At 46.7% G+C, this 72,089-nt stretch overlaps 1 long non-coding RNA gene across 1 annotated transcript; it reads right to left on the bottom strand.

The window, feature by feature from the left end:
* Positions 1–14,331: 14,331 nt before the first annotated feature.
* Positions 14,332–30,220, bottom strand: LOC146337252 (uncharacterized). The gene is made up of 4 exons (XR_014785264.1): positions 30,175–30,220; positions 22,830–23,087; positions 17,791–17,872; positions 14,332–14,476 (listed from the first exon to the last, which is right to left on the bottom strand). It is a non-coding gene; the product is annotated as an uncharacterized LOC146337252 (long non-coding RNA).
* Positions 30,221–72,089: the final 41,869 nt, after the last annotated feature.

Below are 72,089 nucleotides of genomic sequence, written 5' to 3'. Positions count from 1 at the left end.
TGCAGGTAAACTCAGAGGGAAAAGGGAAGCCTGTGTGGAGTGGCAGAGGACATAAATGTAGGGATGTCACGGGTGTCTGGCTGTCGCTTGAGGCCCAGTGAGAAATTGCTGGCTCGGCCCCCAAGATGCCAGTCCATGGGTTCCCGCGCTTCCCCAACTCGTCGTGGGCCGAGTCAGGCAAGTGTGGGGATCCTCAATCCCTCGCTGAGCCCAGTGACTCTCTGCCTGCTGTGAGTAGGGGTGGGCAGCTCGTTGGGATCCAGTGAATCATGCACAACCAGGACCTCAGTAAGTTCATCTCTACAGAATCGTCCCTGCGAATCAAAAAGTCCCAGTGTCTCAACCCTGCAAGCCCTGGTTCCACTACAACACTGGAAATACTGCTCAGTGCTTGAGACCCTGGGCTATATGGACAAATAGTGTGATTTAGGATAAGGCAACTTCCTATGTTCAGCAGATCAGAAAGTCCCTGGTTCAAGTCCTGTTTGAGACTGACACTGCTGCTTATAATATCCCCCCGCCCCAAGCTACCCAGCCTGCTGTCATCCTGGCCTCTTTTAACCATTGCAGGTAAATTGGACTTGGAGGTGAAGACAGACACTCCCTCAACTGTGGATAGTACTGACTGGCTAATATGCATGATGTCACCAAAACATGTCTGCACCACCAAACCCTGGAGCAATTTTGCAACTGTTTTCTTTCTTTTGTTGCCTTTATAAAGGCAAGGCACAAGATGAATGTATAAATGGAAGACCGTATCTGTAGCACATTATCAATCATTCAATCCCCCCCCCCCCCCGCCCAAAAGCAGCCTGCCTGCCTGAAGCCTAGGAATTGCGGCAAGACTGATGTCTGAGCAGGTGTTTGACTTCATGTCTCCCATGTTAATTGTGAGGCTTGGAAAACGTCGTGCTGCGGGATGCATGAGGAGGAATTTGAATTCTGATATGGACTGACCTGATCCACACGTCCTGGACTTACGTGCAGATCTCAACTTAGTTATCCACCAGTGTTCACACTTCCCGGGTGTTCTAATGCAGTTTCCCGCTCAAAAAGTATATCACAATATTTTGAGAGAAAATAAGTTTTAGAAATACGTATTGAAATATGAACTTGAGGGTGGACACATGTCAAAATGACACTGACTGGAAACAGATTGATTTGCTGTTCACTAACCAGGCTCTCACTGTGGCTGAAGAACTTCTTGTAGCTTGTCTTTAAATATTACCTCTGGCTTCATTCTTGAAGGGGAAGAAAGCAGCCTCTGCTCCCCAAATGAACGTCCAGGCATAGCTGCCAGCACATCTTGGAAGAAGACAGTTCCAAGACAAACACTTCTGCATTATCAGACCAGACTGCCAGAAGCACATTTTAACAGCCCTAAAACACATATTTTTTGCAAGTGGAGAATGGACAAATGGTTACAAAATCAACATTCGACATGTTCCCAGGTGCAAGGTTCAATTGTGTACGCCAACCAGATGTTTCGTGCTGGGACGCTTGCTTCAGCTGGTTCCAAAATGAAGTGTCATTTTTGAGAGGAAACGCTTGCTGTGGTTCCCTCGAATGAATGCAACGTCAAATTCATTTCAAGAACTATTAATATGTATGTGTATCTTTTCATATTGGGCAGAACACCAAGTGAAATAAACATGTTAAACCTGACCTTTATAAAATTAATGACCTAGGGCCATAAAAAATTGAACAGGCACATTAACATATGCTGAGACAAATACCCCCCCCTTTTTTTGCAGGAAGTAGTTTGAACAGCAGATCTGACTTCCATCCCACGGAAACCCATTGGTGTCTGTGGGAAATGCTTGGGCCAAACTTTCAACTGGTGCACTGCAAACACATCTTTCTGGCTTCCAAAATGAGTTGGTTTATTCTACTGCAGTATAAAGCAACTAGCTGAGTCAGGGCCAGCATCAACAGTAGGCATGGTTGGGCACCTGTCAATACACCTCAGCAAGGGTCCGCTGATAAGACCCCCCCAGGAGTTGCTCTTCCTCTTCACCATTGATGAATTGAAGATCTGCTTGTTCACCTGCCTTTCGCTCTGGTCCAGACAACCGACGGTAATGGAGAGAAGGGGGAGCAGGAGATGCCGCTGCCTACTTGCTCCCTGGCTCCCTGCCTGCCAAGCAAGCAAGAGGTAGCAATGAGGAGGAGGAGGAGCTGGTGGCAAGGTGGTAAGGAGGTGGCAATGGTGGTAAGGTGGCAATGGTGGTAAGGAGGGAGCCCACTGAGAGTGTTTTCCCCAAGGCCTTCAAAACTGAGCTAAATGGAACATCCTGTCAGGACTGATTCTGAGTGTATGGAGATAGTGAGCAGTTCAGATTCAGAAGGGGAACAGCCAGAACCGGGGGAGGCATCTTCCCGAGCGAGTTCAGATATGGATAGGCGTGCTTGTCAGGAGGCTAGCACCCAGGTGGCTGGGCCTGAAGCCTCTGCCCCCGTGAGAACCCAGGAGGAGGAGGAGAGCACGGGGTGTGACCTGAGGGATGCTAGACTGCGGCACAGAGCGAAGTGGGAAAAGTTAGAGGCGGAGCTCAGACATTCGACCTGGTTGGCGATGTGTGAGGGTCGATGTAGGGGAGCATCACTGGAAGGATTTCCCTCCCTGGGTTATTCTAGCCAGCAAGTCCCTGTTCAAACTGCTGGCAACATCGTAGCTCCCATTTGGATCCCTGGTTGTCATTCCTTTGTAGCCTGTGAGTCTTCGAGGATTTGCATCTGTAATGAGCTTGTTGATAGTGAATTAAAGGTGTGAGACTGAAGCCTCTCTTCTTGTGTGTGTGCATGAGGAAGGTGGGGGCCAAGGGAACGAGACACATCCCGTGTGAGATGCCAGTGTGGTGTAGTGGTGAGAGTGTTGGACTGGGAGCTGGGAGATCTGGGTTCTAGTCCCCAATCAGCCATGGAAGCTCACTGGGTGACTTTGGGCCAGTTACAGACTCTCAGCCCAACCTACCTCACAGGGTTGTTGTTGTGAGGATAAAATGGAGAGGAGGAGGATAATGTAAGCCGCCTTGGGTTCCTTGCAAGAGGAAAAAAAGGCAGGATATAAATGCAGTAAATACACAAACAAACATGTATAGAGGAATGGTATCTCAGAATGCCGGTAGCTGAAACAAGTAGCAAAGGGAAAGCCACTGTTCGTATGCTCCCAGATGCTTCTGGCTGATTACCGTTGGAAACGAACAATGCTGGATGAGATGGACTTTTAGTCTGATCGCATGTGACCGTTTCTATGCTTCTAATATTCATTGTGTCAGGGTGTTTACCAATGAGCCTTTTATTGTGCCATCACCTTGCCTCATTCAAAGGATTTTATGGGGGGTCTAAACACCATCGTCTTCCACTCATAATCCTCCCATGTTTTCCCACCACTTCCCCTGTCTTTTTTCTTCCCATTGAAAATCCATTCAGAAAGAAAAGATGGAATAGCTGCACCATGCTTTCTGATGGTTAGCTCTGGGACCGCTCCATTGGAAAGCACCCTCAATCTATGTAATGTGTCCAATCAGTGTAGAAAGGGGTGAGTGGTTTGCATATGTCCCTCCATTTTGATCCTGAAATTGTATATTTTGTGGGTATTTTGTGATGGAACATTTCTTGGTTTATAGATAGTGAGGAATGCGCAGTTCACAGCAAGGGTGAACTCCAGGGATTACCCTTCAACTGTTAGTGGAGTGGCGGGAGAATAGTAACATCTAGCCCTAACTTGCTAGCAGAATAATAGAATTATTCCTTTTGACTACAGTGAAAGGAAGGGGCCAGCTGTTCATCTCCTGCAGTGGTGACTGATGGCTCTGATTTCGGTGGGGTTGTGATTCCATTTTGGGTTTCAGTCCGAACCAGCCAGAACTCTAAAGGAGCTATCCAAGGTGCTGAACCCAGTTCGGGGAGATGGTTCAGCACCTTGGACAGCTCCTTTAGAGTTCTGGCTGGTTGTGATGAAAACCCAAAATGGAATCAGAGCCCCACTGAAATTGGAGTCGCTAGCATCCACTGATCACTTGCTTCCCATCTCTTCCCGCTGGACCCCGGGCTTCTAGTAAAAACAACACAGATCGTGCAAACCTGCCCATGCCTGATCTAGAGAACCCACTTCTAAGAGAATGCACTTCACTCTTCAGTCAGCATGCAAACATGTCTCCTTTGTGAATTCTGATGTTCTGTGCCAAAAATTCCATCCCCATTTTTTCACCCCTCCTCACTCAATTTGACAGCAAAGAAATTGCTTTAGAAAAAAATGTTCAAAGGAGGAAAACATTTCAGATAAATTCTCATGGGTTGGGTTGTGGGTCTTGTGCTTAACTTACTTATGAGGTGGATGAGGTGTGTGTGTGAGTGTCCTATCTTTCATTGTACACTCATCTCTCTGACAGCCTGCAGCCTCCCTAACTTCCCACACTTCAATTAAAGTCCAGCGTAAGAGGCCATGAGATAACTTCTCCCCTATGGGGCTTTTTCAGGTCAGGATGTGCGGGCAGCCAAGGAGGCTGTGAAGTGATGGAGAAATGCTTAATAGAAAGGACACACACAGCACCGTTGGCCACCTCATAATGACAAGGTAAGCTCAAAAACACCACCAAAATGGTGGCAGCAGAAAAATAAAAAACCCTCAGGAAACAAGAGGGAAGCTGTGCGACAACCACCACTAATAGTGAACCCCCACCTCTGAGAAACTGTTGAAAAATTTCTCCTCCCCCTGTAGATATTAGGGCTGTACACCACTTTGGCTTGAGGCCTGAAGCCTGAGTCGAAGTGGGTTGCTTCGGGCCCCTTCTGAGGCAAAGTGGAGGGGGCACGAAGGAACCTGAAGCAGGTTGGGGGCTCTCCAAAGAGCTTCAGGGCGCTTCGGAGCTTCGGCACCCCAGTCCAGCTGCACTGGTGCCTCCAGCTCCTCACCTAAGCCATCACGAGGAGGAGTCACCGTTGTCACTGCTGCCAATGCCTTCGTCGCTGCTGCCCCCACCGCTGCTGCCCCCACCTCCGCTGTCACCGCTGCTGCTGTTGCTAAATGGCGACTCTCTGCCACAACAGCCAGCCTGTGTCCAGGGCTCAGGAGCTGGCGGTGGCAGGTGGCGTCAGCAAGAGCACTCACGGTGGCAGTGGCAGTGGCGAGAGCGGAGGTGGAGAGGGCAGTGGCAGCGGTGACGCCAGCAACTCCTCCTCGTGATGGCTGCCGGCACACATCCTGAGGGCTGAATGAAGGAGCTGGGGGCTTGCACGGTGTGGGCGTCGGCAGGGGCAAAGTGAGTTTCGGCCATCTGAATCCCACTTCAGGTTTGGGGCCGAGGCAAATCAGGCCCCACCCCGAATCAGTCTGACTCAGACCAGGCCCACCTTGGAAGCCCTGAAGTGGCTTCCGAGTCTGTTGGTGCGGGGGGTCCATGTGCACAGCCTTAGTAGAAATTTGGTGAAATGGTCTCCCCAGTTTCTCTGCCCACAAGTAGGGTGGAGGATTTTTAGAGGCCATTTGCTTACATCTATAGCCTAAACGACCTACAGATATTTGTGATATCTCACAGAATAACAACGGAGCTTCTACTTCCAGTTCTGTCTTGTGTTCCTCTTTACAGCATAAGCCCCAAAGTAGTGCCTCCCATTAAGGATCTTATAATCCAGAGTTAAGACATGGATGGAAGGGAAAGCCTACTAAGGGATGAATGTTAGTATATGCAGTTACGCATTAATTGACTTCGTTGTGGCTGGGAGTGAGGACTGAAAGCCAGTATGCTATAATGGTTGGAATGTAGGACTAGGGACACAGGAGAAATGAGTTTGGTTCACATTTTAATTTGAACTGACCTAATTCACACTTCCCAAACTAATACGCAAATCGGAACACAATTATTCTTCCATTTTCACATTTCTTGGAATTTTGCAGTGGAGTTCTTCAATCGAAACAGCCACACAAAAATGCATATATTAGGGAAAATAACATTAAAATGCATTACATTAGGAAAATTGTTTGAAAAAATGGCATTTATTTATTTATTTATTTATTTACCGCCCAATAGCCAAAGCTCTCTGGGCAGTTTACAAAGATTAAAAACATTAAAAATGCAGTATACAGAGCTAAAAGTCATTTACATAAAAAACATACCAACAGACAATATACACAAGAGAACATATATCTAAAACAATTAGCCAAAGATGCATACAAAATACATATATGAGGAGAAATGTGCACAAATATGCTTATGAATTTTCATGCAAGCTTGAAATAAAAATCACTCCGCCACTTGGGATGAACTGAACTGAAGACTGGTGAAATTCTCAAGGTTTATGACAAGCTGAACTTAAGATTGGAAAAATGAGAAACTGAGAGAACTCAAAACTGACAGAGTCGTCCATCTGTAATTAGATCCCAACTGCTCTCTTCAATTGCTTTTAAGCCACTTGCTGTAAATGGTTGAAAAATCAACTTGCAATAAAAGATTATGAGCAGGACAGGATCGAACTGTTGGTACTGCTTTTATTGCTAACAAGGCAATCAATGGAATTTGAGAGTTCTGCCTCTCTTCCCTTCCAACCCTCTCCATCCCTCTCATCCCCACCTCTAATGCCCTAATTTGACCACTCTTTTTTTAAAAAAATGCTGAAAAAGTTGACTGGCCCCTTAATTGATCAGAAGTGCTCTGTGGGAGGAAACAAACTTGGGTCAGATTGCCACTTTCGTGCATTTAACGGCCCTGTTCTTCAGCATAGCTCCATGCGAAAGACAGCCCAGCGTGTTTGACGTGCTGGAAAATTACAAGCCAAGCCTTCGGTTCCTTTGCCTGTAACAGTGTCTGGAATCGATAAGGCAAAACGCTAAATGATGCAAAGACACTTAGAATGGAACAGATGACCTCGGCTGCTGATCCCAACACCATAATTAGCGCACTGCGTTAGGCCAGTGGCGGATTTACAGCCTTAGGCAATAATAGAAAAGGGGCATTGCGAGGGACCATTCCCCGATCCCCATATGACAGCGGCCCTTGTGCGAATGACCAACATCACCTCCTCAAAGTCGATCCTGTGGCTCATTTGGCTAGAAAAATAGTTCCTATAGATCTCTCTGTATAAAACTCTAGATTTAGGACTGGCAACTCAGACCGTTCACATAAGGAGTCTGAATCCACTGTCCACCCAAAGCTGCTCTGCTCTCCAAAAGGTCCATGGTGCAGGAGATAAAAAGCAAATTCAAGGACATTTCAGGACACCACAGTGCAAGGTCCCACGTCAGCGCATCATCCCTTTTACATTTCTTGTAATCACATGGAAGGTGACTGGGCTTTGCTTGGGCATGGGGGCTCAGATGGGATTCAGACATTGTCAGAGCAACCCAAAGGTCCTTCTGTACTGGCCTCTGACCAGGTTTCTATAAACTGACAGATGAAGACGAAATGGCCTATTTTGGAGAGCCTCAGCATTGGAAACAGTGGTCTAGGTAATAGAGAGAGTTTTTAATAATTAAACTAATGGGCATGAGCTTAAACTTGCTTCTCTTACTCCTAATTGGTAAGGTTCAGGCATCATGCAGAGATTATAAACAGAATTTAATTTGGGTCAGTGTTGTGAGTTAATAACAAAGAAGAACATGGGTAGGATGGTTTGCATGCCCTGGCCTCACAGCTAGATCTCAGCCGTTATGATATAAGAAGGAACTGGAATCTGAATTTGAGGTTGGCATCTGAATTTCAAGCAAGTGGCAGTCCTGACATCTCTGATTTTAGCGATACAACCACTGCATTTTGTATTAATACCAAGGCTCCTGCCTTGACATTAAATAAACTTATGTGTAGTATAAATGCCTAGGGGCACAATCCTATGTTGCTAGTCGGCAGCCTCTGAAGTGGGATCCAGCACAGGGCAGACAGAGTGTGGAGGAGATCCTTGCCTCCATGCCCCAGCCGCCCTGCATTTTTGCTAGATGGGCGATTTCACCCCTCTAGCTGCAGCACTTTCTGAGTGGGAGGGAAGGAGGCTGGGGCATGCGTAGGAAACTGTGTAGCAGTGCTTCCCTGGTCCCCTGTCATGCCTGTCCCCAATGTTGCCCCCTTTTCCCCATCATGCTCCATTTCCAAACATGGAGATGTAGCCAGCATGGATAGAACAACGCTGGCTACAAGGGGGTGGGAGAGGGGCAGGGGGTGTGGTTTCTGGGCTCTGAGGTCAGAGCCCTGGTTCCACCCTTGGATCCCAGAAACTGGAATATCCCATGTATTCCAGTCACTGTCTAGAGGGCACAGGATTATGCCCTGAGGGATCTTCTATATATTCCCAAGTGTCTGAGGGATCTTCTGTTTACTGTCATGAGTGTGTTTACTCAGGATGCCAGTGACGCTCCCCAGCGCAGGGGGCCCATAAAAGCCCACCTCAAAGGGGAGGGAAGCTTTATGGATCCTAAAATCCTCCTCTGGCTTGGGTTAATTTCCCCGCAGTGGTCAATCTCTTCCGCCCTACCAGTCCAACCTCCTGACAGCCAGTGCCCACCCTTTCAACAGTACCTTTCCAGAGCAACAGCAATGGTGTTATTCTAGATGCAGCAAGAGGGGATGAGTCAGATCTGATCTCTCCTCTCTCCCACTCCCTCTACTCTCTGGTGCGCACATTATGAGCCTGATCAGGAAATGTCCCAGTGGCTCCTTGCAAAGGTTTCTCTCCCAGAGGTTGCACTTGCCTTTGGAGCAAAATACATTTCTAAAGGGCTATGAGGTTTTTGTTTTTTTTTTCTCCAGGCACCCTTAACAAGCGCCCTGGAGAGTAGATGGAAAGAGGATGAGGAGGGAGGGGTCAGTTCCCCCTTACCATGCTGCTGACCCTGATGCACTGGGCAGAAAAGTTTTGTTGCAAAGGAAGGGAGCAGGAGGGTGGTGGTACTTAGGAGACCATGTGCCTAAATGGGTGGGAAGGAAGACTCGCAGGGTGGGGTGGGAATTTATGAAAGTCTGGTTGATTTTGAAAATGATCCAAAGTTTCAGCGAAAAATAATTTGGATCATTTCCAAATTAAATCATCAAAAGTAATAGTTTTGCAGAGGGGAAAAACTGCTGTAAGTCTAAACCTCAGCAGTCAGTGATCTGACCATAACCAATACAAAATCCCCCACCTTCAGACCACTATCTCCATGTCCAGTTGAGAAAACCAAGTCTAGAATATGCCTTGTTCCATGTTGGGACAGTCCCATGGTCATCACGGAGCCCATGAAATCCTGAGCTGTTGCAGAAAAGGTGTCCTTGGCATGAATGTTGACATCTCCCAGAACCAACAACTTGGGAGGATCTCAACAGTGCACCCGAGACCACCTCCGTCAGCTCAGCTAGGGAGTCTGTTGAGCAGCGGGGTTGGTGGTGCACCAACAGAATCCCCAATCTGTCCCACTCACCCAACAGAAGGTGCAAACACTCCAGACCAACAGTGAGATGGACAGGGAGTCTGCAAAGGGAGATGGAATTCCTATAGACCACAGCAACCCCCCACCCCCCAGCTTTCAGGTCTGCCCTGATGCTGAACCAAATTCCCTGGTGTGCACAGCTGGGAGAGACCAACTCCTCCCTGCTCATCCATCCAGGTCTCCGTTATGCATGCCAGATTGGCTGCCTCATCCACTGTTAAATCATGGATGATGGAGGTCTTATTTTGAACAAATCTGGCATTTAAAAGCAGCATCCAAGTAAATTTCCCAACATTTACTTGGAAATGAGCATAAGAACATAAGAAGAGCCCTGCTGGATCAGACCAAGGGTCCATCTAGCCCAGCATTCTGTTCACACACTATTTCTGTTGTAGAAAAGGTTATATAATTTAAAAGTAAAAACAATAAAGTGAGCATCTGTACCATGTACATGCCTTGGTAGCTGCCCCGTCTATAAAATGTGTGTTTTTTTTAATAGGAAGATGCCAGGCCAGGTGCTGATACTGGGTCTGTTTGCCACTGCCTCATCACTTACTGCTTTCTGGGTTGTCATTTGAGAACTCCTTGGGCTGTAGGAACCTAGACATATGCCTTTAAACTGAGCTGAATTAATATCTGTATCGGTTCAATATTCAGTGATTGCACCCCTCCCATTCATCCATATTTAGGGGGCGGGGCGGGGGGGCATTGACAGGTGAATACTCTGGCAAGTATTTAAGGCTTACAAGCCTTAAGTCTGCTTGTAGATTTTAAAATATTATATTCTTATCATTCAGTCCCTCCCCCAAATTCCCAGTTTACTGGGGGAACGATGTAAAGGTACTGAATTTAACAAGTCAGCACATTATTATGGTCCGGCTAGCAGGGCCTCTTAGAATCATAGAATCATAGAATAGTAGGGTTGGAAGGGGCCTACAAGGCCATCGCACTCTTGATGGAGTGCAGTAGAGAAGAAATGTCTCTTGACTACAACTTTGCAGAATCCAGTTTTTCTGAGTTCAGAATTTCAGTTCATTTGGTATGGAAATTTTAGGGCAGAGTACATGCAGTCCTGGAAGTAAACTGCTTCATGCCCAAGTGATGGGGCAGGCTAGAATAAAAAATAATGAATACATATGTATTCTTGGGCAGCCTGGAGTTGCCAGTCAATGATGGAGATTTTTTCCTCACTGTTGGCTTTACAAGTAGCTGAAGAAAGAAGGGAAGCGAAAAGCAAGGGAGAAAGGGGAAGATCTATCCAACTGAATGCAGAGTTCCAGAGAATAGCAAGGAGAGACAAGAAGGCCTTCTTAAATGAACAATGCAAAGAAATAGAGGAAAACAATAGAATGGGAAAGACTACAGATCTCTTCAAGAAAATTGGAGATCTCAAGGGAACGTTTTGTGCAAAGATGGGCATGATAAAGGACAAAGAAGGCAGGGACCTAACAGAAGCAGATGAGATTAAGAAGAGGTGGCAAGAATACACAGAAGAACTATACAGGAAAGATCTTAATGTCCCTGATAGCCATGATAGTGTGGCCACTGAACTTGAGCCGGACATCCTAGAGAGTGAGGTCAAGTGGGCCTTAGGAAGCATTAGTAACAACAAAGCTAGCGGAGATGACAGTATTCCAGCTGAGTTATTTAAAATCCTAAAAGATTATGCTGTTAAAGTGCTGCATTCAATATGCCAACAAATTTGGAACACTCAACAATGGCCGCAAGACTGGAAAAGGTCAGTTTACATTCCAATTCCAAAGAAGGGCAACGCCAAAGAGTGTTCAAACTACCGCACAATTGCGCTCATTTCACATGCCAGCAAGGTGATGCTCAAAATCCTACAAGCTAGGCTTCAGCAGTATGCGAACCGAGAACTACCGGAAGTACAAGCTGGGTTTCGAAGAGGCAGAGGAACTAGAGATCAAATCGCCAACGTTCGCTGGATCATGGAGAAAGCAAGAGAATTCCAGAAAAGCGTCTATTTCTGCTTCATTGACTACGCTAAAGCCTTTGATTGTGTGGCAAATTCTTAAAGTGATGGGAGTACCAGACCACCTTACCTGTCTCCTGAGAAACCTGTACGAGGGTCAAGAAGCAACAGTAAGAACCAGACATGGAACAACCAAGTGGTTCAAAATTGGGAAAGGAGTACGACAAGGCTGCATATTGTCACCCTGCTTATTTAACTTATATGCAGAGTACATCATGAGAAACGCTGGGTTGGATGAATCACAGGTCGGAACTAAGATTGCCGGGAGAATTATCAACAACCTCCGATATGCAGACGATACCACTCGAATGGCAGAAAGCGAAGACGATCTCAAGAGCCTCTTGTTGAGGGTGAAAGAGGAGAGTGCAAAAGCTGGTTTGAAACTCAACATTAAAAAAATGAAGATCATGGCATCTGGCCCCATCACTTCCTGGCATATAGAAGGGGAAGAAATTGAAGCAGTGACAGATTTTACTTTCTTGGGCTCCAAGATCACCGCAGACGGTGACTGTAGCCATGAAATTAAAAGACGCTTGCTCCTTGGGAGGAAAGCTATGGCAAACCTAGACAGCATAGTCAGAAGCAGAGACATCACCTTGCCGACAAAGGTCCGTCTAATCAAAGCTATGGTTTTCCCAGTAGTAATGTATGGCTGTGAGAGCTGGACTATAGGGAAGGCTGAGCGCCGAAGAATTGATGCTTTCGAACTGTGGTGCTGGAGAAGACTCTTACAAGTCCCCTGGACTGCAAGGAGGTCCAATCAGTCCATCCTAAGGGAAATCAACCCTGAATGCTCATTGGAAGGACAGATACTGAAGCTGAAGCTCAAATATTTTGGCCACCTAATGCGAAGAGAAAACTCTCTGGAAAAGACCCTGATGCTGGGAAAGACTGAAGGCAAAAGGAGAAGGGGACGACAGAGGATGAGATGGCTAGATAGCATCACCGATGCAATGAATATGAACTTGAGCACACTCCGGGAGAGAGTGCAGGACAGGAAGGCCTGGTGTGCTATGGTCCATGGGGTCACGAAGAGTCGGACACGACTGAACAACAACAACAACAATATGCGTGAATACGTGCATTTGCGAAAATGCATTTTCATGCATCCACATATATGCACATTTTTGCGGTCACCACTTTATTTTTCAAAAAACGGCGACTGCAGATCTTGACGAGGCTGCCAGGGTGAGTGCAAGCTGCTCGCCAAGCGTGGGCAGGGGGTGAGCTGGGGCAGGGGCATGGCGAGCAGGGCTCTGGAGTGCAAGAAGCGGGTGTTCTGCCAGATTCCTGAACAGAATCAGGTGCCCACACCATCCCTAGAACTCTCCTCATTGAACATTATCCCAGGCTGCATAGAGATGATAACTTTTCAGAGAGTTGAAGACAGGATGATAGACCATTGTCTGTGGTAACTTGTTCGGTCTTTTTTGTTCCAATATTCCCTCTAGTAAACCAGCTTTTTGAGGTTGTTGAAGACTGGGTGATTTTTGACCCTCTGCTACCACAATATCTTCTTAAAAAGGGAGGAACATCGGACGCTGCCTTATACAGAGGCAGACCACTGGTCTATCTAGCTCAGTTTTATTCATTGACTAGCAGCAATGTCCCAGAGTTTTAGACATCTTTCCCAGTCCTACCAGAGACTGAACCTGGAACATTCTACATGCAAAGCATGTGCTTTACCACTGAGCTATGGCCCTTTGCCATGGAGAAAATTACAAGGTACATGATGAGCTGGTGTGCCTTTGTAGCTAACCACATGCACACAGTTGATTTCAAGCATCCTCTACACAGCAGCCATTTTCTGTAGTGCCGTCTCAGCTTTGGTTCAGGTACAGATTGAAAAGGAATATTTTGTGTATCCTCCAAAAAGCATTCGAGGAACAAGCCTGGACGATCCTTGGGCTCACAAATTCTGTTCTCTCCAATGTGATTGCCGGGAGAAGACTTGGAACTTTCACTTCTGTTTTAACTAACTTTTGTCTGAACCGAAAACAGTGGTTACAGTTAACTATGGTTTAGGGAAACAAGGTAGGATAAGTATTAACTATGGTTTGATGTTGGCTTATTTCCCTAAACCAGGAGTGGACACCCTTGGTGCATCCCCCACTGCACCGCCAAAATTTGTGGTGGCCAACAAATTGCTGATTTGCTGTTGAAAATTGGCGGCAAATGGCTACAGAACACTACAATGGCCAAAATCACCTTTGCAAGCGAAATCTGGCCCCTGTAGCATTCTGTAGCAGTTTGCCACTGAAAATCAGCAACAAATCAGCAGTTCTGTTTGCTGCCACTACTGGTGCCCCACAGAATTCTGCTGGCACCCGATGGAGTGTGGCCTGGGTAGGGGGAGATCCGGGTGGGGGGATGGCCCCCAGACTTCCCAAAGCTGCCCACCCCTGCTTTAAACCTTAATTAAGATTAATCACAGTCTGAGCAGGTTTAGACATAATCAGCAAGCGCGGTTAGCTGAAAATGGAAGCCAAAGCTTCTGATCTCCTTGTCGGCATCCTGGAGGAGGAGAGGGGAGGGGGCAGCAGAAGATCCCAGAGGTGGGTGCGCATAATGCTAAGCGATAGTGGCCAAATGGGCTGCAGGTTGTGCAAATGGCTGCTTCCGTGTGCAAGGGCCTGGAGATGCACCATCTCAGGACGAGAATCCATAAACCCTTGGCACCCATAATGGATCTCATGGTACTATAGCCCAGGCATGAAGGTCTGCAGGAGAGGCCCTTTTGAGGGCACCATGACCCACAGACGCCTATTTGTTGTACATGTCTGAAAAGGGGCGTCTCCTCCTCCTGTGTTGCTCCCAAACTGTGGAATGTGCTCCCTCAAAAACTACCATTCACCCCCACTCTCTTGGCCTTTAGAAAGGGTGCGAAGGCACATCTTCCTAATTTAGCCTTTCAGAATACGTAGTTTTAAGGTTTTTATTTTTTCCTGTTCTTAATGTTCTTGTTTTTACTGTATTAAAAGTTTTATTATTTTTACATTGTTGTATACCGTCTTGATGGCATTTTAGCAGATAGGATGTATATAATTGTTCATCATCATCATTATGGCTGGAAATCTCTCCATATGCTCCTGTAAAGGCAGCATAGAGTAAGAGTTAGTATCCTGGACTAGGGCCAAGGAGACCTCAGTTCAAATCCTTGCTCGGTTGTGAAACTTGCTGGGTGAACTTCAGCCTGTCACTCACTCTCAGCCCAACCTACCTCAAAGGGCTATCGTGAGGATAGAATGGAGAGAGGGAAGAACCATGTATTGGCTCCTTGGAGAAGGGTGGAATGAAAATGTACCAAATAAAATGAATATTTCTTAGGATCATGGAATAGTAGGGTTGGAAGGGGCCTACAAGACCATCAAGTCCAACCCCCTGCTCAGTGCAGGAATCCAAGTCAGAGCATGTGGTTGTGGTTTTAATGTTCTATATATTTTATATTGTTTTATTGTGTGCCATTTGGTTTTAATTTTTGTGAACCGCCCAGAGAGCTTCTGCTATTTGGTGGTATGGAAATTAAATAAATAAATAAATAAGCAAGCAAGCAAGCAAGCATCCCCAACAGATGGCTGTCCAGCCTCATCTTGAATGCCTCTAGTGTGGGAGAGCCCACTACCTCTTTAGTTTATGTATTTATTTATGTTATTTATAGGCTGCCCCATAACAAAGAGAGCCCTTTGTTGTGTCTTGGCTCAGAGACAGATGTAACTCCCATTGAATTCAATGAGACTTACTCATATAAACCTGAGTATACAGACTTACCTGGGAGTAAACTCAATTGAACTCAATAGGGAGTACCTTCCCTTGGGATCAGAACCCACTGAGTCTCCAGTTGACTATCCATGCTTCCAGTCAGGGGGCTCCTAGCAGTACCAAGTGAAAGACATTGATTTGTTGGTTGGTTGATTGTATTTCCATTAGGAATGTTGACAAAAACAGATTCAAATGAATTCGGATTTCTTGAATCCAACCTGCACATTCCTCAGTGGACCAGCTTTTTCTGAATCACAACAGTTCTGCAGTATTGTGGGCCTTTTTTTTTTTTAACTTGAGGGGATTTGCACAAATTCGCACTTGTGCTAATGTGCACTTATGCAAGTGGAATGAAGTTCTTGTACAGCCCCCCAAAAGGTCTGATTCTTTCAATGAGTGCATGAGGGAATGCAAGACACCTGATGAAAGATACCTACGAAACACAGATGGAATTAGGGATGTCAGAGAATTCCATGATGGATCTCGGTGAGGCTGAATGCCAGTGCATTCAGCCCCCTGAAATCCATCGCAGAACGGCCTGCCACCCACAGCCCCCTGCGGATCCCCCCCGGGATGAGATTTACCTGGGGTGGATGTTCCGGACGGCGGCGGCGGCTCTGGCGGCAGCTTTGGCGGCGGCGGCTGGTCTTCCGACGCCATTTGCATTCCTTATTTTTCGCCGTCTTAGTCTACGTCAATATTTACGTAGACTAAGACGAAGAAAAGAAAGGGGAACGCAAATAGTGACCACTATGCTATTTGCGTTCCCCTTTCTTTTCTCTGTCTTAGTTTACGTAAATATTGACATAGACTAAGACGGCAAAAAATAAGGAACACAAATGGCGGTGGCCGTAGCCACTGCCATTTGCGTACTCGTTTGTTTGTTTTTACCCAGAGCCCTCCGTGGCCGGAAATCCGGCTGCAGACGGCCCGGGCCTCCGTGGAGCTGCCACGGAGCACAGCCGGCCGTCGAGGATTCTGGGGGGGAGGACCAGATCGCCTCTCCCACGTCGAGGATTCTGGAGGGAGGGATGGAACGCCTCCCCCCCCACCATGAACAGAATCCGCGAAAAGGTAAGTGAATTTCGTACATCCCTAGATGGAATGGATTGGATCTCCCACACTGGAGGCCTTCAAGACGAGGCTGGACAGCCATTTGTCGGGGATGCTCTGACTTGGATTCCTGCATTGAGCAGGGGGTTGGACTCGATGGCCTTGTAGGCCCCTTCCAACCCTACTATTCTATGATTCTATGATTTAACAAAACCTGTACATCCTTAATTTCTGTATCACCTTAATGAAGCCAACCAAAATGGCTTACAAAGACTTCAGAAAATAAAAATCCGTAATCAAATAAAAACATAGTAAAACATTAAAAGCAATCTTAAAAAGCCATAACAGCAGTTTAAAAGGCCAAATTAAAAAGATGTGTCTTGACCTCCTTCCTGAATGCAGAGACAGCAGGGACCAGTCACAACTCCAAAGGGAGCATGTTTCAGAGTTCTCCAGAACAACCCTGGAGAAAGGGCTTTCCCAGATGCCCATAAAAGTGGGCCTGTGCAAGTGAGGGTATCTTTGAAAAGGATAGGCTGTCTCTCAGCCAGTTCCTAAGCTGTTTCAGCTGCCATCATATGCATGTTTAGATAGAAAAATTCCTACAAAATTCCTCCTGGCTGGGGCATGCTGGGTAGGACTTTTTTCTGTCTAAACATGCATAGGATTGTGCCCTTAGAGATTTAAAGGTAAAAACCAGCATCTTGAGCTGAGCCTGGAAAACCACTGGCAACCAGTGCAGATCTTTTAGTATTGGGGTGATGTGATCACTGAGGTCATTGGAGGGCTTGCTCCTGGTGGTTCCATGGACCTACGGCCTGATTGGAGTCCACCAGGAGAACAGGCTTCAGTGTGGTGGCTCCCTTCCTATGGAACTCCCTGCCTCTGGAGGTCAGGCTGGTGCCAATACTGGGTTGTTTTTGGCACCTCCTGAAAACAGCACTGTTCCAGGAGGCATTCCTTAATTGACCAGTCACAGTTTCTTTTGGCATTCTGTTTTTTAAAAAGCATGATTTTAAGGTGGTGTTTCAAGCTTTTTATTCTTTTACTCTTTAATCTTTTGTGTTCACCGCTTCGAAATCTGTTTTAGATATGGAGCAGTATACAAATATTGTCAATAAATAAATAAATGGACCTACCTGTATGCTATGTTCAGCACCTAAGGTTCTCCTCCGGGGGCCTCCTCCAAGGGAAGCTTGGAAGGCAGCAACGAGGGAGAGGGTCTTCTCAGTGGTGGCCCCCCAGCTGTGGAACCAGCTCCCCAATGAGGTCCAACTGGTGCCAACCTTATTATCTTTTTCTGTGCCTGGTGAAGACTTATCTCTTTTCCCAGGCATTTGGAAGCACATTATGAGTTTGAATCGGTCCTGGATGTGTCCTTAGTTATGACTGACAGTTCAAAGTTGTTTTTAGGAATATGTTGTTTGTGTATATTGTCTGTGTGCTTTTATGTAAATGTCTTTTAAAGTTTTTATATTGTATCTAATGTTTTAACTTCTGTAAACCACCCAGACAGCTTCAGCTATGCGGTGGTATAGAAATGTTAATAATAATAATAATAATAATAATAATAATAATAATACCACCATACCCTAATTAGCAGCTTAGCTAACTGTGCAGCTAATAGCCAACCATGTAGCTATTCCTTCTTTTCTTCCTTCGTGGATGTTTTCCTTTTTGTGGAAAGAAAAAAGATGGAAGAAGCAGTGGGAAAACACAACAGGGTTACAAATGGAAGACATCATCTGGACCCCCAGTAAAATTCCATAAGGAAGAAGGGCGATGGTGTAATAAAAGCCACATCTGGAAAAGCCGCCTGCCTCAGTATTCTTGTAGAGCAGACATGGGGAACCTCAGGCTTGAGGAAGAAATGCAGCCCTCCTGGGGCCCTGATCCGGCCTTCTGGGGTTCCCTAGATGGCCATGCCCTCTTCCCCGGGCCCCATCCCTGTCCCCTTGACCACCAGTAATTTGGTGCTTTTCCAGCTTTTGCACATTTTCTCCCCATTTCACCCCATTGAAATGTCTCTCCTAAGACTTAATTACTGGCAGTAATTTTATTAATTACCATAATTAATTAGTAATGTAACTAGTAATTTTAATTAGATTATAATTGATTGATTGATTAACTAATTAATTAGTTAATTGATTTTAATTAGTAATTTTAAATTTTAAATTAGTAATGTAACTGATTAATAATTTTTAATTACTGGCAGTAAGGCTTAATTACTGGCAGTAATTTCCAGCTTTTGCACACTTTCTCCCCATTTCGCCCCATTGACATGTCTCTCCTAATGCTTAATTAGGTGACCAGCCGGATGGGCGATTAATAAATTTAATAAATAAATGTAATAAATAAATAAATAATTACCAGCAGTAAGAGCTTTGATCTAAAATAGGCTGGTATTGGGGACGTTTTGGCCCTGCCCCCCTTTGGCTTTGGCCCTGCCCACCACTGGAGTGCAGCCCCCTGAGAGCATCTCCAGAATGGAATGCAGCCCTCGGGCTGAAAGAGTTTCCACACCCTTGCTGTACAGAAAACAGTCATTTGTATGGTAAAGTGGCAAAGGCCATGGCTGTCAGGAATGAATCTGAGCGTGTGGAGATGTCTGGCAGCTCAGACTCAGATTCAGAATGGGAAAGCCAGAACGGGAGGAGGCACCTTCCCCAGTGAGCCTAGATACGGAGAGACTTTCTTCCCAAGACCTTGGCACACAGGTGGCCCAGCCTGAACAGCTCCCCCTTTCTTCCACCATGGGAACTCAGGTTTCGGAGGAGGAGGAGAGTGAGGGGTGTGACTTGAGGGGTGCCAGGGTCCATCGCAGAGCGACGCAGGAAAAGTTAGGGGCAGGGCTCAGACGCTCCGCCAGGTTGGCCACTCATGGAAGCCAATGTAGGAGGGGGCCACCCTAAGGAAGCGGCATCCCTGCAAAGCTAGTCTGGCCAAGAAGCTCTTGCCCAGACTGCTGGCAACTTCTCTAACTTCCACTTTGTCTCCTCTATTGATATCCGTAGATGTGTGGATTAGCTGGTTCTGTGCAGTCTGAGAGTTTCCTAGAATCTGCATTTGTAAAGAAGCGAGTCCTTGACTAATAAAGAAGTGGAGCTCAGAGCCTGGTTTCCTGGAGTGTGTTGATTGTGGCTGGAGAGGAGGAAGGAACATGACAATGGCCTTCTTGCTCCTTCAGAGACTTCAGGGAGGGCACAGAAGGGCTTTGGCAAAGTGCCTTTGGCATGTTAGCGCCCGCTGAAGTGGTTCATGAGTCACACACTCTCCCTCTCTCCTCATGCACACAAACACACAGAGAAGCCCATATTCTCCAGGCTACGATTCCATTTGCTCATGCCCGACTCCTGCCAAAGTAACCATCTCAGTAAAATGGAAAGGGCTGGGAGGAGGCGAGAAAGCACCAGGAACGCCGAGAAATGTTGCCTTCATCCCTTCGTGGGGAAGGAACAGCAGAGCCAGAGTACAACAGCGCTGAAGACTAGAAGATGCAATAACCTCAAGGCAAGCGTTTTTAACTTAACAACTTAATCACGGTAAAATTTCAGCCCAAGAGCACTGTACAAATAAGCCAATCAACCCTCATGGGCGGTCTCATTAAAACAGAAAGAATACCCCCCCAAGGTCATCTTATTAAAAGGGTTTAGGGGGGTTGCCAGTTAAAGCCTCCCCTGCTCCCTGGAGCCGGCAGACAAATTCATACTGCAGCTTTTTCAGATTCCATAAAGCTGCCTCTGTTCCCAACCTGGTGTCCTCTAGACAGTGCAGGTCTGGTGGCTCCGATGTCAGTGGGGCAGTAAATCTGCTCTGGGTTTCAGTTAGAACTGAAGGAGCTCTCCAAGATGGTCCTTCAGAGTTCTGACTGGTTTTGACTGAAACCCAGAGCGGATTCACCAGCGCACTGACATCGGAGCCACCAGCCTCCAGGGCCTCCAGAAGTTTTGTGCTACAACTCACATCAGCCTCAGCCTGCATAACCAGTGCTCAAGGATGATGGGAGATGTAGTCCAAGACTTCTGTAGGGCACCAAGTTGGGCAAAGCTGCTGTAAAGCATTTCAGACCTGGTTTTGAAAAAAACCCAGTAATGATATAGCCATTGTTGTTCCCATTGAAGATCTCAAGGCTACTCAGGAGTAAGGGGAGGTTTGAAGGAGGTAATTTAAAGGTCTAATGAGATCTTAGATTTCAGTTGGTCAGGAACATTTGGCTGATGTGGAGCAGTGTTGTTCCTTGCCAAACCTGGTGGTGTTCAGGCAATTGAGGATGAGAAGTCCAACAGTAACACAGTCCAACTGTGCCCAAATGTGAGATGGGACCAGGCCAAAGTCAGAAGCTTTATAGAACTAGGCAGAATCCCTTTGACTCTTTGGGTGAGTTCGCACATCATGATAAGCCATGGTGACAATAAGCCATGGTGTGTGGGTTGTTCGCTTGCTAACCCACTTTACTCCTGACTGGCAATCAGGCGGTCTGCAGCTTGCCATGGCTTGTTTCCTTCTTAGTCCTCCCCCCCGTTCCCTGCGCATATCCCAGGGGCCTTTGCAGCCCAACTCCTCTCATATCTTCATATTTCCTATGGAGAGAAACTTTTCTGGCTCCCCCCACCTTCTGATTGCTACCCCTTTTCTGAACAATTGTTCCATTCATAACCTTTCTTTTTCTTTTTGGTCCTTCACAAGTGCACAAATGGGTTCATAATTTTTGGGACATGTTCCCCCTGACAGTGTCCCCCTTATAACCTGGACCCCCTGAGCAACTCCTTAAGGATCTCTTGCCTCCTTAAGAGTCCCCCCTTCCCCCCTTTCCTTCCCCTTCCCAGTAACGTGGGGTTTAGGCTGTAGACATGGCGTGATTGACACTCTAGATATGGGGTTTAACCACAAGAGTTTACTGGTAAAATATAGCAAGCAAATCACAACTACAGGTATTTACACAATAGAACTGAGTGATACAAAAGTCAGTAAGAGAAAATAAAAGTTGCAAAACACAAGTTCCTTTACCCTAGCTGTACTTAGACTTCTCCAGGCTGCTTCTTCCTGCTCCCTCTACTGGCTGTGGTCTCCCTGACTCTGCTTACACTTCTAGTTTCTTTGACTCCTCCCCCAAACACAAAAGTAGTTTCAACCCTGAAGAAATGAAACTTAAAACTTAACTGGAGAAATGAAACTGAATCTTAACCAGGAAAATGAAACTACTCCTCTCAGGGATACCTCCTCCCAACAAAAAACTCCAGGCCTTTAGGCCTGCCCCTTTTTGTTTCCTCGCCTCTATAGGCCCCAAAACGTCACACACCCTGTTGGATCATTCAATAAAGGACCAACATTCAAGTGAAGTATGTTAAAGTTCTTGGTGCCTGATGTATTTACCTGTGTGTCCTTTGTTTACTACAAATAATAATAATAATAAAAAATTATTTTGCATAAGTTGGTATGAAAATCACATACTTCGCAGCATTTTGTTTTACATATTTTTTGGAACTAAAAATAATTTTAAAAAATAAGAGTACAAACCCATTTGTGCATTTGCAAAGCAGCAAAAAAGAGAAGGAAAAGTTATGAACATGTTAAGGACATTCCCAAGTCTCATTTCTGTATCAGTGGAGGGGCAGACAGCACTAATGAGAAAGGAGGGAGGAGGGAGGCGGCACTAGTGAGACAGAGAGGAGCAGCTGTTTTTTCTGCCACTTTTAACATGACGCTCCATAGCCTCTGCCAACAAGCTACTCACAAGTCACACTGCTAGGTTCACATGTCACAACAAGCCACCCTGAAAACAAGCTGCCTTCAACAACCCAACAACAAGCCATGAGTTCCCAGGGGTGGCTTGTGCATGGTTAACAAACCATGTTAAAGCTTCTGCACTGGGTCTGGATGTCATGACAAGCCACACTGGCACAAACAAGGCTCACAACCCACCATGGCTTATCGTGTTGTGTGAAGCAGGTCTTTGTGTCACCCGATCCTGGCTGACTTGTTAGCTGCCAAACAACCCTCTGGTGGGGATGTCTGTCACTGGGAAATCTTACCCTTTGGGGGCTTGTTCGATTTCCGCAGGGCCCCTGACTCGTCTTGCATTAGCGAGCCGAGCTGTGGGTTTCCTCCCCAAATTCGGGAACTTTTTCATTTTTAAAAATTCGCGTAAATACCATTGGAGCAAATTTCAGCTGTAATTTGTGTGATTTGCGCAAAGGGTGGCTGCAATTTGTGCATATTACACAAATTATGGCTAAATTTGTGCAAATTACACACACTGCTGGTGTAATTTACGCAAATTGCTCTTTGCACCTATTTTGAACCCCCTCACCCAATTCACGAACTGGCCTGAATTGATGCTGCCAAACAACCCTCTGGTGGGGATGTCTGTCACTGGGAAATCTTACCCTTTGGGGGCTTGCTGGATTTCTGCGGGGGCCCTGACTCGTCTTGCATATTACACAAATTATGGCTAAACTTGTGCAAATTACACACACTGCTGGTGTAATTTGTGCAAATTGCTCTTTGCACATATTTTGAATCCCCTCACCCAATTCACGAACTGGCCTGAATTAGCTGCCCAAACAACCCTCTGGTGGGGATGTCTGTCACTGGGAAATCTTACCCTAAGGATGGACGAAAGTCCCTTACCTGGTCCTGCAGCTTGCTTCGCGGTGGGGGGGAGGCACTTCGGTTCTCCCCCCGAAGTTCTTGGTGGGGGGGGAGGCACCCCGCCCCTCCCGGCCGAAATTCAGGCTGGGGGGGAGGCGCCCCATCCCTCGCCGCCGAAATTCAGGCCGGGGGGGAGGCGCCCCATCCCTCGCCGCCGAAATTCAGGCCGGGGGGGAGGCGCCCCATCCCTCGCCGCCGAAATTCAGGCTGGGGGGGGGGAGCGCCCCGTCTCCCTGGCTGCGAAATAAAAAAAGTAAATTAAAAAAAAAAACACGTGATGGGCTACGTAACGATTTACATAGCCTATCACAGCTAGATTTTCAAAGTCAAAGTCAAAATTGCTCTTTGCACATATTTTGAACCCGCCCCTCCTCAATTCACGAACTGGCCTGAATTGATGCAGAGCGAGTTGGGTCAGCTTGTGGGAAAACGAGCTGAAGTCGGGGGGGGGGGCTGTGAGTTCCACCCCCACCCCCCCAGACGGATTCCTCCGACAGCCCTACCCTCTGGTCATCTGCAGCGGTGGTGCTGCTGCACTGCTGACAGCAGGTCAGCGGCTCGTGAGAGCTGGTGGAGCGTAAGAGTCTGACCCACACATCCCCAGCTTGAATCACTTCTGTCACAGGCACACTAGGTTGCCTTGGGCATGTCACCTTCTCTCAGCCTCAGTCTCCCCACCTACAATATGGGGGATAATGATATTGGCTTACCTTACAGGATTGTTCTTAGGATGGCAACTGGATAATGCATGGGAAGAACTTTCAGGGAACTGAAAGCACTGTACAAGTATGAAGTAGCACCTGACAAGCTCCCCTGGCATTGGGGCCCATGGGTGACAATGGTTGAGAGCAGGCTTTGCATGCAGAAAGTCCCAGGTTCAATCCCCAGCAACCCCCAGTTAGGGCTGGGAGAGTCCCCTGACAGCAGCCTTGGAGAGCCGCTGGTGAAAGCAATGCTGAGCTAGACGTGTCCTGGTCAGGCATAAGAAAGCTTCCTATTTTATTTTATTTTATTTTATTTTTGCTGATGGATGGATGGATGGATGGATGGATGGAGTTGCTGGTTTGAGACCCCCAGTGGCCTATCCTTCTTGGAAGTCAATAATGCAACCAATGTATCTACCAACCTTAGTGCGTGACATCCAAATAAACCGGACCTCTTATTGGGTGAAGAACAAACAAAGCCCAATTTCTGTACAGCTTCCTCTGCTCCATTGACACAGCTGATTTGCTGAGCTGTTCATTGTCTTGGAACTGACAAGAGGCACGGAGAGATTTAGGGCGCAATCCTATGCATGTTCAGACAGAAAAAAGTCCTGCAACTTCCAGCATTCCCCAGCCAGCCATGGCTGGCTGGAGAATGCTGGGAGTCATAGGACTTTTTTCTGTCTGAACATGCATAGGACTGCACCCTTAGAGTCTGAAAGTAAGCAAGTGAATATTTTGATCATGATGGGAAACTGAGGCTGGGATGTAAGAAGGACTCTGCAGGGATTCGGACACACTACCATAGGGCTGCCAGCATTGTTTTTTCCTCCTAGCAAAGCTCCAGTACTTTTAGCTACAGCAAGGCAGGTATAATTATAGATGTCACAAACTTTATGAATGATGTGAACAAGAGACTGGACAGGGCAACAAAGGAACTTGGCTAGAAATGTGCAACTCATATTTAAAACATCCTCTCTGCTTCTGTTCCTTGCCTGGTATTCCCTGGAACTGCTTACTCCCTTCGAAGCACTCAAAGGACACACTCGGGTTCCTTTCATTATTCATTATTATTACAACAGGCACACAGACAGCAGGAGAAACATCTTTCCATTATCACTGTATCTCTATGGGAAGAAAAGTTGCAACAGTCGAATTTCTGATGGTTAGGCTAGGGTTGGCGGAGAATTTCTCCCCGAAACTTCGGGGGGCCGAGCACCAACGCGTTTGGCCCCCCGAAGAAGTTTCGGGGAGAAATTCTCTGCACCCCCCCCGCCCCCCGCACCCCCCCCCCGGGACGGGACTTACCTTTCCCAAATGTCCCTCCCGGCGGCGGGTCCCGGTGGCGGTTCGTTGGGTCTTCGTCAGGGGCGGGGGTGGCAGCCGATCTTTCGACCGGCTGCCGCCGCCGCTATTCCAATAAAAGTAAAAAAAAACAAAACACGCCCCCGTGATAGGCTATGTGACAATTAACGTAGCCTATCACGGCTGGATTTGCAAAGTCAGCCGTGATAGGCTACGTAAATCGTCACGTAGCCTATCACGGGTGACTTTAAAAAAAAAAGAAAAATGCGTACGGCTAATGGCGGCCCCCATAGGGAGCCGCCATTCGCGTTTCTTATTTGGTCACTGTAGTCTACGTAAAGATTACGTAGACTACGGTGAAAATAAGGGCAACGCTATTTGCGTTGCCCTTATTTTCACCGTAGTCTACGTAAAGATTTACGTAGACTACAGTGACCAAATAAGGAACGCGAATGGCGGCTCCCTATGGGGGCCGCCATTAGCCGTACGTGCTTTTTTTTTTTAAAGTCACCCGTGATAGGCTACGTGACGATTTACGTAGCCTATCACGGCTGACTTTGCAGATCTAGCTGTGATAGGCTACGTTAATCGTCACGTAGCCTATCACGGGGGCGTGTTTTTTTTTTTAACTTTTTATTTCGCGGCCGGGCGAGGCGAGGTGCCTCCTCCCCGGCCTGAATTTTGGCCGGGTGAGGTGGGAAGCCTCCCCCCCGGCCTGAATTTCGGCCGGGCGAGGCGGGAAGCCTCCCCCCCCGGCCTGAACTTCGGGGGGAGAGCAGCGAAGCGCCTCCCCCCCACCGCGAAAAGCTGCGAGACCAGGTAAGTGGCTTTTGTGCACTCCTAGGTTAGGCAATGGTTAAAAGACAGGTGCCAAGCCTGAAAGAAGAGGTGGCAATCCTGCGCATACTCACATAATGTTACCTGCTTCCTGGAAGTTAATGCACAGTCACCGCAAATGCATTCTCCGTGCCCTTTTGGCAGCTAAAATACTGATATTGCAAAACTGGAAGGAAAAATGCTCACCTCCTATAATGCAATGGACTGAGGACCTTACAACATTTTCAGCATTTGTATGGGTGGTGTATAGACACTGCTTGTGAATGGCTACTTATGTGGATATTTGGTATGCTCTTGTTGAGGTTTATGTATCGTTCTTAGAAAGGCACAGTGCGAGAGATCACATCCTTTGCAGGCAGAAGATCCCAGGTTCGATCCCTGGCTTCTTCAGTTAGGGCAAAGAAAGAATCCTGCCTGAAACTCTCAAGAGCCGCTGCCAGTCCGTGTCAGCAATACTGGGCTAGATGGACCAATGGCTTGACTCAGTATAAGGCAGCTTCCTATGTTTCTGTGTTCCTACACCCACTTCATATGACCAAGTTACTTGAAGGACCGCCTTCACCCATATTAGCCTGCCCACACTTTAAGATCAGAAAGAGAGGCCCTTCTCATTTGCCCACTCACGAGAGCAGTCAAGTGGGTGCACGCACGTGAGAGGGCCTTCTCTGCAGTGGCCCCACATGTTCGGAACAAGCTGCCATCAGAGTTCTGCCATGCTCCGTCATTGCAGACTTTTAAGAAGTCCTTGAAAACGTATTATTTTAACTTGGCTGTCTATCGATATGACTGCTTCTGTTGCTGCTATTAACATCATTGTTGGTTTTATTGTTGGTTTTAATTGTTGTTTTAATTATAGGCTCTTATTGTTGTTTTAATAGTGTTTATGTTTTTATCACTTTTAATATTTTAACTGTTTTTATGTATTTTATTGTTGTAAGCTGCCTCGGGAGAGCTTCTGCCCTGAGAGGTGGCCAAGAAATAGTTTAAATAAATAAATAAATAAATAAATAAATAAATATGCATGTATTGAAATATTTAAATATATGTAGCTACAATTTTTCTTGTTCTTTTTTAAAGTTTCGTTTTGTTTTCTGTTGTGAAAATTTACAAGACAAAATTAATTTTTAAAAAAGTTACTTGCAGCCCATTGAACCATCCATCAGGCCAAGAAAAGGACATGAAATTGAGCTGGGCTTCCTTACAGAAGGTTCCAGGTTCAATCCCCAGTATTTCCAGGTAGGGTAGGGCTGAGAAAGACTCCTGCCCCTAAACCCCGGACAGCTGCCATTGATCAGCACAGGCAATACTGAGCTAAATGGACCACCAATCCCCACTATAAACATAAATACGTTTACTCAGAAGCAAATCCCACTGAATTCAACAGGACGTACTTCCTGGTAAATAGGCACAGGTGTATTTCTAGCTTCGCTAACCTGTGATTTTTATTATCGCTTCACCTTGACACTAAAGCAGGGTGATATTTTTTTTTCCTTATTGCAGATTGCCGAAGGTAAAGTGCAGAGATTTTTCAGTGATTAGAGAGTGTGAATTCCAGTAAAATATGAGCATAGACGCACGTGCAGCTCCTACAGCCTTTTGTGTGGATTAAAGTCAGGCAGATCATAAAAAATGATGCATGCTCAGGGCGTCTGGCTCAGCCATAGTTCATGCAAACAATACCTTCCAGGGAAAAAATTAATCATCTTTTATTTCCTTCGCTCTTCTCACAGACAGCTTTGCTGTAAACCCTGCCTTGGGCTTCTGAAGTTTGCATCTCACTGGAAGCAAAGGGTTCAGTTCGCACAAACAGCAGAGGAGGAGGTCGCAATATTCTATTCCACTTGTCGCTATGATCGCGTCACCCCTCCTTTCTGTTCCCCATGCTGTTCCCCATCTTTCTGCCCATGTCCAATTCAAATGACTTCTGTTGACCTTCGAAGTCATTCAAATGACTTCTATTGACCTTGAATTTTTGCAAACCGCCCAGACAGCTTCGGCTATTGGGCGGTATAGAAATGAAATAAAGAAAGGAAGAAAATAAAGAAAAGTCTTCCTTAGTGCTGGCTGCAGGTTTCGGGGGGCCCTTGGGCAAGACACCCTTAATGGGCCCCCTCCCCCAGCAAGTCTACCTTCTCACTGCCATTGCCACCAGCTGCTGCTGCTGCTGCTGCTGCTGCTGCTCTTCTTCTTCTTCTTCTTCTTCTTCTTCTTCTTCTTCTCCTCCTCCTCCTCCTCCTCCTCCTCCTCCTCCTCCTCCTCCTCCTCCTCCTCTTTTTCATCATTTCTCCCTCTTGCTTGCTTGACAGGCAGAGAGCCAGGGAGCAAGCAGGCCATGGCATCTCCTGCTTCTCCTTCTCACCAACACTGTTGCCCGGGCCAGATGAGAGGCAGGTGAACAAGCAGGTTTGTATGGTGAAGAAGAGGAGCAAGGCCAGGGGTCTCTTGCCAGCACGCCCCTGCGGGAAGTGGGCAGCAGAGGCCGGTAGCTCTTATTTCAGTTGGGCAGTGAATCTGCTCTGGGTTTCAGTCAGAACCAGTCAGAACTCTAAAGGAGCTATCCGAAGGGCTGAACCCTATCTCCCAAATGGGTCCAGCACATTGGATAGCATCTTTAGAGTTCTGACTGGTTCTGACTGAAACCCAGAGCAGATTCACTGCCCCACTCCACTGGTTGCTATCAGCGTGGGTGTTGCTTTACAGCAGGGGTGAGCAGCACGCACCTTGCAGCCCGCCTGTGCTGCCCCTGCCGCTGCAGGTCAGTGGCAAAACATCAGCAGTTTGCCACCAAAATTCAGTGGCAACCTGCTAGGGAGACTCAGAAGTGCCAAGTTTAGCTTATTTTCAAGGTAAATGTGGTCTTTTTGCGTCTCCGTGGCCATTTGCTGCTGAATATTAGAACTCTATAGATATTAGAACTCTTGTTCCTTTTTGTTGACTCCTGTACACTGTTTTTATGCTGCGTTGTTTTTTATTGTTGGATTCTTTGTTACATTGTTTTTAACTTTGTATGCCACCTAAGGTATTCATATATAGGCAGGTTATAAATTGAATAAATAAATAAAAATAAATATTGGCAGCAAACCACCATTTTTTGCCCCCACAAAATGTGTTGGCATGGTGGCAGCAGGAGTGGTGGCTCCCAGGGGGGTCCAGGGCTGGAAACTGGCCCTTGGACTGTCTGAATTTGGTCACCCCTGCTTTAGAGAGTACAAGAGGCCAGATCCCTGCCCCACGGAGTTCACAGTCTAAGATTCAACACAAGGCGTTCAACAGAGGAAGGACAGGGAAATGGAGGCTGGGGTAGAGAGGGAAAGAACGAAGCAATCATTTCAGTTGCATGTGCTCTAAGGGATGCGCTGTGCCGGCTACATGTGTGGTAGTATCATTGTTTCAGTTACATGTAAGTAGGGATGTTGGAGAATTTCTCCACGAATCTCCGGGAGGCCGAATGCCAACGCATTCGGCCCCCCAAAATTGGTGGATAAACTGTCCGCCCCCCTGCCCCCCCCGGGATGGGACTTACCTTTGTCGAATGTCCCTGGCGCTGGGGGCTCCTGGAGGCGGTTCGGAGGCGGCGGCAGCCGGTCTTCCGAACGGCTGCCGCCGCCGCCATTTCCGAGGTGAAAAAAAAACAACAACAACAAACGTGGTATCGGCTACGTAAAGATTTACGTAGCCTATCACAGCTAGATTTTCAAAAAACGCCATGATAGGCTACGTAAATCCTTACGTAGCCTATCACGGCTGACTTTGGGGGGGGGAAGCGTGTATGCAAATGGCGGCATCCATGGGCGCCGCCATTTGCGTTCCTTATTTGGGCACGTGTAGTCTACGTAAACGTTTACGTAGACTACACATGCCCAAATAAGGAACGCAAATAGCAGCACCCATGGGCGCCGCCATTTGCATACGTGCTTTTTTTCCCCCCAAGTCAGCCGTGATAGGCTATGTAAGGATTTATGTAGCCTATCATGGCTGACTGCACGGATGCAAACGGCGGCGGCTACGGCCGCCGCTGTTTGCGTCCCAGCAGGAGACAAGATTCGCGGCCGGGGAGACGGGGCGCTCCCCCCCGGCCAGAATTTTGGCGGGGAGGGATGGGGCGCCTCCCCCCTGGCCAGAATTTCGGCGGGGAGGGACGGGGCGCCTCCCCCTGCCAAGAATTTCGGGGGGAGGGATGGAGCGCCTGCCCCCCACCGCGAAGCAAGCTGCGGGACCAGGTAAGGGACTTTCGTCCATCCCTACATGTAGGGATGTCCGAGAATTCCGCCACGGACTGAAATGGGATCGAATTCCCTTCAGTCCGTGCCATAGAATCCTGTGCGGAACGGCACCACGAGGTCCTGCGGAGCCAGCAGTCATGCGGCTTTTTTTTCGTCGTCTGCAAACAGTTGTGGAATTTTCATAAATAAAAATGCAGTTTAGTATGTTCCGATAATAAATACATAAGTTTTTTTTAAAAAATGAATTGTGCTCACCGCCTTGTTTGTGGGTGTTCTTTTTCACTTGAAATCCTCCGTCTCCGTTTACTTTCAGCCAAAACACTTCCTCCTCCTAGGGGCTTCCCAAAAGAAGGCTGTCCTAGGTGTGCCCGAGCGATGCACTCCTTGTTTAAAGCAACGCTGTTTTAAAGGAAGAAAAAACCTTTTAGAATGACCATGCCGGTCTGGAGCCCTGCACGAGGTATTATTCTCCTTGCTAAGCTCTATATTTCCACATCCAGCGTTGTTGTTGATGTTGTGAGGCTAAAATGGAGAGGAGAACCAACTCTGTGCATGTCTTCTCAGAAGTAAGTCTTATTGAGTTCAATGCGACTTACTCCTACACATGTCAGCACCCCACTTGCCCCCAGCTCAGCTTTGTATTTCCACATCCAGCTCATGATCAAACCTCCTGTTAGTTGTCTCACTGGGTGACTTTGGGCTGGCCTCTAACCACTACACCACACTTCTGTTATGAAACTCATGAAAAAGAGACAGTATAATGGAAATTTCTTTCTGAAGCAGTCACACTTGTACAAATGCAGCATGAAGGGAAAGATTAGCAAGATTCTCTTTGAATAAAAAGCACACTCTGCACATGCTCAGGGAATGGACAAAATGAGGAATAAACATACCAGGGAATATGAAGAACTGTATTCTTCCATTATGTGTGTGTATGTGTTTGTGTGTGTGTGTGAGATTCTCAGTCCAGCTGTTTCCCTGGCATGGGGGCAAGGGGGTTGTGTCAAAGGCTTCCCAGAAAAGGGGGTTTTTTTTGGAGGGGGGACTGGAAGGAAGTCCAAGAGGCAGCATCGCAAGGTGTCCTGGGAGGCAGGTCCAAGCCTCCGGGGCAGCAAGGGGGAAAGGGCAGAGCAGGAGACCTTTGGACAGTAGGGGATGGTGAACTTGGAGGAGCAACCATCGCAGGCAGGGATGTGTCGGGATAGAAGAGCTGGGTGAGACCGAGAAGGGGAAGGCGAGGCCATGGGCAGCTTTGGAGGCCAGTGGGAGGTGCTTGTGCAGGATGCTTAACAGGAAGACAGTGCAGGGCAGGGTGTTGAATCTCAGTCCTGTGGCCAAATCCAGCCAATCTGGAGTCCTCATCTGCCCCTCTGGGGTTCACCAGAGGGCCACGCCCCTTCTACCTTAACCACCAGTCATTTGGTGGTTTCCTGACTTTTGTGCTATTTTTTCTCGCCCTAACAAGTTGAAATGCCTCTTTCTGGTATTTGGGTATTTCTTATCTTTCTGGTTACACCCTTTTTGACTTTGGCCCTTCCCACCACTGGAATGTCCCCCCCAATGGGGTTATTTGCGAAGGATGCCTCGTGTTAGAAAGGCAATTCGCAGAGAAAAAACAAAAAGGCGAAACGGAATGAGCATTTACTAGCCCCACCTGCCCACAGGCTATCTTAGCACAATAAAAGGAGAGACCACACCTTGTTCAGTGAAGCAAAGAGGACAGTTTTACTCACAGATATCCTTGCATATGCAATGCAGGTACAGCGTGGAGTTTCAAAGGAGTTTGTTCCGTCCATTTTGTGTTCCATTACACTGGCAGGAGCGAGACGGCAAACGTGTGCTGCCAGCAATGGTGGAGGTCGGGGGGGGGGGGAGAAGGGAGGAGCAAAAGGAAGAAATCACAGGAAACCACACTGTAGGCTGTAGAGATCCTGATGCCAGCTGTGGTCAAAACTCCCATGAACTACGTAACTGCAACATTGCCCCCTTCCAGTAACTTGCAGGCGAGGTGGCAATATTGCCCCCCCCCCCCGGACATCTCTGGAATGAATTCGGCCTTTGGGCTGAAAGAGCTTCAACACCACTGGTGTAGGGATTTAGGGAGGGGAGCCCTGCAACCAGAGCAACGAGAGAGGTGAATGATTTTGGCAGCAGAGGGCTGGGTTGATGCGAGGGGACCAAGGTGAGGCAAGTCTGTCTCTATTTTTATCGTTGAAATGTTGGGCAGAATGGAACAGTTAGTGGGTGGCTGCTTGGTCCTTATGCAGCCTGCCTCCCAATGGACTGCTGTCCTGGACTATTCATGCTGTCCAGTGGGCCGGCCAGTTCTTCTAGTTTCCTTGCAAGAAGCTCTGTATGGGGAAAACTTGGATTCTACTCCATACAAGCACTAGACAGCCACAGGAAACCATTAAGCCCAAGGTGTCACATTTTCTCTAAGGGCAGCCCCACACCTTTTGTGCCAAATTATATTTGACATTTAATTTAAAAATCCATGTAATGCAACAGCTAAGGCCAGCCATGGCAGGAGTGTTCCATTTGACCATTTTTTTTTTGGTAAAAAAAGTCTCTCTGTTTGCTTTCATTTCCTCAATGCTCGAGAGCCAAGTTTATCTGGAAGTGAGAAACACTTGGGTGTTATTTCTCTCTCTCTCCTCCCCCCACCCTTGTTGTTAGCACAGCATCAACGGAGCAGACTGTGCTAGGCCGGGCCTCCATTATGGGTTCAGGTGTCCTTGATTAAATAAAATAATGTACAGGAACTGAGTGCCAGTTCAAGAGAAGCCAAAGAAAGTCGGGTCCTTTCGCCTGAATAATACCAAGTCAAACATCTGATTCCTGGCTCAAGCTGGCCTATTCAGCAGGTGTAATGTTGAAAAGAGAGGGGCATTATGCGCTTGCAAGCGGCACATTGCACATTTGGGTTGCATGGCTTGGTCCTGACCAAAAGGTGGTTTTTGCAAGTCTCGTTGCCTGCCAAGGCAAGTTTTACAGCGGTGGATAACGAATGGTGTGAAGGGTGAACAATCTTTCATTGACTCAATTGTCCTCAGCTGATCTTTGCAGAATTTGACACTCCAGGTCTTTCAGAAAAGCACATTTGAAGGGGAGAAGGCTTCCCTCCTCACCCCCATTACAAGACTGATGGAGATGATTGTGTTTCTAAACCAATGGTGTGGTTGTAGTGGCGAGAGTGTTGGACTGGGAGCTGGGAGATCCGGCTTCTAGTCCCCACTCGGCCATGGAAGCTCACTGGGTGACTTTGGGCCAGTCACAGACTCTCAGCCCAACCTACCTCACAGGGATGTTGTTGTGAGGATAAAATGGAGAGGTGGAGGATTATGTACACTGCCTTGCGTTCCTTACGGAGGAAAAAAGGCGGGATATAAATGAAATAAATAAATAAAATATTGTTGCGCAGATGCGTTGCTGGGAAATGGTGTTAATGTTCTCAACTGAGCTGAAAATATGATTCAAAGTGGAACAAGCCAGCCTCTTCTGGCATAAAATTTGGACAGGCAGCAAAGACAGTGGGCTCCTGAAAAAGATGACCCAGTATGTGGCCTGTTGCAAGGGTGCCGTATTCACTGTTGTGTCTCCTGTATCATTATTTGTTTTTTAACCACTGCACAATAAGTTTTATTCATTTATTTATTCTACATTTATATTCTGGCACACACACCCTCTACCCTCCCACTCACAGAAGCTCATAGGGCAGGCTGTTGTTTAAACAATGAATCAAATCAATGCAGCTATAAAAAGAACATGCAGAGAAAATAAGGATCACCTAACACAGCAACAAAAGCAACGTATTAGATCATCAGCAGACATGTCTTCTTCGCACCCATCCCACTAGTCCCAAACTCCTGGAAGGGGATGAAAAAGTGTTGATTGATCCTCTAGAGTCCTGGGTGAGGCAATCAGTCCATCAGTTAGCCCTCCCTTGAGCTTCTCCACCCTTACCTTCTGAAAAACAAAACAAAACTTGCAAAACTGGCAGGGTGTGCTTCCCTAGGGAACGGATTTTTCAAAGCAGGAGCCACAACAGAGGAGGTGCTGCACTTTGTGGCCTCAAAGTAACACGAGGCGTTGGTTGACACCTTTTGAGCTGGACAGGGTCCAGGGAGAGAGGCAGGGCAGACTGAGCTAAGGGAAAACCTAACAGGTCAAGAGTGAACTTAAGAAGACTCCTCCTAGATCAGATCAAAAGTGCATTGAGCCAGGATTGTTATTTGTTGATTTATAAAAGGATTTTCATGCTGCTTTCTGGCTAATAGAAGGGATGTAGTTTTAGTTCATTTTTTAGAATGTTTTAGAATGTTTTAGAATTTTCCAAATTTACCAAATTCGCACCTCCTGGAAATGACTCTGGACCCAAATGCAATCTGTGGCTGAAGTCTGTATATTTCTGAGCTTACGATGCAATTCACAGAACAAAAAAGTGCATTTGTAAAGTGTGCATTTGAAGAATGTGCATGAAAAAATGAGTACTTCTGAAAACTGTGCACAAACACACTTCAATTAGGGATGGATGGACTCGCCCCAGTCCACTCCATGTGTCACTTGCTGGAACCGCTGGCCACCTGTGCCTGTTCGCTGTGCCGTGTGAGCTGTGGAACAGCGTGCAAGTGCCCAGCCTGTAATCTTGTGTAAAGGGCTGCTTTATGGCCACCATTTGGGGGTTGGACTCGATGGTCTTACAGGCCCCTTTCAACCCTACTATTCTATGATTCAGTGTTTTGTGTAAAAGGCCCTTTATGTAAAAGAACAAGCCGCCATTTTAATGCAAATGGCAGCTCAGCGGGCCACTGAGGACCACCACACTTGCTGAGTCTGGCAAGTGCAGCGGTCTGTGGACTGGAATCTGGGAGGCCAAGTGGCGGTGGGGGGAGCCCACCACACTCTACCCCCTCTCCGACTGCTGTGACATCCCTAGTTTTAATCAATGGAAGAAAATGCATACATTTCAAAAATGTGCACAGTCGATGTGTACATTTTAGGGAAGTACACATGAAAATATGCGTGACTTTTCCTGCAACCCCCCACCCTCACCCCAAACAAAGCTCACAGTCCGACATGGACACAAGTCAGAACGAGCTTCGAGGTAGAATTTGGAGAATGTCAACAAACTCAAGTGTTGCTGATTCGGACATCCGTCGCTAATAGTGGTGAGCCAGATCCCTCCTGGAAACCGACAACCGGTGGCATGAAGGCAATACAGGGATGAGGAACCTCTGGCCCCCAGATGTTGTTGACCAACTACTCCCATCTTCCCCAACCATTGGCCATATTGGCTGAGGTTGGTTGGAGTTGGAGTCCAACAACATCTGGAGTCCAACAACATCTGGGAAACACGGGTTTCCCATTCATAGGATAGAGCTCTCCCTGGCATTGCTCCTTGGCAACTGGCATTCAGAGGTATCATAAAAGACCATGGGTCCTCAACCTTTTCAGACCTGTGGGCACATTTGGGAATTTGAGAAACTGCTGTGGGCACCATCACAAAATGGCTTCCATGGAGGATGTGGCTAGTCACAAAATGGCTGCTATTGGGCCTGGCTAGTCAAAAGAGGTGTTTGTGTGGGGAGAAATAGCGAGGCTGGAGGTTGGGAGGAAGGGGAAAACAGCAAGGAAAGGGGGTAGGGGGAGATAAAGAGTGAGGCTGGGTGCTAGGAAGGGAGAGAATGAAGAAGTCTAGGCAGGGAAGGAGAGAAATAGCGAGGAAAGGAGTTGGTGGAGAAAAATAGCAAGGCTAGAGGCTGGGAGGGGAGAAATAGAGAGAGAGAGAGCAATGGGGAAAGATCTGCGTGGATAGAAGAGGACTGGGTGGAGCCTGGAAGGAACTGTTTCCTTCTCTTCTTGCTTGCAGAACAGCTGATCAGTAGCAGGTTCAGGGACAGGAAGGAGAACCTGGAGCCCTAACGTTTTTCAAGGTTTTATTAAAAATACATTTTTGAGGGGGGCAAGGAACAGAGAGCTTTGTGGGCACCACTGGAAGTCCCCGTGGCCCCGAATTGGGGACCCCTGTGACATACTCTCTTCTCCTCTGTAGGTTTATCTAACCCCCTATGGAAAAATATCTAGGCTGGTGGCCATCACCCCACCTTCTGGCAGTGAATGCCATAAACTAATTATGCATCGTGCAAAGAAGAGCTTTTCTTTTCTTTCTCCTGAATCTACCACTCATTGATTTTTATTGGATGGCCCTGAATTCTGAGAGAGGGAGAAAAGCATCTCCCTTTCCACTTGTTCCACACCAGGTCTAAATTTTATAAACCTCTGTCATTTCTTTTTTCCTAAACTAAAAAGGCCCCAAAGTCTTAGCTTTTCCTCCCAGTAAAGCTGGAATGGAATCTGGCAAGTCACGGATGGAGCCACCATGAATTTGGGGAAGTACAGGGAGCAGCCAGTGTGGAACCTGGCAAGTTAGGGATAGATTGTGGCAGAAAATCTAGAGGAGTTTTGAGAACAGAAGACCAAGGTCCATCTAGTCCAGCATTCTGTTCACGCAGTGGCCAACCAGCTGCCCTTGGGAAACCCACAAGTAAGACATGAGTGCAACGGAACCCTCCTGCCCATGTTCCCCAGCAGCTGGTGCACATAGGCACACTACCTCTGATACCAGATTTAGCATATAGCCATCAGGACTGGTAGATGTTGATTGCCTTCCCCTCCATGAATTTGTCCAATTCTCTTTTAAAGCCATCCAAAGTGATGCCCATCACTACATCTTGTGGAAGTGAATTCCACAGTTTCCCCCAACCTGGCTTGCTGATTCAAGCTGCTGCTGTCAATGCTGGATGGGAAAGGTGAGAGCTGTGGCTGATCACATTTGGAGGTCACCCGGTTGGGGAAGTCTGATAGAAAGCATGATGGCTTTTCAGCCCTACCACTGGCTACTGTCTGAGAAGAGCATGGTTTCTCTGGCCATACCAGCCAAATGTCTATCCGTCTTTTGAAACGTTATCTGTTGTTTTTATCTTTTGTGTTTTTAAAAAATTGTTGTGATGGATTAGTCTGAAGGTTAAGGTTTGATTATTTTGTGAGCTGCCTTGTGTGTTTCTTTTTACATGCTCCAGAGAGGCTCCATCCACCCAGACAGCCATCAGAATCATAGAATAGTAGGGTTGGAAAGGGCCTACAAGACCGTTGAGCCCAACCCCCTGCTCAATGCAGGAATCCAAGTCAGAGCCTCCCTGACAGATGGCTGTCCAGCCTCATCTTGAATGCCTCCAGTGTGGGAGAGCCCACCGCCTCCCTAGGTCATTGGTTCCATCGTCGTGGTGCTCTAACAGTCAGGAAGTTTTTCCTGCTGTTCAGCCGGAATCCAGCTTCCTGTAACTTGAGCCCATTATTCCGTGTCCTGCATTCTGGGATGATCAAGAAGAGATCCTGGCCTTCTTCTCTGTGACAACCTTTCAAGTACTTGAAGAGCGCTATCCTATCTCCCCTCAGTCTCCTCTTCTCAAGGCTAAACATGCCCAGTTCTTTCAGTCTCTCTTCATAGGGCTTTGTTTCCAGTCCCCTGATCATCTTTGTTGTCCTCCTCTGAACCCTCTCCAGCTTGTCTGCATCCTTCTTAAAGTACAGTGCCCAGAGCTGGACACAGTACTCCAGATGAGGCATAAGCAGTGCTGAGTAGAAGGGGACTAGTACTTCCCAGGATTTGGAAGCCATGCTTCTATTAATGCAGCCCAAAATAGCATTTGCCTTTTTTGCAACCACATCACATAACTGGCTCATATTCAGCTTGTGATCGACAACAATTCCAAGATCCTTCTTGCTTGTAGTGTTGTTGAGCCAAGTATCCCCCATCTCGTAACAGTGCATTTGGTTTCTTTTTCCTAGGTGCAGAGTCTCCCCTGACCAGGTAGGGCTGCAAAACCTTCCATTTCTGGTCTGAGCTTTGTCTGGGTGTAATAGCTTGGCCTTGTCTGGCCGCCCACCATCCTGCCAGCATCACCGCCGAGGGAAGCTTCTCTTTGAGTGTGTGTGGGGCAAGCTTGGGATGCAGTCATTACAAGGTTGGCTGATTGCTCTGGCATCTCCGAACCCATTAGGATAAAGCTCATCATAATCTCAGCTGCCCATTTGCCAGCCTGACCGATTCATGTGGAGATCATGAGATGAAGCCGGCACAATTAGCAAGAGGCAATCTACCCTCCGGCAATGCATCTGTCTCCCCGCCAGACTGAACTCTTGCTGCTGGGGCACTTATCACCGATAACACCCACCTTATCACACTTTCCAAGTTAATGGACCATAGGAATGATGGAGTCCTGAGTAAATGATGCAGGGAGTCAATTATTTTTCACTACCCCTTCCTTCCAATCCGTCTGTGTTGTTCTCCAAATGATGGAAGGACAGACAGATTTTCTTGCAAGTCTATTATCTCACCAATACAGATCTTATTACTGAAAAACTGGGGATGGCTCTCTGGTCCTCCTGATAGTAATTGGCAGTATAGGGCACTTTTGGTTCAGCATGTGATAGAGGAGGTCCACAGTATTCCAGCCTCCAAAGTGCAATTGCATCTCCATTCTCTTCTGGAAAAAAAAACCTACTCCCGCCCATAGGCCGTATGTCAATTTTTCTCTCTCAAACTGACCTTTTGCATCCCTCACAGTGGCTCAGTTCGCACATCACAATAACCTCAATTTTTAGAAAAAGTATTGTGAATGAGACAGCATGCTAGCATATGCCACCCCATCGCTCCTGCTGCATGCAGAAATGGCTAAAACAACCCACAGACCTTTAGTCTGTGGTTTGTTTAGTGTTACATGTGACAAAGGAACTCTGGCTTGCTTGTCCTCTGACAAGCCAGAGAAATAACCCAAGAACAAACCATATTTTTTCCCTTTGCTTGTCAGGGGAGAGACAAGATGGAATTCCTGGTTTACATGTAGCCAGGAATTCCACCAGCATGCTGCCACAGTCAATGTAACTCAGAATGTTTAAAAATTGTACTACTTTTTTTAATGTTCCAACATGGATATCTTCCCCCTGAAGAGTTAGAATGTTCATGAACATTCCTTGGCATACACAATGGCATGGCATGGACCTACAGGCAAGAGGCAACAACTAATGTGCATATCTGTAGCTATGTATTTCTGTCTAAAATAATTTTGGGTTGATGGGTCCCAGAGTCAACTGGAGGGCTGATATTTAAAGAAATGTATTGATATTATCATTAGAAAGTATTTTGTCTCATTTTTCTTCCCAGGATATTTACCTGCTGTCGCCCATCCTCCCTTTTTCTCCTGGCAGCTGTTGCAATCCTGTCTTGCACGTAAGTAAAACCGCAGTCAACTTATGTTAAAGTGATGTGTCCCATCCATCCCCCTGCCACCAACTGCTCCCATAGGCACCAGCTGCATTGCATTAACTGGGTGATTAGCCCTTACTTGGTCCCTGCAGGAGTGAGCCAAAATGGAAGAAAAGAGTGTCACTTTGATATAGGTGAGGGGAATTGAGGGATTTACTAGCAAGGAAATTGTTTGTATACATGTGTTCTTTGTTAGATTATTTCCTTCCCATTGCTGGGGTTGTTCTCCCTTTTGTGTCAAGCTATGGTGTGGAAGGTCATGAAGAAAATAAATAAGGAGAATAAATAATACAATAAGAATCACATCACACCTCTTAAAAAGTAGCCTCGTCCTCTTCTCCATGCATAACACAGCTGTGTTTCCACGACGGAGAAATGTTAACAGTCTCTCCTAGCATTGGCATTTGCAATGGGTGTCCTCCCCCTCAAAGAAAATACACCAGGTTTTAAGAATTCATGTACAGTTGAAAGGATGCTCCAGTCAGACCAGCTGAGATGTTGGGGGGGGGTGTAATTAGAGCCCCAAACCCCTGTTTCTCACCTATATCCTTCATTTCTTCCCAAAACTCTTTTCAGGTGTTCTTTGTCTGAGTAGCCTAAATCCCCTCCTTATATGTTTCCATTGCCCTCTACTTGTGCAGGGTGACTTTCTGAAGAGAGAGACTCCTGTACCTGTGGGGGCTCGCCTCGTGATCTGGAACGCTGGAAAACCAAGGGCTAATCTACACTGAAGCGTCTTCTGATGCTGATGCAGTTTAATAACAATTGCTTGAAATCGCATTTACTTCTTCCGCGGCACACATCGCCCATTATTGTGGCGTAGACTTGGTATTAATCCCGTTATTGTGAGGCGAACTTAATCTTAAACCACATTAAGTTTGGTATATAGAGGTGGAGACTCGCAACATCAACATAAAATCATCAACAGTTGCGACATCATTTGTCCCGCTCTATCATGTCACACACCAGTTCAACGTCAGTTTAAATGTTATAGTGGTATGATGTACATTTCAGTGTGTCATGGAAAAAACAACAACTCAGTATACCCTCTACTGCAGACTCCTGCACAGGTTGGTATATGTGCAGGAGTGTACTTTGACCGGTGATACGTGCCCTCTCATACCTGCAAAATAAATCCTGAGTTAATGCAGGTGTAGCTACTGGTGATCGCCCTGGTACTGGGGAATATTAGAACTCTCTTAAGAATTTATTATCATTTATTCGTTCAGTTGCTTCCGACTCTTTGTGACTTCACGGACCAGCCCATGCCAGAGCTTCCTGTCGGCCATCGCCATCCCCAGCTCCCCCAAGGTCGAGTCCGTCGCCTCCAGAATATCATCCATCCATCTTGCCCTTGGTCGGCCCCTCTTCCTTTTGCCTTCCACTTTCCCTAGCTAAGAATTTATATTGACCTTAAAATAAGACATGCGCAGAGGCAGAAGGCATGGGCAATCATATTTGGAAGGTACTGTTTTAGTGTATCCTTCCAAGGCAATTTATACACCCATCAAACGGCGTCAATTCGTTGGAGTGTAGCGAACCTATGGAGACTGAAAATACATCAGCAGTGGCGGGTTTTGCCTAGGGATGTACGAAACACCTACCTGGCTCCGCGCCGGGAAATCCGTGGTAGGGGGAGGTGCTCTGTCCCTCCCCCCGGAATCCTCCCCAGCTGGCTCCGCTCTGCAGTGTTTCCACAGAGACGCCGGCTAGGGCCGCCCGCAGCTGGACATCCAGCCGCTGGGCTGCACAGGGACGCAAATGGTGGCCACCGTAGCCGCCACCATTTGCGTTCGTGTCTTTAGCCGTGATAGGCTATGTAAATATATATGTAGCCTATCACAGCTAAAGACACGGATGCAAATGGCGGCTATACCATTTGCGTCCCTGCCCTCAGCCGTGGTAGGCTACGTAGATATTTACGTAGCCTATCATGGCTTGCCAGGGATGCAAATGGCGGCCGGCATAGTGGCTGCCATTTGCGGCCGCAGCCCGGCAGCAGCTGGAGTTGCCACCGCCGCCGGAGCTGCCGCCTCTGGAGCCGCCGCTGCTGCCACCGCCAGAGCTGCAGCCAGGTAGGCTCCATTTCGCGGGGCTTTCGCGGGGTGGTGGGGCGGGTTGCTCCATTACGCCACGGATTCCAGGGGGTCGAATTCATTGGAATTCGGCCTCCCTGGAATCCATGGCAGAATTCTCTAACATCCGTAGTTTTGCCTGCAAGTTGGGATTGGTGGGACAATTTTGTTCTCCTAGTTTGGGCTGAGAAGCAGTGGGTCAGGCCTTTTAGAATGTCCCTGTGCAATGCTCTTCGAAATTGCCTGGGAGCTAAGGCCAATAATCCAGCAGAGGATAATGAACATGCGTGAACCGATTCTGGCTGTTAAACGAGTGGCAATAAGCTATATGGAGACTACCCAATTTCTGCATATACAGAATGGCATCACAACAGTTTGGAGTTGGGCAAATGACTGTTGCGGTAATTGTTGTATAGAAGTCTGCCTTGCAATGGAAAACCTGTTGCTGGCTTGCACAGTGAAGCTCAGCAATGTGTGATGGGTATATACACTTAAGTGCATCTTTGCAGATGCGCAGATGCATGATATCTGAAGTACTGCATGATGTGATGGCTATGTTTTAGTATTTAAATATGTGCTGCATGACAACTCCCATCATTCCTACTTTTACAGGAAATATGAGAGGGTCAGCTGTGCCCAAGATACGAACTCTTCTTCTATCTGCCATACTCTGAAAGCTAATATCTGTCCCTTCAATTCTTCTTCTTCTTCTTCTTCTTCTTCTTCTTCTTCTTCTTCTTCAGATAATGGATGGCTTTGGGAAACTTGGATTTCTTCACTGTTTGGGGGCAGCAGTTGCCATGTTCTCATTGTCTCCTCAATAAAGTAGGGGAACGATTTCATCAACTGCAAGAACTTTTTTTCCATCCTTTTTCAGGGAACCACAGACTACATGGGATGGTTCATTGACACGGAGGTAGGCTGGAGTGGTAGAAACCACAATGCCTATGTTTTCCACAGCTCTGCTCTGTTTGAGACTATAGATGCAGGAGTCTTCGTTCCAGGAAGCCCCACTATCACTATTTCTGGGGTACAAATTCCACCTTTCGTCATGGCTGATGGGGCATACCCCATTAGGAAACGGTTAATGAAACCTCCCGGAGGGACCACTGACAGATGTCAGGCGTACTTCAACCAGTGTCTGAGCTGGCCTCGCAAGGTGGTGGGGCACACTTTTGGAAGACTCAAAAGTTGTTGGCCTTGTTTAATGGCGAGGCTGGAGCTTGTGGAGAAAAACATGGTGTCTGTTATAACAAGGGATGGCGCAGGTGCCCGATTCTGGCATCCAGTAATCTGGCAGGCAGAACACACACCCCTGCTTACCCCCTGCCCACACTCACCGAGCCGCCCATGCTCACATGGACAGCCTCATCAAGCTCCACGATCGCCATTTTTCGAAAAACAAAATGGCAATTGCAAAAATGCACATATTTGCATATAAGCAAAATGGGGCTGCGAATTGCCCATATACACAAGATTACAGGCATTTGCGTGCCTGTAACCTTGTGTATATGGGTCATTCATGGCCCCATTTTGCATATACGTGAATATGCACATTTTTGCATATCCTTGGATGAGCAAGGGAAACCAGACATAGACCCCCCACAAAGGAGGACAACAGAGGTGAGCAATCAATACCTCTAGCATCACCCACGCCTGAAAATATATGCTATAGCTTACATTCCCTCCAAACTGTCACAGTTTTAATGTAGAAGCAGTCAATAGTGTACTTGACCATTGGAATTTGTAATGTCTGTAGGCATTCCTGCTCTCTTTGAAGTGCATCTAGCAGTGTGAAATTCTTCTGGCATGATGCACTCCTTTTCATTAACAATGGGAGTACTGGAAGCAGTGGCTGATGTGAACTCAGCTATTCAGAGTTTGGTAAAGTTATGCCAGGGAAAGTGGAAGGCAAAAGGAGGAGGGGCCGACCAAGGGCAAGGTGGATGGATGATATTCTGGAGGTGACGGACTTGACCTTGGGGGAGCTGGGGGTGGCGACGGCTGACAGGAAGCTCTGGCGTGGGCTGGTCCATGAGGTCACGAAGAGTTGGAAGCAACTGACCGAATAAACAACAACAAAAGTTGTGCTTGGAAGTGTGATGCCATATGTGCACTATGTAACCATGACTTTGTACACATAGAACATTGGTTCTGGTCTGTTACAATTCTTCTTTCCTCTGAACACATTTAGCACCACAGCCAACAAACTGGTCACCAGAGGAGCGGGAGGGGCTTGATGAGGAGCTGGTGGTGGAGGAGGCGGATGTAGGTAAGTTCTTTCCACAGTCATATGGTACCTTGTGTAATGACAGATGTGACAAATGCATCATGTGTTACTGGATAGAGAGCAGTCCAACATTATGTTTAATTCAATGGGTCATCCCATTAAGCTGATTGGTGGGAGATTCAGGACAGATCAAAGGAAAGGCTTCTTCACACAGCACACAGTTAAACTATGGAACTCGCTGCCACAACATGTAGTGATGGCCACCAATTTGGAGGGCTTTAAAAGGGGGTTGGACAAATTCCTGGAGGAAAAGGCTATTGATGGCTACTAGTCCCGATGGCTATGTGCTCCCTCCAGTACCAGAGGCAGTCAGCCTAAGTACACCAGTTGCTGGGGAACATGGGTGGGAGGGTCTGTTATTAAAGGGATTGTTATTCTCTGCTGTGGCACCCTAGTTGTGGAATACCCTCCCTTTGGAAGCTCAATTGACGCAGATATTGGTTTCATTTTGGCGCCAAGTAAAAAGATGGCTTTTAACCAAAGCCTTTGAAGGCTAAATGCACTCCCTAAAGTAGCACACTCTTTTAACTGTTTTATTGTTTTCGATTTTAATTGGTATTAGCTTGTTTAATGTTTAATATGTTTTTAGCTGTTTAAATTATTTATTGTTTTATACTGTTTAAATTAATTGTATCTGTACCCTGCCCTGAGTCTTAAAGATATAGGGTGGGATATAAATGCTTTAAATCAATCAATCAATCAATCAATCAAAATTCCACATCCCAATCCATTCTTTCCAATAAGCGATGATTATTCTCATCAGTAGCATGGCGCGGAATGCCATCAGTAGCCTCACATGAACCCTTTCCACTCTTTCTGTTCCTTGATATTGCTATCCTCATTGCTGGAGACAGAGGGTTTATGACTGGGGATCCCAGCATCTGCAATTGTGCAGGGAAAAAGAGATGCACATAAATCGCTTGTGGTAGCATTACAATTACATGCCAAATCTCTTCGTGCCACCATACATACTGCATTGTTACTACGTCCTCCCGCAGTGTAGTAATGATAAATGGAACAAGGTGGGTGCGTCAGCATGTTCAGCGGAGTGACTGCTGTGATCCTCAAGTCTTACATGTACATTCTATTTACTGACAATTCTACAAAAGGTCTTCCTATACTTCTTAGTACCTGCTCCAATGAACAGCGAGATGAAAATATGGAATGATTGGTCTAGCTATGTCCACAGTTTTGCTCTCGATAAAGGAAGTGTCATAACAGTAACTACATTAAGACAGATACATGGTTAGGCAGTATGTCAGCTTATGAGTTAGTACAAAGGTTGTACTGTTGTGCAATGGGAACTTACACCATGGTGTTAGTTTGCACTTCATACCTACCGGAGTTACTGAAAAAAGGAAATATACACTGTGAAAATAGTACTTGGCACTCTTTCCTTCTCCACCAAAGCATCAGGACATGTGTCTGTGACCCCAGGTACAGAAAGCTCCCCGAATTACTGACTGCATGTCATGATAGCGAGGAGAAGAATGTGAGTTAGGGCATCACTGAATGAGACAATAATGAATTAAGCAATGGACTGAATCCTCCACTGAAGGATCAAGAGTGGGACAACTGATGGTATTTGCAAGACATCTACACACCATACTTTCCTGCACTCACAAGCATGTGGGCCTTCTTTTGCAATGTAGGAACTGCATCATGTCTGTGCTGATTTCCCAGTGATTAGGAAGAGTATAACTGAAGATGCATATTAAATGTTGATGTCTCTGGGAGTTCACATTTCTGTAAGTGGCATATGTAAACGCTGGAAGGTACTCCATAAATAAAAGAAAGGTGTGAATTGTGCAAGGGAGGCCTTTAAAGCACATGTTGCTTGCCATAACACAACACCAACCACAGTTTGTGGCCATCACTGCAGGGAAGTCATTAGGAAGGGCAGTTTCAGAGATAGGAAACAATATTAGTTGTTTTCCGGGCCAAATTCAAAGTGTTAGTTTTGACCTTTAAAACCCTATATGGTTCCAGCCTAGCCTATCTTAAAGAGCGCCTCCAGCAACACCAGACAGGCCGCTTAACAAGATCAGCCTCAGATGGCCTTCTCTCTGTCCCATCAGCCAGGACAGCTAGACTGGTGGGGACGAGGGAGAGGGCCTTTTCTGTGGTGGCCCCCACTCTGTGGAACTCCCTCCCTAGGGAACTCCGCCATGCCCCCTCTTTAATGAGCTTCCGTCGTGCATTAAAAACGTGGTTGTTCAGGCAGGCTTTTGGGGTGGGTTAGGGTATTTTAGAAAATGTTTTTACTGTAGAATTTTATTGGTTTAAACTGTTTTATTGTATGCGGTACATCGCCCAGAGTGGCTGGGTGACCAGCCAGATGGGCGATTAATACATTTAATAATAATAATAATAATATTACCATAATGGTTGATATCCATATATGCGGAGGTGTGCAGTAGTGAAGAAAGAGGGAGGAAACAAAGCAGACGTGAGGAGTTGGCCTTCCCAATTTATCAATGGTTATGGTGCTAAAATACATAGAAGAAACATTCACTCACCTTGTGGGTGTCTGCCCAGACATGTTCCTCCAAAGGATCATTTACACCTTCAGGATCTGAATGAAAGATGTTGAAAATTTAAACACCTACAGATTTGCCAATACACTGGGAGGGGAAATAAATATTTACCTGCAGTGACTTCTTCTGCACCCATGTAGTCCTCCACATTGATGGCAGTCAAGTCATCCATAAAAAGTTTCTCCAAGCCCTCTGTAACCAGAGGTTTAGGGGGGCACAACTGGATACATTGAGTTTTTATGCTTCACCTACACATTTCCATTTGATTATAGCATCACCACAAAGAATGCTGTGTAGCTCATTATACTATGGGCATGTAGCAGCATTATTTCCAGACCTGGAGTTATGATTCACCACCTGGCGGTTTTCAAGCTGCATGGTTTTCGTCTTTGTGTGGCACTCAAATGTGGTTCGTTTGTGTCCACTGTTGGACATTTCCCAAACAATTACTTCACAGGAATCTATGTTCCTATGACTTGCTCTCAGCTGCTCAGAATTTTTTGTTCTCCCCATATGTCGAGGCAATCTAGGATTTCAAGGTGTTTCGATGAAACACCAAGGCCCTTGGCTGCTGAATCTCCAAATGCTGTTATGAGGAGCTGTGAAGGAGTGGTCGAGGATGCAGAACTGAAAGACCTTTCCTTTGTACATGCACAGGTGTGAGGTTCAGAGGCAGGAAGAAGAAAGAAAAAAATGCTTCCAAAGGACATTCCACTTGTAATGCAGTAAAAAGTAAACAACGCAATGTCAGGGTGCACACACAATTATTTTGGGAGGGAAACCACGCCCTCTACTGCAATTTCATATCAGAAATATAGGGTGCACTTGAGTCCCAAAATGCAGGGAAGTGTCAATAAAAGGAAAATCCATTACAAAAGGACTTTGCAAAAATGCGTTATGGCAAGAAAATCCAGGATTGAGACAGATTGGGGATAGCGTCATGGGCCGTGCCAGTGTGTGAGGCTTAGTAGCACTACAGTAAATTCCCTATGTAGATTAGCTCCATGTTCAAAATCAAGACTGAATTGTTTGGATGTGTTCAAAATTGCGTGGAGAACCTCAACAGATGCAGAAAGCTTTCCTCTTCAGAAAGTTACCCTTCATGAGTAGAAGGTGATAGAAATGAGTGAGGGAGTGGAGCTGGCATACTTCCCCTCCTCACGCGTTTAGTCTACTCAGATGTAGAACGCCCGAATAGGGCTTGTCTTTGTCCACAATTCCGCAAACAAGCCCTCACATAGGCTACATTTTGCATGAATGCACTGAAGATGTTTCTCTTTAACTTACTCCAGTCTCACAGGAAACCCAGAGGAAATGGCGTCTATTCATAACTCTAATCCACCTCACTGAGTTCTTGGTAGGTACTAATGGCCCATTCTCCTGTTTGATGTCCCCCAGGTGTTCCAAGAAAAGGCTGTGCCCCAACTGATCTCTTTCCTCCACCAGCTCCTCTCATGAACCGCCAGAAATAAAAAGAGTAACTTTCCCACACACTTTGTCTGCTCTCTGGAATGCCTTCTGTGAATTGCCTGAGATGACCTCTTTTGTATTCAGCTGAAGATATTTGGTAACCTACCACGTGGTGGTCAGCTTAGATATTATATCGTTCAGTTAGTGAATATATGTTTTTTTTTAGTGGTGTAGTGGTAAATGTTGACAAACAGGCACTCATCGTGAGGGTCCTCAGAGCAGTGCCCCCAAGGAGAATCCAAACATGCAGGCAGCTGTGCTGATCCAGATCAACAAACCGGTTTAACAGTTTTCATCTCTAGCAGCAGCAGGTCTTTCATAAAGCCAATGAATCTTAATTGCCCATGCAAGACTGAGCTACCCCCAAATACTTTACATTAGAACAGGGACAGCTCAAACCAACATATTGTGGCTGGGAAAATCCATTCCCCCTCAACTACTGTGAGGATTGCAGCTAAGCTCAGAGGGAACACGTTAGCCTGAGCGGGTGGCAGACATGTCTTTATCCCTGCTAATCTAAAAGTCCAGGTGCTTTGACCCAGTGAGCCCTGACGCTATGACACCACTGGTTTTATTTCTTTTATCATCCATTCTCTTACAGTGCTTCAAATAAACCCGTTCCTTTTAATTTGAACTCCGAGGTTGATTAAGCTCTTGCTTAGCTACAGGATTTAATCTCACCCACTGTGCTTGGCCATTTGCCTGTGCTCTGAGCTCAGGGGAGCTGAGAATAACAAGATTGGATCTGGGCTGATTTGACCAATGTTCCTTCCCATAATTTCTATAGCTCTGAAGTGCATCCAATTTAGGGGATCTTCAGACATGGTGGTAGTGCTCCTAAGGAGTAAATGACATAAAAGGTGCCTCCCAGCCGGTTTTCTTTGAAAGAAAGGTGGTGGAGGTGTGTGCCTTCCCGTTTGTCACAGAAGGCGTGCGTGTGTGTGCACGCGCGCAAGAGAGAGAATGGCAAGGAACAGCCAGAAATCTTATACTTAAGCTTAAGACACTTGAAGTAATTTAATTATATAGGCTATTAAGAATAAAAAATAGAAACATATACAATTCAAAAATAAGGGCCTACTGTCTTGGCATGCACACCTTTCCCCTTAAATGTCTGCAAATAAAGGGGCTAGAGACTTACTTTAAAAAAAAACACACAACCCTGAAAGGAGAGACCTATCCCAGACCTCCTTTGGGGAGGCCAGGTCCCCCAAACCTGCCTCCTCCAGCTCCCAAAGTTAGAATACAATAAGGGCCAAACTAAACATGAGATAAGATGTGATGAGCACTCGCATGCTTTCATTTTCTTGTCTAAACAGCACCCACACCGGGGTGTGGGGTGTTTAAGAGGTTTGGATTGGGACTGTGGAATGTGGGGAGAGGGGACTGAACCAATGACAGCTTTCCCCCTTGGGCAAATTTCAGCAGCCCAAGATGAGGCAATCTGGATTGCTGCTGCGCCAGATACAAAGGGTTAAATCCCCTCTCCTCTCCATGCCAGGGCTCCAATCCAAATCTCTCCCCTTCCTGCACAGCTGCTGTTTGGTAAACAAAAAGCAAGTGAAGGCCAGTCACTCATTTAATGCCACATCTAGTTTGGCCCCGAACCAGATCTCTGAGTGATTCAGTTGCTGTTTGATCCGCAGATATGTTTTTCAGATGCATTTTTTTTTTAAGCAACTGCATCAACCAAAGGCCAGAGCAGAAATGAAAAAGTTCATAATACATAGTCCATGACACAGTGTAAACTAGCAGCACAACCCTATGCATTTCTACTCAGAAGGAAGTCCCACTGTTTTTAATGGGGCTTACTCTCAGGAAAGTATGGGTAGGGTTGCAGCCTAAAAGCATCACACCTGTCATTCCAGAACGGCCACGGCTCTGTCTTCCACAAGCAGGCTGCCCCAATCTGGTGCCCTCCAAGGTGTTTGGATGGGACCACAGCTCCTATCATCCATGGCCACTGGCTTATGGGAGTCATAGTCCAAAACATCTGGAGGACACCAGGTTGGAGAAGGCTGCAGGAAGCTGTCTCATGGTCTGAGCCTTGTGATCTTAAATAGAAGGAATACAAAATAATTAAGGGTGTATGAGCTGGAAGGTTTCCTAGTTCAAATTTTGCCTCTACTAGGATCTCTTAAGCTGGCCATAGGTCAGACACCCTCTGAGTCTCAGAATGCCAACCTTTTCCTGCAGAGGAACACCTTTTCAGATTGCGTTGTGAGATTGGGCGTTGGTCTGAATCCGGTTTCCCCAACCTGATGCCTTCCAGATGTGTTTGTCTACATCTCTGCATCACTACTGACCCTTGGCCATGCTGGCTGATGGTAATTGCAGTCCCCCAAAATCTGTAGGGCACCAGGTTGGGAAAGGCTGGCTGAAAGATGTCTTGTGGCCCCTTCCAACTGGATTCAAAAAGAGACAGTGGGCCTGCTACCCGACAGCATGTCTTCTGTCTGGGCCCATTCAATTGTTAAGTAAGCTAAGGGTGCAATCCTATGTAAGTTTAGACAGAAAAAAGGCCTACAACTCCCCCCAAAGCCTACAACTCCCAGCATGCTGGCTGGGGCATGCTGGGAGTCAGAGGCCTTTTTTTTTGTCTAAACGTATATAGGATTGCACTCTAAGGTGATACGTCGCCCAGGATCTTTCCATGGGCAAACAAACTGGCTTTAAGGAAATAGCCACAGACTCTCCTTCTAGAAGGGGCCATGTCCTTCTTCTTCCACCTTCTCCCTCCTGTCTTCTCTGGGGAGAATGTCATCCAGCTAGGTCTGTGTAAAAGCAAGCAGCCTGTAGTTTGAGACTGGGAGCAGGGGCAGCCAATTACACATTGCCCCCAAAAAGGAAATGCTTCACCAAAAAAGAGGACAAAAGAGGATGCAGTTTGCATAAAATTTGCATTGGCTAATTTGTAGGTAGAGCTGAACATTTAGAGATATGTAACACTATTTAAATAGAAATAGTCTGTGCCTGCTCATTCCCCTTTCCAAGTCCTAACTGTTGATGGACAACACCAGGGCCCATACTCTCCTGGCTTTTTATGGTGCTTTATCTCTTACCTGGATTTGGACTGGTCACTGCTTCAAAAAGAGGGCTGTGTCCTCTGACAGACTTCAAATAGAGGACTGTCCTCTGTAAAATGGGACTGTCAGGGTTCCCCTTATGACCTGGACCCTCTGAACACCCCTTTAAGGATCTCTTGCCTCCTTAAGTGTCCCACCTTCCTTGTTTTAAACTCTCCTTTCCCAGTAATGTGGGGTTTGGGCTGCAGATGTGGGGTGACTGACACTCTAGACACGGGGTTTAACCACAACAGTTTACTGGTAAATTAAAGCAAGGAAATCATAACTAAAGTTATTTACACGATAGAGCTGAGTGATACAAAAGGCATTAAGAGAAAATAAAAGTTGCAAAATGCAAGTTCTTTTACCTTAGCTGGTCTTAGACTTTTCCAGGCTGCTACTTCTTGCTCCCTCTCTTCAGGCTCTGATCTCCCTGACTCCGCTCTTACTGTCTCTCTCACTCTCTTTTTATACCTTCCTCCCTCAAAACCGAAAGTACTGTTTCAACCCTGAAGAAATGAAACTTAATTGGGGAAATGTAACTGAAACCTAACTGGGGAAATACTCCTCTCAGGGATACCCCCTCCCAACAGAAAAACCCAGGCCTCTAAGCCTGACCTTTTCCCCCTTTGCCTCTGTAGGCCTCAAACCTTCACAAGGACACATGTCCACTCTAAGGAAAGATGTAGGCTGGGGGTCAAAGAGCTGAGTTGGATCTCCAGAACATTTGGGGGTATCTGCTGGGATGTTACAAGGTATCTGCTGGGTCTGAAACCCTGCCGATGTTCAACATTTAGATCTGTAAATAAACACAAATATTACAAAACACCAATAAGCCTCATTCTGAAGGAAACTGAACTCAGGTCAGCTCTGAGCCCCTGAAACATCTCACTGCTCAAAGAACTGGGGTGCACATAACGCTAGATAACTCCTGCTCACTTTACGTGCAGGCTAAAAAACCAAGCTGTTGATTGCTGGAATCACATGGGGCAGAGATGGTTGGTGTCTTGACTCAGCTCATAATAATAAGGCTGTATTATTTAACTCTGTAAGGTCATAGGGCACAATTCTGTGGCTGCTAGTCAGAAGCTAGATGGCCATACAATCGATCATTTCCCAGAGAACTGACCTCCACCCCATCCCACTCTGCCTCACAGGCAGCGTGGAGCAGCCCTGTGCTCTGGGCTCGGAAGAGCAGCACAGAGTGGGGGAAACGGGGTGTTCCCAGGGGTGGGCCAGGGCGGGGAGGTTGGAAGTGCCTGTACAACACTTCCTATGTGTTGTCTGGCCTCCCCACCTCGCACTCCGAGGTCCTGCAGTTAGACAGCCGAAATCAGGTTCAGAGGCTGCTGTCGATCTGCAGAGGATTGTGCCCTAATGGTCATATGATTATATCTACCTTGCAGGGTTGTTGTAAGGGTTACTGAGCTAATACAAATGATAATGCTTTGAACACTCAAAAGGTGTCATATCAATGCTTGGCATGCAGAAGATGAAGCAGGGTTGTTCCCTGTTGCTCCAGAGGTCAGGACTAGCGCCAAAGGTTGAAAGTTCCAGGGAAGCAGATTATGACATTACCATCACCACCACCACCACCACAGCAACTGCTAATATGGAAAGACAGCATCAACTGTCCTTTTACAAACATCCAGAAGAAAAACAGTATACTATGACAACAACATTCAAGAGGCAAAATCTTGCACAACAGATGCTTCCTGAGAGCATTAATATGTAGATGGAATAGGAAACTCCCAAATACATTTAGAGAGGGGGGGCATCACCCTAAATCAATATCCTCAGAGCCAAACAGTATAGCTTATATCCTGCCAATATCAACTTGATTCTATCAATCAATCAATCAATCAATTAATTTTTATGTAAGTGGTTTACATATAACAATATTAAAATCACAGCTTAAAGGACACAATTAAGAACAATTTCAGCTACGATAATAATAAAAGCAATATTTATTTATTTATTTATTCATTTCATTTCTATACCGCCCAATAGCCGAAGCTCTCTGGGTGGCTCCCAAAAATAAAACAATGAAATGGAGCATTGTCATGATGAATGAGTATTAATTACAAGCCAGAGAAAGCCTGCTTAAACAAGTGCATTTTCAGGAGGTGTTTAAAACATGCTAAATTTTCTGCCTCCTGAACCTCACAGTGGAGGATGCCCAGTTCTGAGATGTGACATGGCAATAGTCTGTTGGCTCTGAAATGACCAGCAAGGGCTTCTATGAAGAGCTTAAAGGTCAGCTGGGTATATATAGGAGCAGGCCTTCTGCTTGGTGGACCATGAGGAAAATGAGTTAAAAGGGTCTGGCATGCTCAGTCTTCTTGTCTTCTGTTAATCTGTGTATATCAGTTTTCAGCATGAGGCAGCAGGTCTTCCTTCCTTCCTTCCTTCCTTCCTTCCTTCCTTCCTTCCTTCCGTGAAATGGCTGCATACTTCCTGCCCTGTGAGAGATGTTAGGAGTGGCAGACGTACCCACCAAATGAGCTGGAAAGTCCCTCGGGTAATGTCTCTCTCTGTGTAGACAGTCCATGAACCAAATGCTCCTTCTGGGTAGAGCTGGCAATCTTAATTACAGCCTCTGGTTTGCCTGCATACGTACTTCCTGGAACTGGAGGCTTGTGCTGACCTGGCAAGGGCGAAAGGTCAAATTCTGAATTTTTATAGCAGCTGTGACAATCCAGAGCTGATGTGGTGTCATGGCGAAAAGACTGAATCAGGGACTCATCTCTGCCGTGCGCTCAGTAGCTAGCTTTGGGCAAACTGCTCTCTCATCCTTGGTCCCCCCATCTGAAATATGGGGTATAATAATACTGACTTATCGCAGGTGTGAGCAACATGCATCTCCCGCCTCCTCCCCCCACACTTGCTGCTGCGTCACCAAATTGCCACTGAATTACGGCGGCGTGCAGCGGCGATGAGAAAAAAAGGCACGTTTTCCCTTCAAAATATGGTACACAGGAAGAGCACACCTTATTTTGATACAAAATTGTGCTGCCCTAGAGCTTCCAGGAGTGCATATAGATGGAAAATGCAGCTTTTTTTTCTCATTACCAAATTGCAGCAATTTGGCAGCAGCAATTTCTGCAATGGTGAGATGTGTGTCACCTCAATGTGTTCTAGGGGGGTGGAAATTGACCCCCGGACCCTCAGAGGTTGCCCACTCCTGTCTTATAGGGCTGTTGTAGATTACAACTAGACAATGCATGTGAAGTGCTAGTTATACTGCCAGCCAACACTGGGAGTGACAAACCAGCAGGCATATACCTGGATGCTATTACTTCTGTGGGGTAGGTTCTAGCACGTGTCACTCCTCTGGAGACATTGCATAAGCCAGCGGGACCAAGATGGGACATCCAGGTAATGATTACAGGAGATTTAGGCATGGATAGAAGGAGGAATGAAGGTTGGATCTTTGGTTCTGACAACTCTCGATAGCTTTCCCTTACAAAGCGCAGGGGGATTTGTCAAGTACTGGCAGGCTGGATTTGTGCCCCCTTCTCAGTTCTCGGTTTCACCAATTAGCAAACCCGCATGGCTTCACTTTATGGAGTTGTCACACGAGGGATGTTCTGACTGACACATGATCTGCTGGGAGAAAGGGAGGGGGGAGGAGAGGGATATTGATGTACGCAGTCATGCTCTCTTCATAGGCCCTTCAGTGCACTGTAGTGGAATTTTCCCTCACTGGGTCTCAAGAGCAGATGGTAAAGGCAGCAGACAGCGGATGCCTGTAGGACAGGAAGATGGAGTCAGCAGTTGGAGAAGTGTTGAATAGCCCACTGCTATTCAAGGGCAAGAGTAGGATGGACAAATGGAGACCCTTGAGGGATGTGAGGGACTGACAGAGACCAACTCCTGCCCTGTCCGACCCCCAGATTTTTACCCTTCTGTATGGGAAGAAGGGAGGTGAAACATGTAGGGATGGGTGAATGTGCCAGTTTTGCTTTCTCCATCACTGGATTTTTAAAATCCGTGCAATTGCATTTTAAAGTTACTGTCCCGAATATAAAGAAATGTGTGAATTTTGGTAAATTCTTATCAAACCCAAACAATTAAAATTCTCATCCACCTACACTGGCCAAATCCAATAGGTACTGCTATTCCCAGCATGGAGAGGACCGTGTTGTACTGGTCTGCCATGCAGCTGTTAAAGATGTGGAGCCTATCAGAAAAAAAGAGGTGGCAACCCTAAGGAAGCACTGTCATAGTTGAATGCACAGGGATTCCAAGCCAGACTTTTCATAGCGAAGCACTCAAAGCCCTGGGTCTGAATGGACGAATCTGTCAGTTCCGCTTTCTCCCACCTTCATTTTTTTTAAAGAAGTTTCAAGTTCTTTCCATTCCAAATATGAAGAAATTAGCAAATTTCAGTAAATTCCATTTATTTAACATTGCATACCATGAATTTCTCTACGCATTTTTTAATTTTTTAATTTAAAACATAATAATGATATAACTAAATAATGATATAACTAAAATCCATAATAATGATATAACTAAAATCCAAATAAAAACAAGCAACGGTATAAAACTAATAAACATGCCAAATGTAGCATAAAACATATAATATCAGGTATAAGAAGTGAAACCACATCCCAGGGATTAAAATAAGAAGACACTGAAAATACAAAACTATTTGTATTTGTAACTAGCAGTTACAGGAACTCTGGAGGAAAGCGACCATGTTATACTTGAGTTCATGGTTCTAAAGGAAGCAAAAGCCGAGTGTAGCCAAACCCGTACCCTGGATTTTAGGAAAGCTGATTTTAATAAACTCAGAACAATGATCAGTAAGGTCCCACGGCAAGCGACGCTAACGAGAAAAGGAGTCCAAGATGGGTGGGAGTTTTTAAAAAAGGAAATTCTCAAGGCACAATTACAAACAATTCCAACAAGAAGAAAAGGTGGAAGACAACAGAAGAAGCCAATGTGGCTTCACAAAAAGCCAAGAGATAACCTGAAAACAAAAAAGGACACATATAGGAAGTGGAAAGAAGGCCACGCAACAAAGGAAGAGTACAGGCAGGTAGCACAGAATTGCAGGGATGGCATCAGGAAGGCTAAAGCTGAGAACAAGCTGAGGTTAGCGAGGGATGCTAAAAGCAACAAAAAGGCTTCCTTCAGCTACGTGCTAGTAAAAGGCAGAGGAAAGAAATGGTGGTTCAGCTGTTAAATCAGGATGGCAAAATGATAACAGATGACAAAGAAAAGGCAGAAGTGCTCAATTCCTACACTATGTCTTTGCCAGGGGGGTCTATGACCCCCCCTGGCAAAGGTGAAGTACAGGCTGAAGAGGCAGGATTGCAGCTTGAGATCGATAGGCATATGGTCAAGGAACACCTAATTACTTTGAATGAGTTCAGATCTCCAGGGCCAGATGAACTGCATCCTAGGGTAATAGAGGAACTGGCAGAAGAACTCTCAGAACCACTGTCTATTCTCTTTGAGAAATCATGGAGGACGGGAGAAGTGCCAGATGACTGGAGGAGGGCTAACGTTGTCCCTATCTTCAAAAAGGGTAAAAAGGAGGAACCTGGGAACTACAGACCAGTCAGTCTGACATCAATCCCTGAAAATTCTGGAGCAGATGATAAAGCAATCCACCTGTAAGCACCTTGAAAACAATGCCGTGATTACTCGAAGCCAACATGGATTTGTCAAGAACAAATCCTGCCAGCCCAATCTGATCTCATTTTTTGATCAGGTCATCTCCCTTGTGGACTGTGGGAATGCTGCGGACATAATATACCTCGACTTCAGCAAAGCTTTCGACAAAGTGTCCCATGATATCCTGATGAGCAAACTAGCTCAAAGTGGGCGAGATGAAACAACGATCCGGTGGATCCACAGTTGGCTACAGAATCGGACTCAAAGAGTGCTTATCAATGGGACCTTCTCAAACTGGGGAGAGGTAACGAGTGGGGTACCGCAGGGCTCAGTCCTGGGCCCAGTGCTCTTCAACACTTTTATTAATCACTTGGATGAGGAGGTGCAGGGAATGTTTATCGAATTTGCAGATGACACAAAATTGGGCAGGATAGCTAATACCCTGGAAGACAGAAACAAAATTCAAAGTGATCTGGATAGACTGGAGTGCTGGGCAGAAAACAACAGAATGACATTTCATAGGGATAAATGCCAAGTTCTGCACCTAGGAAAAAGAAACCCAATGCACAGTGACAAGATGGGGGATACATGGCTCAACCACACTACCAGTGAGAAGGATCTTGGAATTGTTGTAGATCACAAGCTGAATATGAGCCAACAATGTGATGTGGCCACTATAGTACTAGTCCCCCTCTACTCAGCACTGGTTAGGCCTCATCTGGAGTACTGTGTCCAGTTCTGGGCACCACACTTTAAGAAGGATGCAGACAAGTTGGCGAGGGTTCAGAGGAGAGCAACAAAGATGATCAGGGGACTGGAAACAAAGCCCTATGAAGAGAGATTAAAAGAACTGGACATGTTTAGCCTTGAGAAGAGAAGACTGATGGGAGATAGGATAGTGCTCTTCAAGTACTTGAAAGGCTGTCACAGAGAGGAAGGCCAGGATCTCTTCTCGATCACCCTGGAGTGCAGGACACGGAATAATGGGCTCAAGTTACAGGAAGCCAGATTCTGGCTGAACATCAGGAAAAATGTCCCAACTGTTGTTGGAGCAATACCACAATGGAACCAATGACCTAGGGAGGCGGTGGGCTCTCCCACACTGAAAGCATTCAAGGCGAGGCTGGACAGCCATCTGTCGGGGATGCTCTGACTTGGATTCCTGCATTAAGCAGGGGGTTGGACTTGATGGTCTTGTAGACCCCTTCCAACCCTACTCTTCTATGATTGTATGATTTAAAAGGCTTCAGAAGACTTCAAAAGCCTGGGAGGACATGGAAGTCTTAGCCTGTGCCTAAAAGATAGTGTGGGCAGCAAGCACAGGAAGTCCCAAAGGCAAAGAAGTAGGGATGTCAGAGAATTCTGCCACGGATCTCGGTGAGCATCGGAGCATTCGGCCCCCTGAAATCTGTGGCGGAATGGCCTGCCACCCCCCGCCTCCCCGTGGATCCCCCCGGACGAGACTTACCTGGGGCAGATGTTCCGGGTGGCGGCGGCTCCGGCGGGCGACGGCTGCAGCGGCTGGTCTTCCGACCAGCTGCTGCCGCCACCATTTGCAGTCTTGTCGTTTTTTGTTTTTCTTTTTTTCACAGAGACATGTTAGGCTACGTAAAGACTTACATAGCCTATCACATCCCGGTTAAAAAAAACCAGACGTGTATGCAATTGGCGGCGGCTATGGCCGCCGCCATCTGCATTCCTTATTTTTCGCCGTCTTAGTCTACGTAAATATTTACGTAGACTATTACGGCGAAAATAAAGGGGAACGCAAATAGCGTTGCGGGCACTATTCGCGTCCCTTTTTGATTCGCTGTTTTAGCCTACGTAAATATTTACGTAGGCTAAAATGGCGAATCAAAAAGGGACGCAAATAGCGCCCACTACACTATTTGTGTTCCCCTTTATTTTTGCTGTAATAGTCTACGTAAACATTGACATAGACTAAGACGGCGAAAAATAAGGAACGCAAATGGCGGCGGCCGTAGCTGCCGCCATTTGTGTACTTTTTTTTTTTTTTTTACTCAGAGCCCTCTGCGGCCGGAAATCTGGCTGCAGACGGCCCCGGCCTGAGCCTGGCCGGCTGCTCTGTGGAGCCGCCGCATAGCACAGCCAGCCGTCGAGGATTCCAGGGGGGGGGGAGGACCGGATCGCCTCCCCCCCCATCGAGGATTCTGCGGGGAGGGACGGAATGCCTCCCCCCCACCATGAACATAATCCGCGGAAAGGTAAGTGACTTTCGTACATCCCTACAAAGAAGTCACCCTTCCATCCCTAATGGGTGTTCATCTGCTGACTCCATTTTCTTGTCTTACAGGCATCCGCCATCCACCTATTGTAACTTTTCCGCAACCCAATGAGAAGAGATGCCACAACAAGCCACTGCTGCAAGGTCTATGCACTAAGTTCTCTTTACTCTTCACTACACAGGGTTCCCTTATACATTGAAAGAATGAGTGGGGTTTGCAAGGTTTCACTGCATAGGTTCGTTCCCTGCCCTGCATGTGAACGTCTGCCACGCACCCCACCGGCTGCGGATTTGCCGGGCTATGTGAAGGGACTCTGTGTAAGAACCCTGCTGAATCAGACCCAAGGTATCTCTAGTCCAGCATTCTGTTCACACAGTGGCCAACCAGATGCCTATGGGAAGCCCATACGCAGGACAGGAGTGTAATAGCACCCTCCCGCCCATGTTCCCCAGCAACTGGTGTACATGGGCGTAATGTGAGTAGGAACTAAAGTGATTTAGAAATGGTTGTACCAGGGGGTGGGGGGATAAGTTCTGGGTGATATCAGCAGGGAAAGGTTGCTAAGGAAAAGTTTCTAAGGGGTATCTGGTACTTTCAGTTATATACAGTATATATAGTGTGGCACCAGGTCACTGCTAAGTAAAGTTTGTTCCTGATAATTCAGTCTTTGTGGTTCACATTATAGACCATTTCTACGCCAGCCTAAAATCCTGCATTTAAAACGGGGCTTTCTGCTTCGTTTTAAATGCAGGATCACCACTGACTGCCTTTATACATGCTCCCTTTCCCTCTCCCGCTTTCAGTTTCTTTGCGGGATAAGGAAAGTCTTCTTCACAGGGCAGCCACGTGGTTTGAACTGAGGGAGCGCCTTCCTCCTTGCAGCCCCAATCCTGGGCACTTACTTACTTGGGAGTAAGCTGCATTGAACTCAATGGGACTTACTTCTGAGTAGACATACAATCACCCTGTAAGTCTGTAACCCTCGAGTAAGCCCCATTTAATTTATTTATTTATTTATTTCTATACCGCCCAATAGCCGAAGCTCTCTTTAACTTAATAGGGTGCTCAGAAACAACAGAGGACGTTGCTTCTGAGCTTGGTGGGGTGGGGGATCAGATGAGGCATTTTACCCTCTTCTCCCTCCGACTGAAAAATGCAGAGGCAGGAGACACAATCGGCAGGCGATTCTTGCCCTCGCGCCTGCCTTCCTCATCCTGACCGCACCCCCAACAACCAAAAACAAACGCCTGCAGCAGGCAGACAGAGCGGTTTCTTTCCCATGGGAGAATTTGTCATGGAGGTCATGCTGCTCCTATTCCGTGGGCTGGAAAAAATACCCCATTTTTTCCATTTGAGGAAAACACGGGATAGGTGGGAGGAAATAGTGGAATAATGCCTGGATAACAACGACAGTGTAAAGGACCCGCACAATTCAGTGAGTGAGAAACCATGAACACACAATAAACTTGAGGTGTAGAGATCCCCATAATCTTGAAAACATTACAGTAGGCATACTGCCTTTGATACTGGATGTAGCATATAGACATTAGGACTAATAGGCGCTGATAGCCTTATCCTCCATGAATTTGTTCAATCCCCCTTTAAAGCCATCCAAAATGCTGGCCATCACTACAGCTTGTGGGAGTGAATTCCATAGTTAATGTGCTGTGTGAAGAGGTCCATCTTTTTATGTGTCCTGAAGCTTGCACCGATCAGCTTCATGGGATGACCCTGGTTTCTAGTATTATGAGAGAGGGAGAAAAATGTTTCGCTGTCTGCTTCCTCCACACCATGCAAAATTCTGTACACCTCTAGCATTTCTCCCCATACCCTGTTCTTTTTCTAGGCTAAACAGTCCTTGCTGTTGTGAATGTACCTCATAGGGTACATTCTAGCCCCTTGATACATTTTTTGCATGTATAGGTGCATACATTTAAGGCTTTTGCACGCGAGGGCAAATTCTGGTCCATCTTGTTCAGTAAAAAGATCAGCCACCTTAAAGGATCAGTAAGTGAGGGCTCACATGATTGAATGCATATTAAAACAACAACACCAACCTAGCATGTCAGGGAGAAGGTTAGGCTAGAACCCTGACATGCTGGTTTTCTAAAGGGAGGGAATTTTTGTGAATGAAGTAGAGTTCAGTGAAATGCCTTCCTGCCAGCACTCTGAAGTGACGCAGCCCATCTCAGCAAGATCTAGAGTTGGTAGCTAACTTGAGAACTTGACTGGTGACTTCTCAGCTCACATGTTATATTTTTAGCCATGATTCGACATGAGTGTTGTTAATCTGGTACTGAAAAGTGTTAACAAAGGCTGATTTAATCTGGGAGAGGCCTACGAGAAGAGCCCCTAGAAGACCCCAGACTCGTAACCAGCTTTATATTCCAGATTCCTGACCCCTGGGCGAGAAGACCGTGAAGTTTGATACTATAATAAATGATGTTATTTCACTAACTGAGACTCTAACCGAGATTTTTCAGGACTGTCTTTGAAGAAGGGAAAAAAAATCGTTGCCTGATTACCCACTGAGGTGCTTCGGACCCATTTGGTGCAGGTTCTGAGGTTAAATGGGAATGAATTTACAAGTGTGAGTTTACCTTTAGGGCCAGATTTCAAAAGACCACAGGCCACTTGGAAGAGTTCCACTGGATGATATTGACAGGACACAATGGTGGTGGAGAAAAAATGCTTCTTCGCTGCCATCACCACCACAGAGTAAACTCAATAATGAGCTCTTACTTGTCTTTGATTGTATTTGCTCTGAGTTTTCCTCCACTTGTCTTCTAGTTGCCTCTCAGCTGGCTTCATTGCCCTCAGCTCAGATATATGCTAAAGACTCTGCAAAGCAGGAGAGGTCGCTCAAGAGCAATTGTGTCAGCCACCTGAGTCATCTCTCTATTCCACCAGTCATACCAGCTGGAAAATCCCCCAGAGTCCTCTGGAACCCATCAACCTCCAGAGGCAGACTCTGTCCCATGCAGAGGGAGACAGTCATCGTCAGTCACAAATCTCAACGGGAAGTGGTCTGACCATGACAAGGGACAGGTTGTAATACCACCCACCTTTAGATCACTAGAACCAGAACTTGCACTCTGAAGTGGTACAACCCAGACTCAAATGACCATGTCCATGAGAAGTAGATCATCGTCTCAACATCAGCCCTGAATCTTCAGTGTTGTCTCTTAATCATACTGGCCTGCCAAATATTGAGAGGTGGTATTGCATAGCAGTTAACAGTGCCAGTCTAGGACCAGAGAGACCCAGGTTCAGAGCCCTACTCAGCTCTGAAGCTCACCAGGTGACCTTGGGCTTGTTACTCTCTTCCAACCTACCTTACAGCGTTGTTGTGAGGATAAAATAGGGCCATATAAAGAGCCACATAGACCATACCAAATGCCTTGGAGAAAGGGTGGGATAGAAACATAATCAATAAAGTACCTTTACCGGGTTAAAAATGTAAGAGCTATGTTTGACGATACAGTTTGCAGGTACTGGGCTCCCACTCTGGACTGAGACTATAGCAAGGGGCAAACGGTTAAAGCATTTACTTTAGTGTAAAGAAGAAGAAAAAGTAGGATATAGTTAGGCCCTTAGTGGTACCTTTTCAGACCTGCGGTAGACATACTAGCTGAGCGCCTGTTATTAGGCTTTTTTTGAGCAACCCCTAAGGATTCTGTAGAGTTTTGATCCTCTTGACTTTCAATTTCCTTTTTACCAGTCCCCTTATTTTTGAATAGTTTCCTATTTTGAAGTCAACTATGACTGTGTTGACTGCCTTGGCAATTTCCCACTGCCATATAAATTAAACTCGTTAACACCGCGGTCACTGTTTCCAATTGGTTCAACAGCACTTACATCTTGCGCTAGGCCCTGGGCACCAGTGCCATTGCTACCATGACCAGCTCTTCTACGGCACAGTCAGTTAGGGTAGCTAGAAATGGCTTCCTATTCATTGTGACTGGATGTTGTTCTCCATTGCAAGACCACCTTCAGGGGAGTGATAGCATGTCCCCACTACTACATTGCATTTGGGGCCTGTTATTGTTTTCCTTGAATCTGTTTAGTGTGTGGGCCCTGGCCAGGCCCCAGTTTAAGACAGGCCCCAGTATTGTTACCCACAGTGATCTGTGAAGAATCCTGCCCTTTTGTCCATTTCTAGTTTGACACTACACCCTCTTTGACATACGCCACCCCCAGTAGGCTGTCCTTGTCCTCTGTTTGTATGCAGAGAAGAGCATACGTCACTAGTTCTCTCTGCACCATCAGGTTTCCGTTATGCACACTGTGGCTGTGTTTCCATGACAATGGAAGGAGAAGCTAATGGAGAAGTACTGGATTTTTTTTTTTTAAAGGAATCAGTTTTGCTGTGACCAGGGTTCCATGAGCAGATTCTCCAGACCAGTAAAAATCGCTTCACAGAACTTACTTCCTGGTGGGTTTGGAGTGAATGTCATCTGACTGGCAGGGGCAGCTCAACCAGTAAGAGAAGCTTCCCCCTCTTCCCCCATTTCTCCTTCCCGCTGAAAGTCCAGATGCACCTTCATTTCAGGAGCAAGCCTCATTGACCATAATGGGAGTTACTTCCGAGTAGACACACAAATGCTTGTGTTGGGAAAGTGGGGGGGAGGAGAGAACACAAAGATGGAAACCAGCCCCCATTTTAACCCTCAGGACCTCATTGACCGCAATGGGAGTTACTTCTGAGGAGACACTAATGGGTTTGTTGTGGGAAAGAGAGCAGTAAACACAAAGTTGAAAACAGCCCCCATTGTAACCCACAGGATCTCTATAATGAAGCTGTGAAGTACCTTCTTCCTAAGGCAATGAATCGGAGCCTCGAGATCATGCTTAATCACACTTAAGGAATTGGGCTTTAACATGTGCCATTTCATTTGACGGGGATCTCTGTAAGTTCTGATGTGGGCATTTGAAGGCAAGCCTCATTCAGCACAATGGGAGTTACTTCTGAGGAGACACTAATGGGTTTGTTGTGGGAAAGAGAGCAGTAAACACAAAGACAGAAACCAAGGAAAATTGGAGCCTCAAGATCATGCTGTGCCATGTCAATTGAAGGGGTTCTCTGTTATTTCTGTGGGCATTCAGAGGGCAAGCATCATTCAGCACAATGGGAGGAAACACTTCTTGACCAGGGTCATGGTGAAAGGCACCCCCCTGGGCAGGGCTAGCATACCCAAGCTAAATGCAGGGGTTGGGGCATACAACAACAATACCCGACTTAAGGAAAAGAATCAGACTTTAAGCGGTCTCAGGAAATCCAGTTTTTCCCTGATAAGCTCCAGGGTGGCTGCTGGATGGCCATAATGTCATCTATCCCTAACAACCTCAACATGCAGCCGGCTCAGAGTAAATCGCTGGTGGAAACACCCCCTGTATCTATGTTCTCGTTTAAAACCAAGCACTCCAACTTCCCCATCTTGGCTGAAAGGCTTCTAGCACAGAAACACCTACACACAGCGTCCCTCCCCAAATCTCTCTGGCATGTGCATTTTCCAATACGGCCCTTTGGCCTCTTTGCCTGGCTATCATGTTCTACTGTAAGCTTGTGGCCTATTTCTACCCCGTCCCCATTTGGGCAATCAAAAACATTTTGTACCCTCATTCCCTATAGATCGTTGTTCTCAAACTGGAGACCCCTCCAGTCCTGTCAGCTTTCATCCTGGGGTTGTGGTAAGGATTGCTGAGGTAACAGTGCAGCAGTTTTAACCCTTCAGATCTGCCACAGCCACAGTGAATATTATTTACTGTTATATCTGTGTCGCAATTTCCCAGTAGTAACGTATGGCTGTGAGAGCTGGACTATAAGGAAGGCTGAGCGCCGAAGAATTGATGCTTTCGAACTGTGGTGCTGGAGAAGACTCTTACAAGTCCCCTGGACTGCAAGGAGGTCAAATCAGTCCATCCTAAAGGAAATCAACCCTGAGTGCTCATTGGAAGGACAGATACTGAAGCTGAAGCTCAAATATTTTGGCCACCTAATGCGAAGAGAAAACTCCCTGGAAAAGACCCTGATGCTGGGAAAGATTGAAGGCAAAAGGAGAAGGGGACGGCAGAGGATGAGATGGCTAGATAGCATCACTGATGCAGTGAATATGGACTTGAGTATGCTCCGGGAGAGAGCACAGGACAGGAAGGCCTGGCTTGCTATGGTCCATGGGGTTATGAAGAGTCGGACACGACTGAACGACTGAACAACAACTGTGTCGCAAATGAATAGTACATAAACCTTATCCTTACAATCTGTGAACGTGCCTCATTTGCCTCTAGCCCTGTAAAAGGGGTATTCCATAAATGGGGTATTCCATTGGCGGTGTTTCTGCTTGCAAGAGAAGTCCAGGGGCACAACTTTGGGACGGTGTACTGGATAATGGATAATGCCTGAATGATAAATAGCAAACAAGCAAGGCCATTACCCAGCCTGGTGGATAATGAATGTCACCTTCTCTGGAATACACCAACTCTTGGGGTATCATTTCCAACTTGCTAACTGTCAGCCCTGGTGGTAAAAAATGACTTGCCATTTCCAACCTATAATGAGAGTAAAATGGTGCCAAGACAGATGAGCCGCAGCTCTGAGCAATCCGTTATGGAGCCGGGTGAGAAAGAAGTCCATTTGTCTCTCCCACTCGATGGGCGATTCCAACATAAAATAACTGTGTAATTGTCTTAAACCCTGACTGGGCTACGTTGAGAGGAATAAAGGGATTGGCAATCTTCTTCATCCCAGCTGGGTTCCAGCTGCTTAAAAAAAAAAAATCTGTGGTGTACGAGTACGTGTGCATTAACCCATTTCTCATGACCATGACTCCCCTTTTCCCCACCCACCCTCTCTTTGTGGGTCACTCTGACTTTGTCAGGAGTACGTTTATTTGGCTTCAAAATGAATCTCCCCTCCTCCCCCCAGCCCTGGACTGCATAGTTCTCATGGAAGATAATGAGATTTGCCATGAGGCCATGACTTACAGTGCACAGCTGAGACCAAGGCACCAAACTGAGCAAGGCAGCTCACATCTGGCTCCTGAACAGTCTTGCGCCGAACAGAGGAGAAGGAGAAGGCATGAGAACTTGGATGCAACACTTGACCCCCCTGCTGCAGGTCTACAGAGGGGCTCAGTGGGCGGTTGCTTTTCTGAGAGCTCCCTGCATGGTTGGCTCGGAACCAGAAGTTAGAAAGGCTGTGACATTGCATTGTCTTCACAGCATACCTGCTACGAACCGTCCTTCAAATGTGGGAAACAGAAAAGACATCTTGCAGGGGAATGCTGCCAAATGCTTTCCCCCACTGCAACCTGGGCTGGATTTGGGGGTTCTGATAAGAGAGACTGGAGCAGAGACATAATGGACTCGGAGTGGGGGTGTGGGGAGTCCACCCCAGTTACTCTAGGCCTCTCTCCATGTAAGGAGGAAAGTTGCTGTTAGGGCGGCCAATTATGCATTGGCAAAAAAGAGGAAATGCATAATCAAAAATGAGGAAATGTACAATGACAATGAGGATAACAAAGGACACTCATTTGCATGACATTTGCATATGCCACAGTGTGTGTGTGTGTGAGAGAGAGAGAGAGAGAGAGAGGGAGAGAGAGAGAGAGAGAAAGAGAGAGAGAGAGAGAGAGAGAGAAATGATTACTATAATTTAAACAAAATTACAATCCATCTTACCACAGTGAAGGCTGACTAGATAACCTCAGTGGTTATCTGGAGGAGCAGAAATTCCATTCTGAGTTTTAGTTACTACCACCAGCTAAAACGCTGAAGGTGCTATCCAAGGTGCTGAAACATCTTGGATAGCACCTTTAGAATATTGGCTGGTTGTAACTAAAACCCTGAATGGAATCCTCGCCCTTCCAGAACTGGAGTCACTGGCCACCACTGGATGACCTGTATGCCGGCTCAGTCTGCCGTCCAGGTGTTCGGTGTTGATGGGCAACTTTGAGGCTCCTGCTGCTCTCCCTCCTTATGGCTCCTTGACTTTAAATTGGACTTGGCCTGGACCCCCCATCAAATAGAGGACTCCTTGAAACACAAAACTGTCCTCTAACAGCTCTTCAAATAGAAGACTGTCCTCTGTAAAGTTGGACCCTTGGCTACCCTTTTTGCTGTGCTAAAGTGAATCAATGACACTGTTGCATCATGTTGAAGGCAGCACTGGTTTGCTGTCCATACTCAGCAAAGCCTAGTATAGCTGGGGATCCGTCCCTGCGCCCCCACCCCCAGCCCCGCCCATGCTAAGCCTCACTGCACATTCAGCAAGTAGTTCAGATCCCATGGAACTTGGCATCAGTGCCATAATTCCTTACCAAAATAAGTTCTTAGAGAGCAATCCTATGGCTGCTACACAGTGTCTAGAAGGCCATAGGATTTTTCAGTTTCTGGGAACCGAACTCAGAGTCAGGGCTCTGGTTTCCAGAAACTGTGCTCCCCTCCCCCTCCCTTGCTGCCTTGTAGGCAGCATGGTTCTTCCCCATCTCTGCACTCCTAAACGCAGTGCGGAGTGGACAAAAAGGGGGTGTTGCTAGAGGCAGGGCGGGGAGGAGGCTGCGGAAGCGTCATTATGTTGCTTTCTATGTGCCATCAGGCCTCCCCACCCCCACTCTGAAGTCCCCAGCTAGACAGCCAAAATTGGCTGTCTAGCCGCAAATGCACGGCGGCCGGAGGGCAGAGGAGAGGATCCTCTCCGTGCCCTGCCCTGCCCACCCTGCATTGAATAGTTGGCCGCCTCCAAGTTTGGAGGTGGCCGCCTATCCCCATAGGATTGCGCCCTTAGCCATGAAACTTTAGGCAAGTCCATTTCAACCTCAACCCCCACTTCTGAAATATAGGAATAATAATATTGACCTACATGACTGGGTTGCTCTAAGGTATTCCCCTATGACACTAAAGTAATGTATATGAAACCCTTTGAGTTAGGGCTGCAATGTTTAATCAACCAATTGGTTAGCAAAGGGCACAATGCTATGCATGTTTAGTCAGAAAGACAGTCCTACAGCTCCCAGCATTCCCCAGCCAGTATGGCTGGCTGGGGAATGCTGGGAGTGGTAGGGCTTTCTTTCTGTCTAAACACACATAGGATTGCGCCCTTAATTGCTTAAAACATTTACAGTGAGATCCTATGCATGCCTACTCAGAAGTAAGTCCTATGAAGTTCAACAGCACTTACTCTGTGGTAAGTATATATAGGATTGCAATCTAAATTGATGAAAAAAGCTTCCCCCCAATTAATCCAGGAGAAGAATTTTAATTTTGTTGCTTGAATAGAAGTGTTTCTAAACATTGTAGATGTTGACCACCATTTTAAAAGAAACATTCCTTGTTCCTTATTAAAGTCCATATCCCAACTGCACAAAAACTTTGGTTCAGTCATTGACTCTCAGCCTAAACTACCTCACAGGGTTGTTGTGAGGATAAAATGGAGAGGACGAGGACCATGGAAGCCATCTTGGATTCTTTGCAAGAGGAAAAAAGGCAGGATATAAATGAAATAATACATTTTCAAAAGAAATACGTCCAATTTGGTCTTCCCCCATCAGCATAGCTCCTTTAGGGTTTTGAGTTTGTTTGTTTTTAGTTCAGAGGTTCTAGTCTCCAATGTCACATCTGTTTTGGACCTGAGCCAGGCTGGTGAAAGACAGACAATAAGATGGAGCACAGAAAAATCGCTCCTCTAGGGAGATGAACTGCTGAGAAAAGGCAGGAATGTTAATAAGAAACTGGTTTTACTGCTCCCACCCTATCCCGGGTTCCGTAGGAAGTGCTGCTATTCTCTCACAATTCCCCTCCAAGTAAAACCAATACAATGCCTTGCTTATTTCCTGCATAAATGGGACATTCCAGCTGTTGAGAAAAACAACCTGGGCCAATCCAATCTATTGTCTCCAGAGGTCTCTCAAATAATGGCCTCTTGGCTCTTTGATGACTGTAATGGTAGGTTAGGGAGCTCAGGTTCGAACGTCATCAGTAAAAAAGGCTCCTTCCAGACCTGAGTATTGTCTTAGACTGATTGGCAAATCGGTTCCAGTTGTTTGAAACATGCCTCATCTCCACAATGAGGCAGCCCAGGTGGCTTCCCACAACTCCCCTCACCCCACACCCAACCATAAGGAAACAGCCATCTGCTTAGATAATGAGTGATGCTCACCAGGTGTGTCCAGTGGAGAAGGTACAATGTCCATCTCTCCCCCCACCCCTCCAATCCCCTGGCTGTGCATCCCACGAGGCCATGAATATTTACTGCTTTGCTGAGTTTTCTGCAGAAACTTCATGCTGTCACAAAATGCGATAAAAATGGCAGGCAGATAAATGGCCCTCCAGGAGCAACATCTGCTATCATATAGAATTTTTCTTTGTTTCATTTCCAGCTTACCCTTTTCCACATTACAGACCCAAAGCAGGTTACATATTCACTAAAACTATACAAACCATCACAAAATACAATTCAAAGACACATCTTCCACGCTGGTCCAAATGTGTGTGTGTGTCAGGGTTGTATCTGAGCCCATAGAGTCCCAAGGCAGCTCTGATTCTGAAGAGGAGATACAATTTGTGGGGGAGGTACTCTCTCAGACTTCAGAGGTGCAGATGGAGGGGGAGTCTCCCCCCCCCCCGCTCACATTCCTGGGAGTGACAGTGACCCAGGCATGGAAAGGGAGGGACAACTTGAGCTTTTAGACGCGAAGCGCAGGCACAGACACAAGCGAGAGATTGCAGGAGCCGAGCTTAGGTGCTCAGCTCAATTGGCTCAACATCAACAGCTGTGCCCAAAAGCATCACGGGAGAGGGGAAGATCTTCCCCTCCCACCCCTTAAGTTCAGAGAGTTGCCGCGGAGATCAAACGGAGATCAACTGACATCCTAACCCGTAGAAACCCCTAGATGGCTGTTCCTTTGTAGTTCCTCTGAGTCTCTGAGGCAATTAGCATCTGTATGCTTCATTAGGATGAATGGAATTAAAGCCTTGGAAAGCAGCCCTTTTGTCTGAGTGTTGATTCTGGCTATTGGAGTATTCAGTAGGCAACAGGGGCACCGTGACAGTGTGTGTGTTTTGTTTTTTGTTTGGAAAATGAAAACCTTCATATGCCCAGAGATCAGGGGAGAGCAACCACTCTTAGTCCATGGGCTGGATTATACCCTGGACCAAGTGGGTAGGCTGGATGACATCAGGGGGTGGGACCTCACACCTTGTAAAGTTTCCTTCTTTGCTGTGGGTTAAGGATAAGGATGCTCACTCTGTTAGAAGACCTTTGGTAATGGCTGCCTTAAGACCAGGAAGCAACAGGACTCCAGAACTCAACAGGAAACTGCATTAAGCTACAGCAGCAGAACAGCAATAAGCTGTTCACCATCTAGAAGCAAAACCAGACTGAACCATTCCAGCCAGCCAGGGAGGGGAATAGTTCCAGGGAATCACATCTCACTCAAAGAGACAGGCCATATGTACCACACACCTGAAGCCTTGCCCCATGATGTCATCTGCCCCACCCCACCCCTTTTAATGTTTTTCTCTCTGTGTAGAAAGAGTCTGTGCCTCTCTCTACGTGGAGAAAGGCACTTGGCCTGCACGTCCGGAATGAATCTGGCTGCTCCTTCCCATACCACTTGTGCCCGGATTGAGATGCACACAGCAGAGGAAGGGATTTTGCCATCACCTGCTGACAACTGCAAGGCCCAGACAAGTCTGGCTCCTTCTTCCCACACTGGATCGGGGCTCGAGCAGCATGGGAAATGATGCAGGGGAATCCTCAACTTACCTCTGGAGGTAACAAAGGGATTCTCCTTTGTGTCTCTCGCCCTCAGGGGGCGGGGCTTGGAGAGAGGGAGGTGCTTGGTGAGGGCAAGGGCAGGGCCCACAGAGGGGGTTCAACCCTCCATGGCCTGGATTGGACCTTTCCCCTGACATAGATATTGTATGTATGTATTTACAATATTTATATACCGCTCCACAGCAAAGATTTCAGAGCGGTGAACTGTAAAATAAAAGAATAAAGCCCCATAATTAAAACAATTAAGCCACTTTAAAAGAACGGATGAACATAATAAACCATGGCTGGTCACTCAGGGAAAGCCTCTTAGAATAACAAACATCTTTAGGAGGCACTGAAAGCAACACAATGTTGGCACCTGCCTGACCTCCAAAGGCAGGGAGTTCCATAGGAAGGGGGCCACCAGACTTAAGGATCTCTTCCTGGTGGACTCCAACCGGGCCATAGGTCCATGTAGAACCACCAGGAGCAAGCCCTCCGATTACCTCAGTGACTGGGTAGATTGGTAAAGAAGGAGGAGCTCTCTCAGGTATCCCATGTTGTTTAGGGCTTTGTACACTAGTACTAATACCTTAAACCTGACCTGGTAGTGAATAGGCAACCAGTGCAGTTCCCTCAGGAAAGGAGTTACATGCTGAAAAGGGGCAGCTCCCAACAACAGCTGAGATAAAGAGTTGGTGCAGCCTTGTGAGGAACGAAATTCAAGAACTGTGGTGCCACCACAACACCACAGAGATGGTCCTGCCCCTCCTGGATGCCAAACTAACTTTCAAAGGGGGCGAGAAGTGTAGCACAGTCTCCACAGAAGACCTATTGGAATGGGAAGAAGATGTTCTCTTAGGTCAGTGGTGTTCAGTGTTCGAGTGGATTTTGATGTTCTCTCCTCCTCTTCTCCCTCTTTAAGGAAGGCTTGTTCTGTTAGGATGTATTCGAGGTATTCAGTCTCACGTCTCATATTCTGTGGCTTTCATGTAAAAGCTGCATCCATCTTGTGTTTTGTGTAATCAGGTAGTTCTTCTATCTGTTACTCAGTTGAATTCAGCCAAGGTTGAATGCTTTATCGGCCCTGGCACAAGGCCTCTCGTCTCGCCACCGGAGGCAGGAGAGAACATGTGCCACTGTTACATTGAACCCCTTTCCCTGTCATGCGCCCCCTTCCCCTTACATTGCCACTGCTGCATCAGCCCTCTGGAGAGCTGTGCAGCCAACATGGCAGCAGCAAATAGAGCTGACTTTCTACACAGAGAAAAAAAGAGGATTTGGTGGCAGTTGGCAAAGAAGGGCAGCTGGCTTCTCCAGAGTAGGGATGTACGGATTGTGTAAAATCTGTTCCGTCTGTGTTTCATGGATTGTCAGGTGCCTTTCGTTCCGTTGTCTGCTCATTGACAGAATTGGATTTTTAAGTTTCAAAATTTGCCCAAATTCCTGCATGCAAAAATGTGCAAATTCCCCCCAAATGGGCAAATTCCCCACAAATGCACATTTCCATGCTTCAGCCCCTGGGGGGAATGCACAGTTTTGTCCAGGTTTTTTTTTTCCTTTCAATTGTGTATTTTTCTATGACAAAATTTGCGCAAGATTTGGGAAAGTTAGAAAAACATTCTGCAAGTCTGCAGATTCTGCCTGAGACGGGGGAAGCCAGTCTGCTGCGGAATCCATCGTTCCGATTCATAAAAATCTGAACCCATTTGGTTCCGTTGTGGATTTCTCCGACCTCCTTACTCCAGAGAGCATTGCCAGCTGCTCTCTTGCTGCAGC

The sequence above is a fragment of the Heloderma suspectum genome, chromosome 11 (assembly GCF_057233095.1).
Source record: "Heloderma suspectum isolate Gila_16-S chromosome 11, 16-S_ref, whole genome shotgun sequence".
Taxonomy (NCBI): Eukaryota; Metazoa; Chordata; class Lepidosauria; order Squamata; family Helodermatidae; genus Heloderma; species Heloderma suspectum.
The sequence above is the reverse complement of the archived record's forward strand: the minus strand, read 5'-3'. Positions and strand labels throughout refer to the sequence as shown.